The sequence below is a fragment of the Gossypium hirsutum genome, chromosome D10, assembly GCF_007990345.1.
Source record: "Gossypium hirsutum isolate 1008001.06 chromosome D10, Gossypium_hirsutum_v2.1, whole genome shotgun sequence".
Classification (NCBI taxonomy): domain Eukaryota; kingdom Viridiplantae; phylum Streptophyta; class Magnoliopsida; order Malvales; family Malvaceae; genus Gossypium; species Gossypium hirsutum.
In genome coordinates, this window is record NC_053446.1 from 57,801,548 (window position 1) to 57,869,944 (window position 68,397).

At 30.0% G+C, this 68,397-nt stretch overlaps 5 protein-coding genes, 3 long non-coding RNA genes, 9 other non-coding genes and 1 pseudogene across 17 annotated transcripts; 14 read left to right on the forward strand and 4 right to left on the reverse strand.

Moving 5' to 3' along the window:
* Positions 1–2,449: 2,449 nt before the first annotated feature.
* LOC121222494 (65-kDa microtubule-associated protein 5) lies at positions 2,450–12,841 on the reverse strand. Its single transcript, XM_041103392.1, has 11 exons — positions 12,418–12,841; positions 12,093–12,299; positions 10,567–10,812; positions 10,261–10,476; positions 7,814–7,969; positions 7,554–7,713; positions 7,086–7,237; positions 5,498–5,585; positions 3,461–3,534; positions 3,305–3,379; positions 2,450–2,896 (listed from the first exon to the last, which is right to left on the reverse strand). The coding sequence occupies exons 1-11, from the start codon at positions 12,490–12,492 to the stop codon at positions 2,648–2,650; spliced, it is 1,698 nt and encodes a 565-aa protein (XP_040959326.1). The 5' UTR covers positions 12,493–12,841; the 3' UTR covers positions 2,450–2,647.
* An 824-nt stretch (positions 12,842–13,665) lies between these two features.
* On the forward strand, positions 13,666–15,713 carry LOC121222495 (cysteine proteinase inhibitor 6). The gene is made up of 3 exons (XM_041103393.1): positions 13,666–14,218; positions 14,696–14,841; positions 15,370–15,713. The coding sequence occupies exons 1-3, from the start codon at positions 13,777–13,779 to the stop codon at positions 15,505–15,507; spliced, it is 726 nt and encodes a 241-aa protein (XP_040959327.1). The 5' UTR covers positions 13,666–13,776; the 3' UTR covers positions 15,508–15,713.
* Positions 15,714–25,468: 9,755 nt separating this feature from the next.
* On the forward strand, positions 25,469–26,233 carry LOC121222098 (zinc finger protein 1). The gene has a single exon (XM_041102004.1). The coding sequence runs from the start codon at positions 25,469–25,471 to the stop codon at positions 26,231–26,233; it is 765 nt and encodes a 254-aa protein (XP_040957938.1).
* A 2,840-nt stretch (positions 26,234–29,073) lies between these two features.
* LOC107915188 (uncharacterized) lies at positions 29,074–32,864 on the forward strand. Its single transcript, XR_001689222.2, has 2 exons — positions 29,074–29,587; positions 30,043–32,864. It is a non-coding gene; the product is annotated as an uncharacterized lncRNA (long non-coding RNA).
* Positions 29,240–29,314, forward strand: LOC121222930 (small nucleolar RNA Z267). Its single transcript, XR_005920300.1, has one exon. It is a non-coding gene; the product is annotated as a small nucleolar RNA Z267 (small nucleolar RNA).
* Positions 29,821–29,908, forward strand: LOC121222934 (small nucleolar RNA R44/J54/Z268 family). The gene has a single exon (XR_005920304.1). It is a non-coding gene; the product is annotated as a small nucleolar RNA R44/J54/Z268 family (small nucleolar RNA).
* LOC121222936 (small nucleolar RNA R44/J54/Z268 family) lies at positions 30,277–30,364 on the forward strand. The gene has a single exon (XR_005920306.1). It is a non-coding gene; the product is annotated as a small nucleolar RNA R44/J54/Z268 family (small nucleolar RNA).
* LOC121222957 (small nucleolar RNA snoR122) lies at positions 30,511–30,589 on the forward strand. The gene has a single exon (XR_005920327.1). It is a non-coding gene; the product is annotated as a small nucleolar RNA snoR122 (small nucleolar RNA).
* LOC121222931 (small nucleolar RNA Z267) lies at positions 31,302–31,376 on the forward strand. The gene has a single exon (XR_005920301.1). It is a non-coding gene; the product is annotated as a small nucleolar RNA Z267 (small nucleolar RNA).
* On the forward strand, positions 31,587–31,674 carry LOC121222937 (small nucleolar RNA R44/J54/Z268 family). The gene has a single exon (XR_005920307.1). It is a non-coding gene; the product is annotated as a small nucleolar RNA R44/J54/Z268 family (small nucleolar RNA).
* On the forward strand, positions 31,820–31,898 carry LOC121222956 (small nucleolar RNA snoR122). Its single transcript, XR_005920326.1, has one exon. It is a non-coding gene; the product is annotated as a small nucleolar RNA snoR122 (small nucleolar RNA).
* LOC121222685 (small nucleolar RNA SNORD96 family) lies at positions 32,244–32,331 on the forward strand. Its single transcript, XR_005920045.1, has one exon. It is a non-coding gene; the product is annotated as a small nucleolar RNA SNORD96 family (small nucleolar RNA).
* Positions 32,777–32,864, forward strand: LOC121222933 (small nucleolar RNA R44/J54/Z268 family). The gene has a single exon (XR_005920303.1). It is a non-coding gene; the product is annotated as a small nucleolar RNA R44/J54/Z268 family (small nucleolar RNA).
* Positions 32,865–34,182: 1,318 nt separating this feature from the next.
* On the reverse strand, positions 34,183–37,113 carry LOC107915189 (uncharacterized). Its single transcript, XR_001689224.2, has 3 exons — positions 36,610–37,113; positions 36,331–36,378; positions 34,183–34,565 (listed from the first exon to the last, which is right to left on the reverse strand). It is a non-coding gene; the product is annotated as an uncharacterized lncRNA (long non-coding RNA).
* A 1,709-nt stretch (positions 37,114–38,822) lies between these two features.
* Positions 38,823–40,756, reverse strand: LOC107916022 (polygalacturonase). The gene is made up of 4 exons (XM_016845190.2): positions 40,228–40,756; positions 39,585–39,874; positions 39,259–39,487; positions 38,823–39,131 (listed from the first exon to the last, which is right to left on the reverse strand). Exons 1-4 carry the CDS (start codon positions 40,678–40,680, stop codon positions 38,913–38,915), a joined length of 1,191 nt encoding a protein of 396 aa, XP_016700679.1. The 5' UTR covers positions 40,681–40,756; the 3' UTR covers positions 38,823–38,912.
* Positions 40,757–47,371: 6,615 nt separating this feature from the next.
* LOC121222496 (polygalacturonase) lies at positions 47,372–49,113 on the forward strand. Its single transcript, XM_041103394.1, has 4 exons — positions 47,372–47,885; positions 48,017–48,306; positions 48,453–48,681; positions 48,791–49,113. Exons 1-4 carry the CDS (start codon positions 47,433–47,435, stop codon positions 49,007–49,009), a joined length of 1,191 nt encoding a protein of 396 aa, XP_040959328.1. The 5' UTR covers positions 47,372–47,432; the 3' UTR covers positions 49,010–49,113.
* Positions 49,114–55,422: 6,309 nt separating this feature from the next.
* Positions 55,423–57,523, forward strand: LOC107916020 (polygalacturonase-like; annotated as a pseudogene).
* Positions 57,524–65,566: 8,043 nt separating this feature from the next.
* Positions 65,567–67,321, reverse strand: LOC107916153 (uncharacterized). Its single transcript, XR_001689405.2, has 3 exons — positions 67,235–67,321; positions 66,684–66,766; positions 65,567–65,824 (listed from the first exon to the last, which is right to left on the reverse strand). It is a non-coding gene; the product is annotated as an uncharacterized lncRNA (long non-coding RNA).
* Between the last annotated feature and the right edge of the window lie 1,076 nt (positions 67,322–68,397).

Here is a 68,397-nt window from a genome sequence, read left to right on the forward strand (position 1 = left end):
CGAATAAATATTAACCATTGATTAATCAATGTTGAAAGTGGAAGAGAGAAAGACCATTAACATTGGTTTTTCCTCCTCCCTTTTATCTTATTTCATCGTTCAAGTTAGGAAGAAAGAAAATATAATTTTGTTTAGCTTCTTTGCCATTGCCGAACCAAAAATCCATAGGTAAGAAATGTTTTCCTTTCAAAATTTTGATGGAATTTCATTATATGATAGCAGAAATTAGTGACCCATTAATTAAATTAATGAATTAGTAAATTTAGATATAATTTTTCCATGAATAGTAAGCTTGAGAAAGTTAGGTTTAAAGGTTTATATTAATAAAAGTTAGTATGATTTAAAATTATAGAGGAATAAGTTAATCTTGTAGTAAAAGTCTTAAATTAAGCTTGAGTTAATCTTAAATTGCATACTTATGACATTAGAGATCAAATTGAATGGATTGAAAGCTGTTAGAAAATTATATCATGAATTGAAAGTTAGAGGTCCCTGTACTATATTTACTAAGTTAGTTTTAGATTTAATCCGATAAATCGTAAGTTACGAGTGTTCCGGATATTAGGGCATGAAAGGACTAAAGTGAATTAAATGCATACATGTTTGATTTTGTTAGCTTTGTGTTGAATTGTATAATTGATAACGTTTCCGTAATGTATTATCGAACGTAGCTAAAGATGACACCGAAATATCGAAAAGCAAAGGGAAATCCAAAACCGTTGACAAATATTTATCCTGGTTTGTGCTATCATAACGTCAACTTACACTTTGATAGGCAATTAATATAATCAAATAATATTACTGTCAATGACAATCCGTGGTACGTATTGATTTGATCAATTGAGATGATTGGGTTATAATTGAAATATGTACACCTATATGCATTGTGGTTATATGGTTGCGTCATGTTAATGATATGTTATTTTGAATTGTTATGCTCAAAAATTGTTGATAAAGAGCAATGTCCTATTAACGATATCAAATAGAGTTACGAGTATAGTTGACATGTCATAGGGTTAAATATACGGAGATACTTCCGTTTATACCTATGAGCACTGGACGCATATTACTTCAAACATTTCAATGAGTGTTGGGCACACACTACTTCAATTTTTATTGATAATCGTTGGACGCATTTTACTTCGAACATACCAATGCATTACAAGTGTGTTGCGTTCGTGTATCCATTCTTGAATCAGAGTCAATTAATAAAGGTTGAAACGAGTGAATAAAATAAACTAATATAATTGATAATTAAGTATGTTTAAGAAGTGTAAATGAATTTGAATTATGACACATGAAACGAGGGACGCACCGATAATTATAATATCCGGTAAAGTAAATGAATACCTTGAGGGTGTTTAGATAAAATAAATAAGATGGCCTAACACGTGTTTAAGGTTATTATTTTGGGTTTATTTCATCGTATGCTTTTCAATTGAACGTAAGTAAGTATTGGTTTCAAATTATGTTAATACCGCTAAGCATATGTAATTCAGCGAACGGCTATGTTTGTTTTGGTGTATAGATGTCTGATGAGAACCGTAGTAATCCAACCTGAAAGCTTAGCTCACAAAATCATTTACTTCTCTATCTAGGTCGGTTGGTTTTGTTATTTTAGTTGATATTTTGATATGGATGGTGACTTGTCCTATTCAAGTTTGAATATACTAATTGTTTCATTACTTGATTTATTCGTTATGCTATTGTTCACATTGCTTTGTTTAGCAAAATTTTATCCATTGAAAGTCTGCAAAGAAGTTCTTTTTCAGATATGTTTAGCAAGAATGGAAGAACCAGGGCTGACCCCGCCAGATGCTGCTCAACAGCTTCTGTTTTTAGTTACATCTGTTCTATCTGCTTCCTCTTTAGCAAAACTAACTACAAAAGAACCTGCAAAACAATCCATCGATTTACCCAAAATCTATTGAAGCCAACTCAAATTGGTTTCAAACCCAAATTCCATCTAAAACTCGTAGTGGGAACCCTAAAATCATATTAGAACACAAATGAAGAAAACCCCACAAAAGAGAAACCCAATTTTTATTAATTCTAGTTTTATATTATATATACTTAAAATATTTATGCATTTTTATATATTTATTCAAATTTTTAAAAATTATGATTAAATTGATATAATATGTAACAATTAAGAGCTAAAATTATTATTATACCAATTTTTATGCTACCACCTCACCCTCCCCTTCAATAGTTAAGGGCATTTAGCAAAAAAGGACGATAAAAAAAATCCAATTAGTTGAGTGACCAATTTAAAAAAATTCATAGTTAAATGAACAAAATAAACAGCCCATAGTTGGGTGACCTGTTGGGTAACCTGTGGTGTAGTTTACCCATAAAAGTATAAAACTTAATCAAATTTTGATATAGTTTTGATCCTTCTAAAAGATCATATATATATATGTACACAACTGGTATAAAAAATAGGATATATATAACACATGCACAGATTATCATATATCTATATAAAAGTATCTTTCATGTCATACAATAGAGAAAAAAAAAACCCATCCCTAATCTCAAGTAAAAAATGTAAGAAAATGACTGGGAGAAAGAGTTCCAAGTTCTGTTGTGAATCATTTACGAGGGGTGTCCTAAAACCAGGATTAAGGCAAAGGCAAAGGCAGTCCTAATTGCCCCGAGACATGGGATCATCCTTAGGGAGGGCAACGAAATTTACTGGGATTACATTGTTAACCCTACCGGTTTCTCTACGTTCCTTTAAGTTTGAAACACCATGCTTACCTGATGGAGTAGAAACACGGCGAGAGGTTGGTGTTCCAACCATGGCATTGGTCTGAGCCAACGGCTTTTTTGGTCTTGAGCCAAAGAGTGCCTCTTGTTCTGCTGCAAATTGTTCTTGCAGCCGTTTTTGCTCCTGAAAGATAGAGCAAAATCAATCAAATGAACAAAGATCAGCAGATACCTTCATGATATACAATGACACGTTGTGAGAATTGGAATAAAGGCTAGTTCATGCCACATTCATATCCCCATAGCAAGTTGAATAACATTTGATCACATGAGAAGCTATGTATTGCTATCAGGACTCAAGGATGAATGTCGCATTCAAATATGTATCTCTTTATTCAAACACAAGAACTCAAAAAGGACCAGCTATGTTGATTAGGATTGAGTGGCAATGATGTAGATGAGATGAGGTAGCTTTTCATTCATGCTTTACAAATCAATATGTAATTCTTTTTGTTGGGGAAAGGGGCGGGGGGATAGGTTTAACATTGAAAAAGTTATCATCCTGATTAAATAGTAAAATTCACAATCATACCCGAGATCTACGCCTTTCATCCTCTCTTGCCTGGCGTAACACGGTATACTCCTCCAACATATCTAAGAGTGAAGCCTGCAATAATAAACCAGTTTTGAGATAAACAATCAAAACAAACTATTATTTTAAACAAAACACAAATCATAAGCCACTTACCTTGTCATACAGAAAAGGGATTCCTTTCTCAAGCTCCCAAGCTTTTAATTTTGCAGTCAAATGTTCAACAATAGCTATCCAACAAAAAGAAGATTAAGTTATATGACAGACATTAAGCACTAAAAAATATGAATACAATCACCAATGCAAACCTATCTTTCGGTAAAGTTTCATAAACTTTTAAAAAATAGTCAAAATTTTCAATATGATTCTCTTTAGGTCATAGACAATCCGTGAAATTATCATGTTGTCAATGCAGTTCAAGATAAAGCACTTATGCACACAATTATAAACATCATAAATGTGTCGTGGACCTCTAGATAGGAACAGACATTGGCAACTTTGGTTCTTTTAAAGCTTCACTATTAGCAATTAAAACCAAATATATGCAGGCAGTAAAAGCCAAAATGCACAGCGGCAGTCAATAAATGTCTGCATCATATGCCCCCAGGCCTCCAGTTTCTTATCCAGATATGCAATCACTAGAGTTGTTAAGTATCACCATTATTTCATACTTGGCAATAATTCAGTTATTATTTGTGGATCCTTCTCAGAAATTCTCAAATTAGACTTGTGTGGTGTTGAGTCGAGTTTGAGCTATTGAGCAGATCAAATTCAAGTACCTTAATGCTTGATTAAAGTATCACACGAGTTTGATTGAGGTCTTTTTACCTTTTAACTATACTGAAAAATCTCATTTCAAACTGGAGCTTAAGCTCAGGAATAAATAATAAAATTTGAAGTTGAGCATGAAAATTGAGGGCGTTAAGTAAAAGAGCCTAATCGAACAAACTCAAGTAGTTCAAATTTCTATCTCGAATTGAGATCTAATTTTAGAAGTGGAACTTGATTAAACTCAAATCAAGTTTCGAAGCTTTGAATTTCAAGTCAAGCTCAGATCAGCTCAATTAATCGCCTGACCTTAGCATAACATTCCAACTAGGAGCACAAGTAGAAGTAGGAAGAGAGTTCTTAAAAGACTGCAAAATTACTTTGGAATTTACAGATCACAAGGAAAATCTGGTGAGGCTGAAAGCAAACATTGTGTAGAAATATTTGCCAGACTTTCCTTCTTCATACCACTTTATAGGTTTCCCCCCAGCTTGTATACAAGATGTGTTCAACACATTTACATAGGGATGCGATATGACACTCCAAAGACCCTCAAAATACATGAAAAATGCTTAGAAAATATTAAACATACCAATGTAAGACACATACTTGTATGCGATACACACCTGAGTCAGAATAATACAGCATAAACTTCAAGTAAAAAAATAATAATGCAGTCCTTTAAGAAGCGTTGAGGATGCAGGGGAAAAAATTTAAAGCTACAGATTTTAATCAATGCTGGAATGTATCATAAAAGAAGTCACAGAACAAATTACAGTAAGCAAATTATTTAACCACATCAACTGGACAAGCATAACTAGGGGTGAGCAAAAACACTGTCCAAATCAAAAACCGACCTGAACCGAGATATTTGGACAGTATAGAATGCAAGTTCAAAAACCACGGTTACACAAAACCAAACCAAATTCTATTTTTATTAATATATAATTAATTTTAATTTTTTATGATATAAAAATAAATATTTTATACTTAAAATAGTGAAAATATTTTAAAAATTTTTGTTTATTGGAAATATTTATGAAAAAGACCTTGAAATTTTGTCAAATAATATTCAAAAGCCATAAAACAAAGCTCATTTTATAAAAATAAGTCTAAAATATATAAAAAAAAAGAGTTAATATGCAAAAACCGAGAACCGAACCGAATTATGATGGACAGTTCAAAAAATCTAAAAAACCCGACCGAACCAAACAGATATCACCCGGTTGCCTACTCATTGAAAGGTAATATAAATGAATCAAATGCATGATATTGGTAACATATATAAAAAGAAACAGCCAGCATATAAGCAAATCAACTAAATCTTGCATTGCAATAAAGCATGTTTTCTATTTAACAAAGGAGATTAAGTTAATATGTCACAGAAACCTACTTCAAGATGTAAGATTACTACTAGAAGCTTACATGGCAATTTGCTAACTAGAATGCGAGCTTTCTCTGCACGTTTCAGATTTTTGTGCACTCCTCTTCCTGCACTATACCGGTTCTCATCCTGTATAAAAGAAAAATAATAAAAATAAAATTGCATATAAGAAAAATGAAATTATAGCTCCAAAGTCCAAAATAGACATCAATAATTTCCACCACAAAGATAGCAAACTACCGAAGCATTTCACTGGCTAAAGCAATTACAAAGAGGAAAACTGGTTCAGTACTATCTCAAGGATAATTTATTTAAATTATATACTCCATTGACTCAGTGAATATTTGATTCTCTAATATAGTATAAGTATCTAGTTATTAATATTAGAAGAAATGACAAAACAAAATTATGATTAATTTTTCTTCAAAAAACAGTAAATATGAATTTGAATTAGAAAAAATTTTAAGAAATGTAAGGCCAGCCAAATGTTGCCAAGAGCACAAGGTATTCTAGGTACTAGAACCCTTTATATTACTCAAAAGGCAAGGTGTGGAAAAAGCACTTGCCGCAGACAAGGCAATATATATAAATTTGTGTTTTTATGTGTGACCGTGTACATATAAATTAGCTTAAGATATGATAGCAAACACTAACAACTGGTCCCTTTTATCTAAAAATCATGCAAAATTTTTTTAATCTTTCATTGGCCAATACACATGATTTCCAAATGGTCCTTGTTATTGAATACACATGCACTTGATCATATTCATTTACACCTCGCCAGAGATCTATATGCTTTTGTTGTCTAATGTTCAGGTGCAATGCTTAGTCCGGTCTAGGCCCATGCCTTGGCAATGCTGGGCTACCCGTTCTAGAACATGACAGCAGTCATGTTTGCAAAAGAAAATATGAAACTAAGGCATGCATATTTAAAGATCATTGTTGTCATGAGGACAAAGGTGCAATCTAGGCACTAGATCCCGCATATTGCCAAGGTTTAATACACAGAAATACTTACCAAAGTGAAGAGCAGTTCAATACCAAAATTTTATTTTTCTTTCATTGGTCAATATACATGGTTTCCTTATGATTCCATGTCCATATGTTAAATGCTCAGATATTGAGAAGTGGAGGGTTTGATATATCTCCTTTCTTACTAGTAAAGTTATAGTTAATGATTTTTAAAAAGAAATAAACTAAAGAGATTTTATGCAAGTTTTTTGCACTCATAGCCTCACAAAAAAGTGCGCTTGATCAAATGCATCTCATCCAAAAGGGTCTAAACTCTGCAGATGCTTTTGTTGTCTAATACAAGGAAGTTAATTCTGTACAGGTACCGCCCGTACCAGCAGGAACATCCCATTCTAGTAGTAAATGGGAACAACAAAAATACCAATAAATCCGAAACAGTAAATTGAAATACATTCATACCAATATGTACCAAAACAAAAATGGTACGTCCACGAGTATAATACTAACTACCTTGGTCTAATGCACCTAGGCACACACCTAAGAACACTGTTAAAAAGCATCATTGATGCAGGCAAAGTAAGGATCTCAAAATAAAAATTCTTTTGAAAACTTAATGCTACAGAAAACATTCCAATAGTTTCTCAAAGAAAGATTTACCTTTTCATAGTCATCAAGCCATTTTTCCTCCTCAGATGCATGTTTCCATTTATCTACCTTGTCCAAAATATCCTTCCGGCTTAAAGCTTCCTGTTTGGCTTTTGCAATCTGATCATCCATGCTTGAAAGTAGATTGGACAGATCAACATTATCTGCAAATGCATGTTGGCGAATACTAATCACATAACATATCAACAAAATATTTTCACATGAACAATTCAACCCATTATTGCAAAAAGAAAAAGAAATTTACAAAAGGAAATGAATTTTTCCAAAGAAAATGCACATAGCACCAAAGATGCCAAAAAGAAAACTCAGATAGTTATTACGTAAGACAAACTGTGGGACTCTAGAAATTAAATCAATATATGAAATGAAGATTGCCTGCTTATAGAAATGAAAACAAAAAATACATTAAATAGTTTCAAGAAGATTGGATAATTTAGAAAAAAGTTCAGTTGGTAGAACCAGATTCTATGAGGTTGATAAGAATCTGCCGTGCTGCATCACTGTTTACGTCAATATGAACTCCTCTATAGATCTCCTCAAGTTCATTTTGCCTCTTCAATACCAACTCTTTCATTTTACTAGCCTTCAGCACATTCAAACTTTGAACTTGAAGCTCAATCTGGACATAACAATGAATGTTCAACATTAAGAGGAAAGTACAATAATCTTGGAATATTGACAGTTCTATTTTTTTTTTAAAAAAAAAAAAAAGGGGGAACCTGCTCAATGATATCTAGACCAAGGGATCCTTGTCTCAAGACCTCATCAACTGACGAAGAAATCAAGGAAGAAACATGCTCAAATCTCTTTCTCTCATCAGGTGGTGTGTCAAGGAGATCCCATAGTTCTATCAAAGTGCTCCCAAGACATTGAAGCTACACATAAAACAAGATGAAATTAAGAATAAAGACTTAAAGAAGTCCACATACCAACATATAAATGCAAGAACAGAAATAATCAATCCTCAGGCAAACTGAAAAAGAGAGCCAATATTAGAAGTTTTTGGATGACACTCGAAGTTGTTACCTTACAGAAAGAACCTCAGTTATCAGCATCTCTTAATTACAGGAAAAAAAAAATACAGATGAAAAAACATTATAAACAAGATAATAATCCAGGTAGAACAGAGTGTATTGACCATAAATATGTTTCCATACCCGTTATTTCTATGAAAATTACTTACCGAACAGAACAGCTAAAATGAAGACTGTTCTACCATATTTCCTCGATAATTCCATGTTATGACATGGAATAGTTTAAAAGTCTTTCATGTACTGGAAAAAAACAGTTGTCTTTAAGAAACCGACATAAAGATATTCAAGAAAAACAAGAGTCAATGCATTATAGAGCTAGTCTTGAAAGCTAACCACCTAAATTTGAAAACTAATTTTCAACTTTTAAGAACTTGCAAGGGAGACCTCTTGGCCCACGACTTAACTTTTAAAGTATGAAGCAACCAACTGTACAAAGTAATCTACAATTCTGCCATCTGTTCCAATTCTTAGGAGCTGTTCTTCTCCCAAGCTATACATGTTATAATCTTACAAACTAGGAACACCTAAACAAGGCAGTTTTTCTGTCCATATAACAGTTCCCTACTTAAGTTGCATAGCAGCTGAAAAACAGAGGGTGTTCCTTCTCAATAACTTTTGAACTTATTGAAGATTGAGGGAAAAGTAAAAACATCCTTGTTGAAAAGCTATACACCTTATCATCCTAAACCTAGGGACACCTAGACAAATCAGCTTTTATGATTGTATGGTGTCTTCCTGGTGAACTTGCGCAACAGCTAAAAATGGAGGATGATCCTTCTCAATAACTATTGAACTTACAGAAGATTGAGATAAAACATCCTGGCTCTTCTAAAAAAAGCAATTCCATCAATAAAATTGATCACGACATGAAAGTTGTGAATGCTTGAGCAGTTTAAGAACTAATCAAATTATTTAATTGAAATCAATTATAAAGTACAGCAATCAATGCAGGCGTTAACAAAGCAAATATGATACTGGGAAAAGAAACATCCCAACTGAGACTCTCTTGGAACATTAAAATGCTATAAAACACTTTAGTTTTTCCCATCCTACAAATTCACTCTCAACAAAAGCACCAAAAGAAAGTACTTGGTCAGTAAGAAATTCATTTCCTCAAGCAGAATGGTTAACCAACTAACATATATACACTAGAGAAATTGTAAATTTCTTTTACGCCAGTTTAGTTTAATTTCAATGACTTTTAACTACCCAGACCCAGTGTTCTTTAGGGCACAATAAGCATGCAAGGCACTAGAACCCTTATACTGCTTGAGGTCACAAGGAAAGTATTCGCTTGAGTAAAATAAGGAGCAAAATGTGTGTCTGTATATCTACAAAATGAGCTTAAGATATAAAGAGTGATCAACTTTTCTCCACAAAACAGGCAAATTTTTCCTCTTTTTTCTTTTTCTTTTTTTTTTTTTTTTTTTTTTGCCAATATGCAGAGTTTGTCTATGGTCTCAAGTTTGTTGATGAACACTCAAATATTGAGAAATAAAGACTTTGATATTGTTCTCTTTTTTTTTTCTTTTTTTTTCCCTTTTTTTACTATTAAAGGTGAAAATAAGACAAAATGCAAGAGAACTTTAAAGCAATCTTTTTTTGCATCTAACACCTCAAAAGGAAAGGCAATTGGTCAAATGCACCTAGCTAGAAAATATCAAAGGTGCTTTTGTTGTCTGGCAGTGCATCTTAGTATGCACCTTGACAAAACTGCTCAGACCTTATTAAGTAAGCAACTCCTTGAGATTCTGACTTATAAATAAGATTTAGTGTGGAACAAAATTTTATGCAATACATGATAAGCAAAAGTTCCTTCCAAATACTGGACATGATTTTAGTTTTACCAAAGAGCAGAAAGCCAATTAATTTTTCATGATTCTAGTCCTTTATAGCCTTTGCTCATTGCTACATACGATTGCAACATCTTTCCATCTCAAAACTCCAAAACATTCATCATTGCAGAAATATTGAAGTGAAGGAAAGAAAAATTATATAGATCATTAGGCAAGAGTAAGCACCAATACTTAGACATGTATCTGCATAAGCATATAAATCTAGGGGCATCTACTTATGGAGACATGCAATGTGCCAATACATGAAAAATATTGATTAAATCCCCAAAATGTCACCTTTTGTAACCTTTTTTGCTTCTCTTGCTGCAGTGAATTAACCACACCTGTCAATTTAGCAAGAGTATCATTGCTGATGCTCTTTGATTGACCATTTGCAGGATCAATCAGGCTCGAATGAATGCCACTAACTGTCTTCAAGAAATCAAAGGACATCACTACTGACAACTCATGAATCATACTAATGTGGCTGTCAACTTTCTGTAGCCTGATAATCTGCAGATTAAGTAAAAAGCATAAAAACCAGTGGAATAGGCAAGCCAAAGCACTAGTAATACAGCTTAAAATCCAGACAGTAGTTATCACCTTCTCATTCTGAAGCTCCTGTAGATGAGACTTAAGCTCCCCTAGTTTCTTGACTGTCAAATCACGCTCATCTACTTGTGGATCAGAAGACATCATAGACTGACCATTGCCAGCTATTTCTGCACATATCTTTACAATCTGTGATTGTGTTTCAGTAAATTCCTTCACTCTTTGCTTCGTCTTCGACCTCAACTCCTCCAAAACAGGTCTTATATAAGATATTTGTTGCTTGAGAGTGCCCTTTCCCTTCTCAAATTGCAGAAATAAGCCACATCAACAGACAATATAAAGGGCAAAAAACAGAAGTTAAGTAGCAGATATATCCTGAGGTAGTAGCTAATGTACACTTTCTCATAATGAATTTTAGACATATAAGGGCTGGTTTATGCAGATCATATTGCACTAAGTGTTCACTACATCCTCAATAAACTCTTAAAAGCAAAGTGAACACTTGTAGTTCCCATCCATGTCGTACACAATTTTACACATAAAGGGCCATCTTTCAAATGATATAACAATTATTCTCAGACATTTCCTTTTCTTCTTTCCAAGACAAATAACAAAAAAGCACTTCATATGTTGAGATTTAAGAATGTAGCAGAAATCCCAAACAGTCTTAAAGCAGATACTTGCTGCTTGAGTGCCATTTTACTACTCAAATTGCATAAACAGAACAAATCAAAAGATGGTATGCAGCATAAAAATTGTAAACCATTTAGAACTTAGATACTTCACATGTAAACTGTTGACTATAACATATTACAAATTATCGCACAAATGCTAAGGGGCCAAAGCGACACATAATAAGGAATTCAATAGGGAAACCTAAAGCAAATATATACCCTAAGATGCTAATGGACCATTTTTTTATCCTGGTGGCTATACAGTTTTTCATTTTTCACACAAACATGAAGCATTTTCTACTAAATACCAACAACAAACATACACAATGGTTGCTGTTTTAGCTACTCTCTTTAATTATTGGCTTTTGCTTCTTAAAAGGCCGATGAAAAGAAAAATTATAAACTAAATAAATAAAAACTAATAAATACATAACTAAAAGGTAACACCAATCATAGCATAACTCTATATATATGTAAGTACACTAATGCCTTTTGTCTTAAAAAATGAGTATAATTTTATAAATTATTATTATTAACTTTTGATCCAAAGCAACAACACAACGTAACATTAGAAAATGCAAGCTTTAGTGCCTGCAATAAAGGATTTAAGTTGCGGTAGGAGTCTTTCTTAGACTCATTTGCATCACCTTTATGGCGGTTGTGGACATGAATGGTATTATGATCCATTGCGATAAATATCAACCCTGACGTTACATCACAAAATGAAGATCGCCAAAAACGCAAAATAAAATCTCTAACGTTAAATGCTCTGCCTTTTATTCAATATTACATTTTTTTTTTGTTTTTGTTTCTTAAAACTATCTAAATTGAAGTGAATTGTGTAAACAACTACAATTCCATAACAATAACAATGTTAGAAAGAGAAAAGAAAAATGAACAAACCCTTGAGAAGGAGAAGGAATGCTCGCCGAGGGAGGAGACGATTTTGGCGATTTCGGATTCAAATTGAGCCAATGAGTTCTGCAAATCGGCCTTGCACTTTCTTGTCATTTCAACTTTTCTTCTATAAATATTCAAGCATTCTTGCTCCAATTCCAACAGCATCTTATCTCTTTCTCCATCACTTTCTCCTATTTCATCCCATATTATCTAAGTATAAAAGAAAAACAACTGTTAATTTGACTATCTTAGTAAAAAATTCCACAAAAAGTACAAAAATTCCAACAAAAAAAAAAAGAAAAAGTAAGTAAGAGATGAAGAACAAAACCTGTAATTCTTGAAGGAGAGAAGCGCAAGTGGTCTGGGAACGAGAAGGAGATAGAGACGGCGGCAACGTTGTCATTCTTTGGGGAGAAAACAAAACAAGAAGAATCAAAGAAAAGCTAGAAACCCTAACAAAATAACCAAAAAAAAAAAAGAATTTTGAGGAATTGAAATGCAAAGCAAAATGGAAGCGTTACGAATCGGAGTTTTGAATTTTTGTTTTTTTTTTTATAAGGAAACATTTATGGGGGGTTTTTGTTTTTATTTTCACATTTCTGATTTGTTTATCTTTCTTTCTTTGAGAGAAAATGTCTGATTTGTTTTTTAAATGCAATGATTTGATTTTTGTTAGAAAAGATTTTGTAGTGAGAGAGAAAAGAGTGAGAAAATGTAAAACAACAGAAAAGAGAAAAAAAAAATTTATTTCCTTTGGGAAAGAGGAGCCGTACGGAAATTTTGAGTTGTTTTGGCGCGAAAATCCACGCCCTTGTTTTATTTTTATTTTTTTGAATATTTGTCAAATTATTTATATTTAAAAAATCTCTATATTTTAAAAAAAAATAGTTTCTTTCTATATAAATTATTTAAAAAATCTCTATATTTTTTAAAAAAATAGTTTCTTTCTATATAAATTATTTAAAAAATCTCTATATTTTTTAAAAAATAGTTACTTTATATATAAATTATTTAATAAAAACATTTCTTATTTGATTTATTTTTTCTTTCAAATATCAATATTATATAAATACTTAAAAACAAGCTATTATTAAATATTAATTAATATTTTAGCATAATATAAATATCGTAAAATATAGCATAAACTGTTGAAAGATTAAAAACATAAATTGTATAGTATAATTTTTTTAACATTAATTTTATCATAAATTATTTTTATATTTATTTTTTATAAAATAGCTAAAATTATTAATTTTTTTAACATTTAAATAAGAAGATAACAAACTTCAACGTACTTGAAATTAAGTTATTCTGTACTAACAATAATATTAATATTAATTGAGTTAAAACTCAATCAACAAAATTATATCGAATTTTTAAATGTATTATTTTATTTATTTTTCATAAATGTCCAAAAAATAAGTATAATAATTATTATTATCATTATTATCATCATTGAGTTAATGTCCAAATTACGTTATTTATTCCAAAAAGAAAAATACGTTTTCATTCTTTGTCTTTTTTTATCATTGCTTAACTATTAAGCAAAAGTAATTTATTTCAACTGACACGTGCTACTCACGTGTCAAAATATTGCGGCAAAAAACCGAAAGGTCGAAGCTTCGATCCAAATTCACTATAAAAATTCCCCCAATTGTTCCCGGAAAAATTCTCAGTTTCCACCCAAATGCAAAACCCCAATTTTCTATTCTCCCTTTTGTTTTCTATATCGATCCCAATTCTGTTGTTCAACAATTTAATCGCTGAATCAACCTTCTGCCCTGAAACAATGGCGACAACCACTACTTTGGGCGGAGTCCACCCTTCCCAAGGCTCCCAAAACAGCGTCGAGCTCGAAAACCTAGCACGCTTTGCCGTCGACGAGCACAACAAGAAAGAAAATGCAATGGTGGAGTTTGTGAGGGTTGTGAAAGCAAGCGAGCAAGTTGTGGCGGGGACGCTTCACCATTTGACGGTGGAAGCTGTCGACGCCGGCAAAAAGAAGCTTTATGAAGCCAAAGTTTGGGTTAAACCTTGGATGAATTTTAAAGAATTGCAGGAGTTTAAACATGCTGGTGATGCTGATAGTTCCGCTTCTTTTACCGCTTGTGATCTTGGTGCCAAGAAAGGTTGTTGAACTTTTTCCTTTTCGTTTGAATACTTTTTTTACGAGATTACTGGGTTTTCTTTAAAATTATGATCCGTTGATTGCTGAAAGCGGATTAAAATAGTAGAGTTTGATTTTTTTTTCGTTCTATTTGAGATGGGTTTTTTAAACAACGAATTTTAATTTTTTTTGAATATTTTTGAATATTTATAATTAATTTTTTACTCTAAAAATTAGGTTTTTTATTGGTGATATAGTGTGTAGATATGCTAGATATATTAACACTGATAGGAAATCAAATATAATTACTTTTGGAATTTTTTAGTGTTTAAACCCCAAAAAATGAACAAAGATAAGAAAGCAATATCAAACATCGGCTAATTGCATAAGAGAGAAATTCTATGTTAATATTGGTTTTGAAGTCCCAAGAAAATTGGTAATTTTTTACGTATAGTTTTATTTGAAACTTCATTGGGAATTTATATTAAATTATGATCAGATGTCCATGGACCAATGCTGCAAGCGGTGGCCACAAATGATCCCGTAGTTCAGGATGCTGCGGATCATGCTGTGAAGACCATACAACAGAGATCCAATTCCCTTCTGCCCTACGAACTTAAAGAAATAGTTCATGCCAACGCTGAGGTAAGCACCAAACTGTTCCTATTTCCTCGAATCTTTGTCATGTTTTAACGTAATTGGTATGTGATTTGGTTATTTTAACTGCATCCCATTTAGTGTGATGTTTGAGATTCTTATGGAAGTTAGAGCATAAGTTCTTTATATCCGGATAGGAGTATGAGAACATGATCCTCCACCCCAAATACATTTGTGATATTGACATCCAAATCTGAATAACATAGAGCTGCTTGCTGCTCTTGTCAACGTGTTTATCCTTTCCTTTATGCATCTTTGTATGCATATAAGTCGTGTGTTTGATTGAAAATGTAACTGTGTTATGGGAGAATGTGTCATACAATGTTATATAACCATGTCTATGTGTTTATTCTATATCCCTATCCAATCCACAACCGAACATGGGCTTGAAAATATGACCTTCCAATTCGTTGTCCAAGAACTAAAAATCATTCAACCTAGTTGACAATCAACATATGATTGAACAACTGCAAAATCAGTTTCATTCGGGTGCTAAGTTTTTGAATATGCAAATAGGTATTGGAAGATTTTGCAAAACTCAACATGGTTCTTAAAGTGAAGAGAGGAGACAAGGAAGAGAAGTTCAAGGTGGAGGTACACCATAAGAACGAAGGGACTTACCATGTGAACCACATGGAGCAAGACCAGTCTTGAAAGCTAACGGTATGGTAAAACTGTTAAAAAGAGTTTGAATCTTAATATGATGATATGACTATAAAAAAGTGTGAACCTTGTATCATGTGTTCATCTTTACTCCTGTTGTAAAACCTATGTTTGTAAGAATGTTCGGAGAACATACACGAATAACATGTCTTTGTATTATGTGTTAACCTCTTGGAATACAGTGCAGACCTTTGGAATTTACAGTGCTATAGATTTATGTTTGACGGCGTTCGAATTCTTCTTCTTGGTTTTCTTAATACCTGCTTATATATGCATATATGGATTTGGACAGGAGGATGTGATCTGATCTCTTCCAAAAGGAACTCTAAATACATTGAAAAATGAATTCCTTTTACAAGGGGAGAGTGATATTAGTACAAGCCAGGGTAATATTTCAGGTGTTGCCAACACTTCAATATCAGTAGTAGGCCCGACAATTGGTGTCTATTTTATAAAATCGGCTGTAATTATTTGTTACTTAAATAATTTAGATTTATTTGGTACTTAAAATTTTAACCTTAAGCTTTTCTATACTTTTAGTCATTTACTTGAAAACTTAGAAATTAAGTCTTCAATCATAACATGTTAAATTTGAGAAATTTTAATATAAATTATTTAAAATTTTCAATGATAAATAAGAGGAGTGATTTTTAATTTCTTAAAGTACAATGATGGTATATTTTAACCTACTAAAAAATACTACAATATAAATATAAATATTTAAAAAATAATATGTTGCTTATATATTCAAAAAATAAAAAATAATAAAAGCGGGTAGTAATAAAAAGAAAAGAAAATAAGATTTTTGTCTTAATAATTCTTTTATCACAATAAAGAAGCATGGAGAAAACTCCTGCTCCTCCAACCCTTTCTCTTCTGTTACGGGTTAATTTAACATTGTTGTTACGGTGTAGGGAAAGGAAAGCACTTCTAAAAAATGCATGAAAAAATATGATTTGTTGCTTTTAGATATTTAACATTGTTGTAAAAAATTAGGGTTGAAACTTAAGATGCTATATTAAGTATGATGTGATTTATCATAATTATTGAAGTATAATGTCAAATTCACTTAGATGAAATATCAAAAATAAATTAAAATAAATTTAGAATCATTTTTAAAAAATATTTTAAAAATTTTATATTGCTTATATAAAAAAATTAATAAATGAAAAAAATATAAAATTATTAATACTAATTAAAGATAAAACATTTGAAAAATGAACTTATTTAATGATTTATAAATATAGACAATTCTAACTGGATCCAATCCCTCTTAAAATCATACCTTCCAAACTCTTCTGTTTTCTTACTTACAGGATTTTAATTACCATTTTTAAATTACATATATTTATCCAATGAATTCATGCGATCAAAGGTGATAGTCGAATCTTTATATTTACAATCCTTTTTTAAGGATGAAGTTAAAAAGTTGTTTCAAACAGTTCAAAGTAGAATCTTATCATGCTTAATCATAAATTTGGTTAATTAACATTTGCATGTTTTGTTAAAATGCTTTTAATTGTATTTTTATTTTTTTGGCATTAATTTTTGTTTTTCTTTTTAAACTGCTTTTCTTAACAAATTTAACGAAAGTGCTGTTAAAAAGCTAATGGGGATGATGTGGAACATTTTTAATGAGATGTGATTTATTACTTAAAATAAACGTAATTCTCTAAAAACATTTAAAGAAAGATTAAACATTGAATTTATTCGAAAAAATAGTTTGAAAAAAAATTTGAAGGTTGATGGTAAAAAAGGTTCAAAAATACAACTAGAGTCATTTTGACAAAACATACACGCATTAGTGGCCAAATTTATCATTAAGTCAATTTTATTTTTACATTAACTTATAATTTCTTAAAAATTAAAGGATTAGCAAAAAAAATTTCATTTCGACGGCAAGGTAATCCTTTCTTTCTTTCTTTTTTTTAACTAAAACATCTTTTATAATAAAAAAAACCATATTATTCATGATATATTTTAAATAACTTCAATTTTAATTCAATTGATAATATGTAGTAGGCTGACAGGGTTCTCGACTCTCTTAAACAGGAATTTATTCCTTTAAATCTTTTAGTTTGTAAATTTTAAATTACCATGATAAATTACACATGGACTCCTAAAGAATAAGAAATTTTTGTTTAGTCCTTAATAAAAACAATAAAGTTATAATTTAATACAATAATGAAATTACATTTAACTCTTATAAAAATTTTAATTTAAAATTGCCCCAAAAAATTTATTGGCTTCACCTCTATTGTTAACATTTGTTAGAGTTATTAACATCTACTGCCTTAAACTTTAAATCTTAAAACCTTTAGTTTATTCTCAATTTAAAGTCTCCTTTGTATAAAACGAACCTTTAGTTTCAAATCTTAAAACCATAACTTGTTGTAGGAGTTTTTGTATTCCGTGTAAATGGGTAGAAAGGATTTCCTTTACTTGCAACATTTTATAACCACCACCAACAATGTAAAGACTAGAATTCTTACCTTACTGGACGATCATACTCTTTTAAGGGCTTTGGGCTAAAGGCATGAACGACTCCTTTTCACAAGACCAATAAGTTGAGAAACACGTTGAATGTCTAAATTAAGTCTTGGACCATAAATTATAGTTTGTGTTTCACCAGGTATCCATAAATTGACCCAAATTGAAATATTACAATCTAATCCTACCTTCCAACGAACACATGCCTCCAATAAATTGAGTGCTCTAGATAATCTTCCATGTGAGGGAAAGGTAAGCTGATAACTTCGACTTCAAAAATTTGTATTAGGGAAATATTTAGCTTTTAACACATGAGAAATAGTCAACGTAGTATTAGACAACACACCTGCATTGTTTCGCTAACAATGCAACATTAAGTTTCTTTAAATAGCGAAAACCCAATATTGTCTATGGCCTTAGGATTGCAAAGCCCAGATCACGAATAACCTTTCATGAAGTTGCCTTCTACTACCAAAATTTGCTTACAATGGCTTATGTCTCAATTGTAAAACTAATTTGATGAAAACCTATTTACTCCCTTGTAATAATAGCATAGTACTCCATCTTTTGATACAATCATTGATATTGTCCTTTAACATCTAGAAGGAAACTTTTTTATTTGGCATAATTGTCGAAAATACCCTTAACGTTTATGAGTTTTTGAGATTAAACCCTTAATTTTCTTTTTTTTTTGGATTAACACTCTTAATGTTACGATTTTTTCAAAAATCGATCCAATTTTAATGGTAAATGTGAGTTCACGATCATTTTTTTCATTGTTTCAATCTTATTTGTTCTTCTCCTCTTTCTCTCTTCCCCTTTAACTACGTCGTCGTTGTGTTAAACCCTTATTGTCACCGCCTTCCTTCTCATTTCTCACTGTCCCAACCTCCATGCCATTTCTTTCCCTCTAACATTAAAAGGAAAACCCAAATGTTGAAATAGCGAATCCGCAATTTGAATCAAGGGTGGGTGGCAAAGAAAAAGGATCACTTTGAGCTTCATCATTTGAAATCCAAGAGACGCAACTAGGCAATAGAAATCTGATCGAATTCAAGCTTGAAATGAGATTAAAAATTGTAGATGAAAAATTTAAAGATGCGGGGGATGAATCTTTAGAGACAGAATAATAAATCATCATTTGTCTGCCTATATTTGCCCACTTTGGCTTCTAAGCCCATCCGACTAAAACACCAACAATTTTAGCAATCCATAAAGGAGCTATGAAAATCATTAGGTCCTTCAAAACATCCCTAATTGTGGGTTACTTTAAAATCTCCAAAAAAAAGGGACGCCAAAACCATCCTTTAGAACAACCCTCATTCGATGAAGAAAAAACAATTTCTAATAATAATAAAAAGATAAACAAATGTGCTAAGTGTTGAATAGGTTATGAATAAAAAAAAGAAGACAATTTTGTGGCGAGAATGAATAGAGCGGTGGTGGGGGTTGGGCCGGTGAGGAGTGAGGACTGAGAGGGAATGCGATGGTGGTGGGGGTTGGACATAACAACGATATCAGCTAGAGGAGAAGAAAGAGAGAGGATAATAACAAGGAAGATTGAAACAATGAAAAAAATGACAGTCAACTGACATTTACAGTTAAAATTGGGCAATTTTTTGAAAAAATCGTAATTTTTTTTTTCACTTTAGGGTTGAATTATGCTTGTTTTCATATCTAGGATTTACATATACAAATTAATTACTGTCAAGGGTGAATTTCTTATTTCTTATTATTGAGTTTATAATATATAATTTATAATTTATATTAGATGTTAGATATTAATTCTATTATATATATTCTAATATATATTAGTATTAGAATTTATTTATATATTTTATTAATTTATTTATATATTTTATTTATAATATATTAAAATATTATATTAATATTATTTATATATTTCTATTTCATTTGCATTTAGAATTTTGATTAAAAAAAAGAGTAGGTGTTAATCCAAAAAAACTTAAGAGCTCAAACCCAAAAATCTATAAACGTTGAGGGTATTTCTGACAATTATGTCTTTTTATATCTTCCAACTAATGTAGGCAACCCCTAATTTTCTGGTTACTTGAACACCTAACACCCAATGCCCCAATAATAGCCTTCTTACTATACTTTACACATTAGAACAAAAATAAATCAAAGACTAATAATTCTCACAATCATTAATATATGTTGCACCCATAATTGATGCCTCTCCCAAAACAATGTTGTCATTTGCAAACAACAAGTGTGAAACATCTAAACTATTCCTGCTAATTTTAACTCCTTTTAGATTATCTTCACTCTGTACCATCCTTATTAAAGTTGAGATGCCCTTGCTGCAAAAAGAAGAAAAAAAGGACTCCAACATATCCCCTTGTTGAAGTCCTCTAGTCAGTTTAACATCCTCACATACCTTGCCATTTAGAGCAATAAAATACGACACTAATTTCACACACCTCATTACCAAATCAGTCCATCCAGGGTTGAAACCCAATTTCAATATCATAGCTTTCAAAAAATACTATTCGACTTGACCATAAACCTTGCTTATTTAGTACAAAATACTTTTTGTTCCTACTTTTCTTATTCTTAAAGGGATGCAAGATTTCATAAAAATCAATCACTATATTATTTAAAATGAGGGGCAAAAGCACATTAAGCTTCATCTATACAATGCATAATCATCTTCTGTAACCTATCAGTAATGACCTTAGAAATAATCTTGTAAATAACAATACAAAGACTAATAATATAACACCCTATACTCAACTTGATTTTCAGGTCTAAGCTACAAAATATCACATTCATTGCCAGAGCAACTAGGATACGATTTGCCCTTTTATAAATATATACTATTAACGATATTATTCAATCTCAACGTGATTTTCCATTATTTCTGGGTCTTATATGAGCTTACGAAAGTTCTTTTACTAACCTAATGTCAAATTATGACCAAATTGGTTTGCAAAATATCAGGTTGGCAACACAACTTTGGTACATGCCATATATTAAATAAAAAGATATTATAAATGTTATTGAGTCGAGGACCACAGATTAGATGTTTAAATCACCTATCGAAACTTCGAGCTTCACTGCATAGAATAAACAAATCGTACGCTAAGCGATAAAGCTCAATAGTACTTTCATGATTCAAGATAATATAACATTAGTATTAGTAAATGATCACAAAAGAGTCATGCTTAATGTCTAACCAATTTACATCCTATCATGCCAAGTAATCCCATTACCATATATACATACCTATGGCACGTTGTATATCAATTTATCTAACAAGTACAATTGAATTCACCAAATCATACTATTCATCAAATGCCAATCAATGTGCCATTTCAAAACATATCATGCTATTTAAGTTTTGAACATATGTACCTTTAACAATAGATTATCAATTTCCATATTCAATCAATGTCATTTAACCATTCAACTCACTATTCGATTCTCTTTACGAAGTCTATTGACTCATTCATATTTAATTTGGCCCTAAGGCTCGGTTCAAACCAATTCACGTTATCTTTCATATATTTTATCTTTCGTGAGTTACAAATATGCATGCATATAGTTCCATATCATTAAATCATTGCATATATTATTACCAACTCACAAATTCATACCATTTTAATTCAAATCATACGTTATAATAGCTTACAAAATTCAAGTTATTTCATTTTCAAATTTCAAGATCTGATTTTAATGTTCCACCAAATGGAACCCTATTAAAACGGATTCGAATACACGGGTGAATTACACCACACCAAGATAGCTCATACGAGCGTAAACTGGACCATACCAAGGCACCAAAGTGTAAAGCCCGTAAATAGTATATGTATAAACATTTTCAACTACATCCTTCCACCACACTGAAATCTCCTCAGGGACAAATAATACTCGATGATCCGCAATAGATGCTGGATCTCGATGTAACCTATAATAATATTTGTATCATCACATATCCTGTACAAGCACACATAAGACCCTATTGACATGCCAACCAATCTTAACATTTTACTAAGTTCACATTGGCGTTAAATTTTCATATTTGCATTATCATACTTTGATCATTCATATTCGTATATTCATACATGTAAGAATTTACATTTACCTGTCATACCCTGTAACCGGTCACATTTGCATTTTTCATACCCTGTACACTGTACTATCACATAACAAACATTTATCTCATTTCATTTCAATTAAATCCTATTCATATAGAATTTCACATTCAATTTCACAATTTCATTCCAGTTCGTCATCAACTTACATTATCTCTTATCATATAATATTTTTCAATCAATTCATATCACATATCATGTATCAATTTAATCATGCCACTTTTCATTTTATTTAATTCAATTCATTATCTCAATAACCATTATCAATTATAAAAAATAAATTCATACAACCATAATTAAATCACATCGATACTCAATCATACAATAATATATGAATAAACAAATAAATATATTGATCTTGAATCATAAAAGCACAAACCAAAATCTTGCACCACTCGTTGATAACTCTCGCTTTTCCTTTTCCTCTCGATGACCCGATGTTGTTTTCCGCTACAATCGATAATTTAACAAACATAACAATATCATATTTCATTCAATCCACATTCAAAAGTAAAACTACACATATTTTTTATTTTATTCAATTTGGTCCCTAAATTTAGGATAAGTATATCTTTCGATATGTAGTTTCGGATCAAAACCCAATTTCAAATTCTTTCATTAGTCCACACAATTTGATATTTTTCATAATCTAAGCTTAATATCTATCTATTTCAAGTTTAATTCATTAATTTCTCAACAATAGAAACTTACTAAAAACTTAACAATTGAATAAGTTGATGCATGAACTAACTAAATCAAGCTCCCATGATCATAAATCTATAAAACAATTATGAATTTAGCTTGGTTACCTTATTATTAGAATTGATGGTTGAATGCAAAGGATGCTTATCTATTTAAGAATCAGAGGAAGAAGATGAAAATATCATCTTTCTTTCCACTAAAATGCTATATATGCTAAGATTTACATTTAATTAAGCTTAGGCAATTATATTAATTAGGTTTTATATTAATAATTTAATTATTAATTCAAACTAAGTGGGCATAATCATTATCATCCACCAATCGTATAAAAACAATGGATTATTAACCATCTAGGCCTTTTGAATAATTTCTATCTAGGTTCCCAAGTATTTTCTTATAGTGATTGGATCTACACAATTTAGTCTCTGAGATTTAATTAACTACTTTTTTGGCTAAATTACTTAACCAGACTTTATTATATTTTTATACTAACTCCATAAATATTCTTATTTTATATTTATAGACTCAATTTATGAAAACTGGATTCTAAAATCACATTTTTCGACACAACTGAAATTTGGATCGTTACAAATAGGTCAAAACTGGGTCATATTTCTTGTGTTTGAAACTCTAGGAATGGGAACAATATTAGTTTCTTGATCTCATCAATAGAAGACTCACGATTTAAAATCGAAAGACAAAAAGAACCAAGATCATTTTAATATATTCTAAAAATTCTGATAAAAAAGCAAGAAAATGATCAGTACCTGGTGCTTTGGTCGAGTGCATACTTTTAACCATCATCTGGACCTCCTCCAATCTAAGCTCAATGTTGGAAACTCATTCATATCTCATATAATACACCTTTCCACCCTAAAAGAATGTATGAAAGATCTACATGTCCTGCAAAAAATAAATAAATAAATAGAGGCTTAAATTAATTGCAAGTTATGTGCTCTAAATTTTCCCTCTTTGTCATAATGTCCCTATTGTCATCTTCCAAACCAATTATGCTATTCATTTTTTGTCTAGCTGAAGCTCTGTTATGGAAGAATGTAGAATTGTGGTCCCTTTCCTTCAACAAATGAACTTGAGCCCTTTGGTTTTAGTAAATTTCCTCCTTTTCCACTTTCAAGTTCAGCTTTGGTTTAGGTTCATAAACCTCGTCTAAAACTTGAAAGATGGAAATAAATCATTTAAGTCCTCATTACGCTTCTTCTGGTGCTTAACTTTTTGACCTTTTATTCTTTCTTTTCATTACCCCATATTTTCAAACTAATACCTAGAAGTTTCAATTTAGTGGGAAGATCTCTCTCATTAGATTCCCCTAACCTCAAAACCTTTTGTTTGCAATCCTCCTTTAAGATTCAGTCTCCATCAAAACGAAATTACTTGTTTGAGTGAGAGCTCCAAATTTGAAGTTTTTCCAAAGCCTATCGAAATAAGAAATGGGCAATAATCCAACAACCAATCGTTAAATGTTGAATAGTATAACCTGGAAATAAATTCCACCAGTTGGGGTTCTCACCCCTCGATCCAATCTTTCCCTAATGAGATTGTCTGTCTTTCACCCCTTTTTTCCATATAAACCACTGACCTTTAAAACCCAGATTTGATAGATCACAATCTTTGAGTGTTGATTTGAATTCGAGATTTAATCACCATTTTTAAACAGTAACTATATAAAACTTCTATGAAATATCTTTTAAAGAATTCGATATTCACTTTTGAGAAATTGAGAGTTTAAATCATAATATCAACAAACCCAATATTTTTCATAGGAAAAGATTATATGAAACAATAACGCCACGTCATCTCTATAATTTTTTCAGTAGTTTTATGTCACATATGCATTTTCATGTTGAAAAAATTAAATCCAAATTAATATCTTAAAATTCAAGATGAAAATATTGATGTAACATAAACCTATTGAAAAAAAATAACATTCTTAGTTCAAACAACCCTTTCTCATTTTTCAAAACACAATCATAAATCATTTATGGTAATTAAGTTAAGGAAATTGACAACAATTAGCAAATAAACTAAAAATTAGGGGAAATATGGCAAGTTGCTATTATTAACTACCCATTCTCATATTCTATCAGTGGGAGCTTCTCTTTTATATTCAAACAAAGTTTACATAAATGTTAATTCCTAATTTAAGCTAAATAATTCATGTAGTCATACCTGTGATAAAACCATTTAATTTTATTTATTATAATATATTTTCATTTACTATTAAAAAAGGTATAATGGTATTCTAAAAAAAAAATCAATTAAACATAAAATATTTGGTAAATTTTTGATGCATGAATGTCCACCAGATTTAGTTGCATCTTTTATAGAAATTTAATTTGTTTAATTAGGTAATTGTGTTGATATAGTACTTTGAAAACATTAATTTAGAAGAAATTTATGGCAATAATAATAATAGTTTCCTTAGGTACCAAAATCTGAACAAGAGCTTAGTCATGATTTTCAATCTTATGTTACATGATGCAAGTAACAACTTCACACTGAGATTTATTTCCATAATTGCATGATATTACATAAATTAAGCCCTTAATATATATATATACACACACATATACATCACTCCCTCAATATCTCACATAAAATCAAGAAAAATATATAATTTGCCAATGGTTATCATACTCGAAGATCCTTCAGAAGTAGTTTCAACCAAATCGGCAGACATGGCAGGCTCAGTCCCACAGCAAAAGCCGAGTTCCGTTGTGCTCGATTTGAAGCTCTCGAACCATGATGACGACGGTGATGATAATGGAGGAGCCAAGCTGCGACGCGAATCGAAGATCGAACTCGATCTTTTCACCCCGAGGAACCCGACTAATTCTTCACAACATGATGGTGATCATCATGACAAAAGCAAGGTTTTCTCATGCAACTTTTGTAAGAGAGTTTTCTCAACATCACAAGCCTTAGGGGGACACCAAAACGCCCACAAACAAGAACGTGCCTTAGCCAAAAGGCGCCACCAAGGGCTCATGGAAGTGAACCCGTCTCGCACTTTTGGCACCCCAAACTTTCCCTACTATCCATTTTCGACCTTTCCTTCGACACCTTTTCAAGGATCTTACAACAGATCACCCCTTTCTGTTCGATACGAATCAATGGTTCGTAAACCGACGCATCCATGGCCATCGATGCCATCGTCGTTGTCCCAACCGTATCATGTTCCCCATGGTTGGTCTTCATCTAGGCAAGCCTTAATGAGTCTTATACAGCCAAATTTAAGCTTTAACAATGGAGGGTTGGGAATCCCGGGGGCTTCGACTAGTGCAACTCTAGGATTGGGTCAAGCCAATGTTGCAATGAATAGGGTTTCTGAAGGAAGTGATAATCAGTGCAAGGATGGTGCAGGAATGGATTTGTCCCTTAAGCTTTAATTGCAGTTTTTATTTTAATTGTTCTAGTTTATTGTTGTAATTGTGGGTGTGTATTTACAGTTTAAATTTATATGTGTTAATGTTTTTATGAAATTCAAATTATTATTAATGGAATTTATATATTTTCCTTATTAATTTTGATATTGATGAAATTTCCATATACATTTTGAGAAAGACATTAAGTTGATCATTAAGATTATTGCATACCATTCATGAAGTGTCGATATGGACGTAGAATATGGTTGGACATCATATGGGTATTGCGATACTGTAATATGTAAAATTAAGAGAAAAAAAAACAGAATATGATGTTGTAAAAATAAAACCATTAGAATATCTTAAATATATTTTAATTTATTCAATTTCATATATATACAATGAATTTTATTTTTATGTTTCATAACAAAATTCTTCTAATTTAAACCATTTTAAGAAATAAATTTCTTATTATTAGTGTGGGGTGTGGCTCGTATTTTCGCCCAAACAGACAGTGATGTCATAACGAGAAGTTTCCCGACGTTGCGATGACGAACAACGTCGTGACGACGCGAATGAGGATGTGACAACATGTTCCCACATAAATTGAGTTTCTTCTCCCAATTAAGCTCTGATTACTTTAAGGATATTTTAGTATAATTAGAACTCTATTATTAGATCATTTAAAGGAGCTATTGTATCCCTATTTTGAGAGGGCAATTAAATATGTAGTACTATAGGGCTTCTCTATTGGGGCAACAGTATGTAGTCGTAGATGAGTTTTAGTGAGAGTTTTTGTGGTAACTATGGAGATAATTTTGTTCCCGAGTTAGAACTTTATTTTTGGGATTTAGGTTTGTGCGTTTAGTACATTTAGGTTTATTTTATCCATATTGTAGTCTCGTTTGTTTACTCATTTAGTAAAAAGTCAAAGCCTTATTTGCTCATGGTTTTTATCCTCTTTGGAGGAAATTTTCACATAAAATTTGTATTCGATCTTCTCTACCTTTTTTATTCTGTTATTTATACGGGTTGATCCCCGACAATTAATTTTGATTTTAGATAAAATGTTTTATGAAAATAGTTGATATCTTAAATTTTAAATTTAAATAGTTATAACTTATTGGAAAAAATCTATGTTAGAATTTTAATTTATTAAAAATAATTAGAATTGATCTTTTATTTTAAAGTTTCATCTTTGATCTCTTTTTTTTGAAAATCGCCACGACTCTAATGCGAGGAGTGTTCAAAAAAAAAAAAAAATCCACACAATCAACATTCGATAATATTAGCATTTAAGTAATAAATCTCTTGACTGAAATGAGTTCATTCATATTCAATATTAAAATTCACCTCCATGGTAGTATAATATGGGATGAATTTAAATTTGTATCCTATAAAAAAAGTGCCCAAAATCATAAAATATATAAGAAATAACTCAAATTTGATTTCTAAAATGATGTTAGAAAATAGAATCATAAAATCCGAAAGAATTAATAATGATTTTTTTTAATTTTTATTAAAATACAAATGCTTAGATAGATTTAAATCAGTTTGGTTTCTCCATGAAAAAAAATATTTTACAGATTTTATATACTTTTTGAATTATTTTCATTAACCAATATATAACAATTTATTTTTATAATACGAAAAAAATAAAAATAAAAAAATAACTAAATAAATATAAAATTCAATTCAAATAATAACAATCTTTTTTTTTAAAACCAAAAATTAGAATAATAAAACCAAGATGAATCGAATTTAATAAAATTTAATCAAAATTAAATCAATTAAATGGTGTGAATTAAGTTTGTATTGTATTATATAATGCTATTCTTATATAAGTCGTTTATAATATATAAAAAGTTAAATCTAGAATAATGTATAATACCATAATTTAAGCATTACAAAATTGTTAGGTTGCTTATATTTAAAATTGTAATAGAAATTTTTTTATACAAAATTATTAAAAATAATTTAAATATTTTTAAAAAAATTATATGAACGGATTTAAAATAAGTGCAATTTTAGTTATTTATAAATATCGATAAAATTGGACAAAATTTTAAGCTTATATTTTGAATCAAATTAAATTTAAATAAATATAAAATATGTTAATATCATGTTTAAATCTGACCTGATTCATGGGCCGGGCTTCTCACCCAAGCCCGAAAGCCCACTCAAAATTTGAAAAGATTTGGATAAAAATATTAGGCTCGAAAATGGGTTTCGACAAAAAAAATTATGCCCGTTTAAGATATGAATTAGGCTCGAGCTTGAATGTTCAAGGCTCGAGCCTAGACCGGCCCGACCCATTTTAAGTTCATAATACTTTATATTATGTTATTTTTTTTTCATATATTATGCAGTTTAAAACACATTAAAAAATAAGACTATACTAAATATATAATACTACTCTAATGTAAATATTAAAATAATGTTAAGTTGACTATATACAAAATTTTAATAAATAAAAAATGTATGAAATTATTAAATATTAAAAAAACAATATAAATATTTTTTTAAAAAAAATTTAAAAATAATATGAGTGGATCTAAAATTAGTTTTAATTAATCTTTTACAAATATGAGTGAGTTTGAATAAAAATTCAAGCTCAAATTTCAAGTAGAACTGAGAATGAATAAATATAATATATATTAATATTATGCTTAGACCCGATCTGACTTATGGGTACTCCAAGTGGCACCGATAGATTTTCGATTTTTTTAAATAATTTATGCCCTAAGATTTAACTGGATAAAAGAATCTATTGAAACTTGGGCCATTACGGGCCATTAGGGTTTGACGGACCCTCTTGTTAGTAAAAGGGTTGGGGGGCCTGACTCTGTGGCGCCGCCTCCTTCTCCATCCATCTCATTCTTCTATATATCTTTTAAAACCCTATATCGATTTTCATTCATGGGTTATTTCTTGTTTGTTTCTGGTGCAAAGAATGTCTTCACAAAAATTTAGCAGAGTTTTTAGTTGTTGTTTTTCTCTTCTTCTTTTTTTGGTTGGATATGCTTTTTGTTTTTGCCTATGATGGTATTAAATATACTTTGAGAGATGTTTTCTCTTTGAAATAATTCTAATCTGAGGCAAAGAAGTAGCCCAAATTCTTTTATGTGCTTGTTTCTTTCCATATGTAACTAGCATAAATTTTGTAGACTGATATCTGTATGCCCTTGTTTGGGTGATTGGTAACTCACTCTTCCTGTGAATCTATGTTTCTATTCTTCTCGAAGTACTCTGCAGTTTTACATGAATTTTGCCTATGAAATCTCAGCTTTAAGCTGTTTTTTTTTTGGGTTTAAGATCTTACAAAGTTATCTAGTGCTTCGACTAAATTTGAAGCTGAGTTTTGTTTACTATAGGGAGGTAAGGTTTTCTTCTTTTAGCTTCGTTTTTTAACCAAACGTCGAACTCTGTTGATAGTAACTTTAAACTGGTTTACGCTTGTGAAAAAAATGGTCTCTGTACCTTATAGATTTATGTTTTCTTGATTGCCACTGATTGTTTTAGAGTCTAGAGTTGCAATGATTTTGTCTCATTAATTTTTTTTCCAAATTTCTTGATTTTCCTTTAAAATCTGGTTGTTCTCTATAATAAATTGTGCAAGTGACGATAAAGATAGACAGGGACATCAGTACCCATTGGAGGATGATGAGTTGTCTAAAATGGGAATCTCTCTGATGCACAAAACTAATTGGTTTTATTTCATGCATGAGTTTCTTTTTCATGATTTGATAAAATTTGTACAAAATTTTAGATGAAAGGTTTCTAAGGAGTATTTTGGTGTATGCACAAAACTAATCCTTGTTTACTATAGGGAGGTAAGGTTTTCTTCTTTTAGCTTCGTTTTTTAACCAAACGTCGAACTCTGTTGATAGTAACTTTAAACTGGTTTACGCTTGTGAAAAAAATGGTCTCTGTACCTTATAGATCTATGTTTTCTTGATTGCCACTGATTGTTTTAGAGTCTAGAGTTGCAATGATTTTGTCTCATTAATTTTTTTTTCCAAATTTCTTGTTTTTCCTTTAAAATCTGGTTGTTCTCTATAATAAATTGTGCAAGTGACGATAAAGATAGACAGGGACATCAGTACCCATTGGAGGATGATGAGTTGTCTAAAATGGGAATCTCTCTGATGCACAAAACTAATTGGTTTTATTTCATGCATGAGTTTCTTTTTCATGATTTGATAAAATTTATACAAAATTTTAGATGAAAGGTTTCTAAGGAGTATTTTGGTGTATGCTTAATCCATTAATCCTTGTTTTAAGTTTGAAAGACTCATGTTTGTCTATGATGCATCTTAATGCACGTATTATCAGATCAAATAATGATGATATCTCATTATTGTCACTACCTCTGAGACAAACCATATGTCAGATTTATTACTACTAATTCCTCCCTTTGCAAGTCTAGATTTTTGGGTTTTGAATTGTAGTTTCAACGAAGGGATTTTTCACTTCATTGAATATGGATTTCTTTTGTTCTGTAGGTTTTGCACTTCATCGAATATGGATTTTGCAATTCTTTATTGAGTCTATAGGTTTTGTGCTTTGTATATTTTGCTGTAGTTGACTACTTTTTTGCTACTGCAGCTTGAAATGCCTACTGGTTCAGCGGAGTTGTCTTTTGTGGTTGAAATGCCTAATGATTATTATAAAGAACGGAGATTTGAATGGTGCTTCTTGTTGCAGCTTGATGATTTATTGAGCTCCAAAGGGCATTGCATGTGATAAACAATTTTATATCAAATATGAAGGCATAAATACAAGCTGTTTTTCTTTATGTATCATGTTACAATTTATACTATTAAAGAACTCTGATCGAATTAGTTGCATTGGGTTAAGCAATTAATTAGTCAATCTATATTAAGTAGGAAGTAATACCCTAACTTGATTTTCCTTTGGCTCCCTCCTTCTTGTCCATCCATCCCATTCTTCTATAACTCTAGTAAAATCTTAACTCTGTTAAACAATTGTATTCATATTTCACAAAATTTAACAGAGTTTGTAGTTGATAATTTTTTCCGTTTATGTTTTTGTTTATTCTATTTTTTGATAAATTGTTTATGCTAATTTTGTTTTGCCTATGATGGTATTAAATATACTTTGAGAGATGTTTTCTCTTTGAAATAAATCTAATCTGAGGCAAAAAAGGAAATCCCAATTCTTGTGTGCTTGATTTTACATTTGGGTTTTGTTATTGATTCTGCTTATTTGTATGGATGTTCATATGTAACTACCAAAATCAGTAAGCCCTTCGTGCCACTGATTTGGAGTCTGGAATTGTAGTTTTTTAATTTCATTAATTGTTTCTAAATGTCTTGATTTTCCATTCAAACCTTGTTGGTTTCTCTTAGAAATTTATGCAAGTGACTATAAAAATAGACAGGGACATCAGCACCCATTGGAGGATGATGAGTTGTCTAAAATGGGAATCTCTCTGATGCACAAAACTAATTGGTTTTATTTCATGCATGAGTTCTTTTTCATGATTTCATAAATTTTATACAAAATATTAGATGAACGGTTTTGAAGGTGTGTTTTTTTGTATGTTTAATTCATCAATCATTGTTTTAAGCTTGAAAGACTCAGGTTTGTCAATGATGCATCTTAATGCACGTATTATCAGATCAAATAATGATGATATCTGATAATTGTCACTACCTCTGAGACAGACCGTATGATATGTCTATCGAATTTTGCTTTAATTTGGATTGTTTCATAAGCAAATTTTATACTTAATGATTGTCACTTCTTTATGTTGATGGTGTTAAATGTACTTTTGGTTGAATTCAGTAGCATTCTTTGAGGCTTTTCTACAATTTGTTTCTCACTTACACTTGTGTGGAGTAGGGTTATGTACCTATCTTAATTCTGGTAATCATATCTTTGTACTTGTAAGCAAATGCTCATTGATGTTGTGCTGGCATGTTCAATTGGTGTAGCTGCTGTTTTCTTCTTTGCCGTCCTATAATATCTACATATTTTGCTGAAGTTCATCTTAGATTATAAGAATCAATTGCCAGTGAGGATATCTATGACAAATACCATCTTTCGGGACTGAATTGCTCTTCGAGCTTTGATGTCCGGCTGCAAATCTGAGGCATTTGTGCTGCATATAATGCTAGCATGTAGGGTAATAGAAAACCATAAATAGTTTAGCATTTTGTTGGGAAACGTAGTATGTTTAATATATTCATTGTAATTATTGTTTCATCAAATTTGAAGGTTCTTACAAATATTGTCTTCGGTTGCACCATCTCAATAACTTGGTTGATGCTAATATCTTAGCATGCATTTTTGTGCTGTGCAGCTTCTGCTTGTTAAGTCGTAGGCTTACAAAAGTTGTATGACATTTGATTTTCAGCTTTATCAGTTTTGGACGTCATGATGTTTATTAGCCTTGGATATCATACTACCTTATAGCTGGTTTGTTCTATTGGAAAAAGGATCTCTCTATGTTAAAATCTATGTTTTTCTTGGGTGACACCAACTGATTTATAGTCTAGAAATTCAATGATTTAGTTTTCCACTGAAATCTTGTTAAAAATATGTGCAAGTGACGATAAAAATAGACAGGGACATCAGTACCCATTGGAGGATGATGAGTTGTCTAAAATGGGAATCTCTCTGATGCACATAAAGAATTCATTCGGAAGCATGTATTTCTTTTCATGCTTTGATAATTGTTATACAAAATTTTAGATGGAATCAGATTATTGTCTCTTTAAGTAGTTTTCTGTCACATGCTAATGCTAATAATTTTTGTTTAAATCTTGATTAGCTGGTTTGTCGATGCATCCTAATGCACGTACCAGCACAGACCATTTGATGCGTATTTAATTTGCTTTAATTGTGTCATACATAATCAAATTTAGCACCTCATGGTTCTTTGATTTTGGTGATGGTGTTAAATTTTTACTTGAGTTAATTCTGTAACTGTCTTTGAAGCTCTTTGACCATGTATGCCAAACTTTTTGCCACTAAAATTGCTGACTTTGCAGTTTCGATTTTTGGTCATGTTAGCCAGTATTTGTTCCAGGGGCAGCGTGTAGATGTACTTCTTCCCTAAAGTTGTAATTTATTTAAGAATAGGGCACGTTTGGTTCGCTCTATTAGAATAGAGGCGTAATGGAATGGAGGTGTAATAGTAAATCAATTGTTTGGTTGAATGTAATGGAATAGAGGCGTAATAGTATTATTGTGTTTAGTTGAATGGAATAGATGTGTAATAGTATAATGAAAAAAATTAAAATGATTAGAATATATTAGCATAAATTTATTTGGGTAAATGATTATTGTTATTGTTATTTAAAATTTAATAAGATTATTAATATTAATATTAATAATAAATAATTTAATTATATTTAAATATAATAATTATTAAATATATTATAATTAAAATATATAATTTAATAAAATTATTAAATTTATTTAAATTATAATATATGATATTATAAAATATAATTTAACATAATTATTATTAAATATATTATAATTAAAATATATGATTTAATAAATTTATTAATAATTAATATTCTTATATAAATTTACTCAAATTATAATATATGATACTATAAAATATAATTTAATATAATTATTATTAAATATATTATAATTAAAATATATAATTTAATAAAATTCTTAATAATTAATATTCTTATATGAATTTACTCAAATAAGATAATTTAATATAATTATTATTAAATATATTATAATTAAAATATATAATTTAATAAAATTATTAATAATCAATATGCATATATGAATTTACTAAAATTATAATATATGATGCTATAAAATATAATTTGAAATAATTAATATTAAATATATTTTAATTAATATTAAATAATTAATGTTGACAAATGTTTGTTCTCATCTTGGTTACCATCAACATGCCCTTCATCTTCTAACTAATTGCCAGAATACCACTATAAACAATAATTGCAGTCCTTCAATTCAGAAATGAAAATTTCTCCAGATAAATGATTTCCTCATAATACATTCTTTCTTTTTTTTTTTTTTATCTGCAAAATTCATGGTGGGTAAACTCTATATATTGTTTTTTATGGGTTTTTGAACATGGCTTTTCCAACTATAGCACTCGGATTTTGCATCTTCATCATCTTCCATGCTCTCACACCATGTAGTGGAGGTCCCTCCGGTGTTTGTGGCTAACTGGAGAGGCCCTTAAGGGAACCCGACTGCGAACTGCTCCCTTTCGAGGATTCTCCAAACTGATCTTGACACATTCATGCATGACCACCACCCAAAACAAGGCTTGATTGATTTGCAAGAGTTGTTGTTGTGGTAGCTGGAAATCTTCGTGTGTGTAGCCGGTCTTTTTGGAAATCAGGGAAGTTCTTACATCAATAATTGATATCAAAACTAGTTATACATGTATAATTCAAACACATATTGAAAAACATTTGCTAGACTCTAATCTATATTTTCCATCAGATCAAGTGCAAATCCAGTCTTTCCATTGACCAAACTTCTTAATTCTAATCTAGCAGGATAATAAACAATCCAAGAACAACAAAATCAAATTCGAAACCAGCTAAGTATATGTCTAACTCTCATTCTGGAAATCATGATGTGCGATTACATTACAATAACTAATAGCAATAAGCAAATAACCATTTGATGATTGCTCACTAATAGCATCTAGATGTCAAATTATCAATGTAAACGAAGAATCAGTAAACTTAAACAGACGGGACTGGTGAAATATAAATGAAAACAATGTCCAATGGGTTCTTTTCTAAAAAGTGAAAACAGATGATACATGATATCTGGTAGTTTGAATCATTTTACAGAAAACTTAAAATTGAAATCAATTATGGAATGCGTTACATTCAAAATAACAATAAACAAAATATGGATATAACACTAGCTACAAAAGTAATTTAACAATATCATGTGGTAACAAGTTCACCTGAAAGTGAGATATGAAAGATATGCCCAAATGAAATCATTTATGGCATGAGTTACATTCAAAATAACAATAACAAAAGATGGATATAACACTAACTACAAAAGTAATTTAACAATATCATGTAGTAACAAGTTCACATGAAAGTGCAATATGAAAGACATGCCATTTTCTGAAAACTGACATGACCAGGCTTCAAGCTTATCATACTCTCATTTGTATCCCACATATTTCTAGTACAATATCATTAAACATAATGCAAAGTAAATAAACAAAGCAGCTTACTATGAACTGGGAATAGACACCTAAGTAACAGGGAAAGGAAAGTAAAAAGCAGAAAGCCACAAAGATAACAAGGCATATCGCTGCTTTGCGGTCCCATGATGGAAACCACAGCATATGACAGACCGCATTCATAAAGTTTCACTTCCTTGATAAAACTTTCGATTCCAGTATCATTGAATGAACCATCTCCATCAATAAGTTGAACTGAACAACATTCATCGCTTGTCGCGGAGAAATCAAATGTTCATAGCATGTCAAGGTAAAGCGAGAAAGCATCCATAATGCACAGAACTAAACCGCCCTATTCATTTTTCCTTATTAATTTAAAATTAAATTCTCTATATCAATTAATCAAGGACATTTTAGGTATACCTCAACTGAAACAAAGTCTATTTATCTTTTGATAGAGAATTTTGACGTACTCAATAGCTTTAATAGCTGGTAATTCAAATTCCAGTTCTTTGTTTTTTTATTTTCCTTAGCTTCCTCAACAACCAGACATGCCATAAACATGAAATTCATCCCCGGTCCCGATCCAAACATCACAACGAATTGCAGATTTACACTACTAAAAGGAACTTTAGAAATCTAAAAAACAGTATTCAAACCCAAATTTCCACCAAAAGAAAAAAAAAACCCCCCCGCATCGCACCCTAAATAATAATAAGAAAAAGAAGAAAAAAAACCAACAAAATTATTAAGGCGGCGCTGCTTGCTCAGCCGCTTTCTTTTGCCATTACTTTACAGAAATTAAACAAATAAACCGCAAAACTAATTGAGTAATGAAAGGAAGAAACGGATCACTGAATAAGCTATAAATAGTGAGGAACAAAAATGCAAAAAAGAGAAAAAAAATAGATTAGGATGAAACGATTCGAGGGTTTACCCATTGAATCTTATTTGAAATTGAAAGCTCGGAAGATGATGAGATCGGCTGCGATGAAAGACAGATAAGAGAAATAGAAAAACAAAGATAGATTTTGCTGATTTCAATTTTACAGAAATAAAAGTTGCAACATAAACATCTAAAGCTACAATTTTGCACCAGTTAACACTCTGCCATGAATTGATACCGAAAAACGAGTGTTGAATTATAGTATAAAACTACAGGGAGAAAAATTAAAACAGAGAAAGCTGAAGACAATGTTGAAGCAAAGATTTATACCTGAAATCGGCCTCCAATGAAGACAATGTTGAGGATTTGTTATGAAAGCAGAAGAAATGAGGACAGATCTACAATACCGATGGAAGAAGAAGCAAATATCTATGAGTGCAGAAAAAGGAAAGGAAAATAAGAAATAGGTAAGGATTCTCTAATCGGAGCTGGATGGGGGAATATCTATTACGGGACCGGGTGTATTAGAGAAGGAACAAATTTGAGACGTAATGGTAATACAATCAACCAAACAACGGATTAAAGAGGGATTAATGGGGCCGACCGATTAGGGGTGTATAGCCAATACACCCAACCAAACATGCTGTCAGTGTCCAATCAGGGGCTGAATAGCCTGCCTTGGCTCATGATCTTCGTTTACAAATATGGGGTTATGCTTTACTTTGATTGTGCATCATGTTCTTATGTAACCTGATTGTTGTTAAGATCTAAGGATGCATTTTGTGCTGTGCTTAGTTCTAGTAAGTTTACATCAATTTTACGACTGTGGTTTATGAATTGATGTTTATTGGATACTTATTAATTGATATTCATACGAATACTAAATCCAAGTAATTACTACGCTAGAATTTACTAATCAAAACATTAAGTTCATCACAAAGACCTTGAAGCAACACAAAAAGTCTCATCGCATGTGTAAGTAGAGCTTGGGCAACTGAGTCACAAGCTCCTTTATCTTGAAGCTATTTGGATAAACTAATATATGTCCGTCGTTATTTGTTTGCCATGAGAGCCAAGTAATTCTTTCATCTCACCAAGTCGACCTTGGGTGAATATTCCTACCCAAAAAACTATACCCTTTTTTCAAGCTTTACACACTGCATTCATCGGCCTTGAACAGCCCTTAGTAAAATTGGAATAGTCAAATCGGTTTGGTAATTGAGTTGTTGGTTCAGTGGAGTTTTAGTTTAATCCCAGATGAGTTCTTTTAAAGCTCCTTGCGATGAGCCCCAACAAGAATCAACACATCATTAGTAAAAGAATAGAAGTGAGACAGCTAGAGTCTTCGGATCAATCAAAATGCCAAGAAGGACCGACTCGAATTGCATTTGCAATTACGGTGGAGAGGTCATCTGCACAAAGTAAGAACGTATAAAAGAGATATCAGATTACCTCGTGTGAGTCTCACTGAACGGCGACTCACATTACATGATTTTAAATTTTAAGAGATTAGAAATATATTAAAGAAAAAGAAAAAATGTTGTGTTAAAAAATAATTTGCTTTATAATATAGTTTTAAAACAGGAATAACATAATTTTTGGCTTTTGCACTTTGTAATAATGATTTTTAAATTTGAATTCTATCAAGATTTGATGATCGGACTATTGCTATTGTAATATGATTGGATTAGTTGGTTGAACCAATTAAAATGGTAATCGACCGATATATTGATTTAATAGAAAAGGTTGAACCAATTGAATCAGAAATTGTTCAAAATCAATAAAAATGGGACAAAAAAATAATAGTTCAACGAGTTGAATTGATTTAATAAAATTTTGTGATTTTAAATTTTTATTATTTAATTAATTATTATTGGTCTAATAATTGAGCCAATTAAACAAATTGAATAGGAACCAGTGGTTTGACTGATTCAATTATTGGTTAAATTATTAGAGCACCATATGTGATATTCTAAAATTGTATCACGTTAAAATTTTATAAATTTTTTTCAATTTTCAAGTGATGATGTGACATAATATTAGAATGTCACATCATTAAATAATTATATTTATCAAGTTTAAGTCTCAAAATGAATCTACTTGCCAAATGCAAGTATCAAAATGAAAAAAATACATATGTTAAAACGGACTTAATTACCAAATTCTGTGTCAATATTATTACTTTTACCTTAAAAAATTATTGTTATACTTTCCAAAAAGGAAATTATATCTTAAAACAATTTTTTTTATGTTATTATATGCGATTTTAATTGTCAAACGCACGATATTAACCAAGAATTAGGATACTCACTCAAGTTTAAAGACTTGATTGATATTTAATTAAGATTGAAGAAATTTTATAATGTAAATATTAAAAATATATATTATTTTGACTATATGTAAAAATGTAATAAATAAACTATTAAATAAAATAATATTAACATGAAACAGCCTTAATGAATTTATATTATAAATAATGACATTTTTAAGTAAATGTGAAATTCATGTTTGAAACAAAACTTTGTAATAATGTATAGTATTACAATATACATAAACTTAGCCTGAATCTACCTTAAATTTCAAAGGAAATATATGTACCTAGTAAACAAAAGAGTAAATCCAGAATCTATGATTTACAAACAACTATTTGGTCGAACTAAATCAAATACTTTCCCCACTACGTTACAACAAAATGATTGAGCATCTTTATCCAAATATGTCAAATTTACATTCCGCAAGCTTATTTCGGTACATGGATTCTTGGGACTACAATCAAATTTTATAGCTATAGGTGTCGATGATGTTCCTCTTATATTCTCATACCTGATATCTTTAATCTTTATTCCTGAAACCTATAATTATCAAATGAAAAACAAACAATAAAGAAAGTAAAGAAATTAAGCAAAATACAAAAAAAGAAAACAATCCAGTGATACTAGATAATTATTTAAAGTAGTAGTCATGGTAATTTTGTTATACCTGACCCGGACAATTTTCGCTGTGAGGGCAATAATTTTGATCAATCACAATAGGGTTTTGAACATTTCTCATCACGGAATCTATAAATCGAACCCCTTGAACAAATCCGCTACTTGGCCTAGCCCATGATTTGATTCTCAATCCGTTTTGGGTGCCAGAAAAGATTGTCTTCTTCACTGTAACATTTTGGACCCCTTCCTCTTCCAAATCCTTTGCTAAACTTCCAATGCTGAAAAGTTCCAATTAACACAAACCGATATTAGTAAGTGAATAAAAAACACATTGCTTCATTAGTGAAAGTAACAAAGGAGTTTGATATATCAAACCTAATGCCATGACCGGGACCACAAGTGACTTGCTCGATCCATAAATTTTTTGTGCCGGGGCCAATCGAGATGCAGTCGTCTCCGGTTTTAATGGAGCTATTAAATATTTCCACATTTGTCGACAATTGGACATGGATGCCATCAGTATTGGGGCTATCACCGGCTGCAATAATCTTAACTCCTTGGATTTGCACATTTTGGCATCCATTAACCGCAATGTGAAACATTTGGCTATTTAAAGACGTTAACCCATTGATCGTGATGTTGTTTGAATTGGTAAATCGCAATGTCTGTTTTTACACAAAAATAAACATTAGTAAATAAATATTACAAACCATTTGTTGCAATAATGATAAAATATTATAGTTTACTTTCTAGCTCGGAATTAAGGTACAGATTGAGACATCCATGCTTGCAATACATTCCAAATTGGCTCAAAAAAATTTTCAAATCTGGTTCAGTCATTGTCAAGCCGAGCTTATGCTCAAATTTGAGCTAAACTTCGAACTTCAAGTTCAACTTAGCCGAGCTTATGTTCAAATTTGACTTAAACTTCGAACTTCAAATAAGAAGTTTGAGCTCGACTAAATTCAATTACTCTACTCAGAATCGTATAAGAAAAGAAAAGAATGGAAATATATACCGTGGTTCCAAGAGGACATGAGTTAGAGCTGGAAGCCTTGCAAGCCCAAAGAGAGGGTCCTTTAGCATCAAATGCACCTTGACCAATTATAGAGACTCCGCTCACTCTTTCAAAGCTAACCCAATTTTCCCATTTTCTCAGCACTCCATAATCCGAAGGAGCCACAATGGTACCATCGATTCTTATGATGATCTGAGGGCTTTTGCATTGGCCTTTAAAAGCCAATGAACCCACCAAATACCGCCCTTTCGGCACATATATGAAGGTCGAGTCTGCCGTGCTACAGGCTGCATTCCATGCCTTGAGGAAACTGTCGGTCGAATCGGTTCGACCAATGGGGTTAGCGCCGAAGTTCAAAACATTAAAATTCGTCATTGCAGATGTGGAACTTATACTTAACATAACGAAAACAATCACAATGACTCCATGGAAATTACAACCAGAAAGCTTCATGGTTTTAAACAATAAGTGTTTGGGTTGAGAGAAAAACTGAAACAAGTGTGAGAAAATTCAGAGAACAAGATGGAAGTGTTTATTAGATGATTGGTGCATGAGAAAAGTTTTAAGAGAAAGTGGGATATTAATACAGAAGTGTAGGGTGTTTTTTTTGTAAAAGAAAAAAGACATGAAAGGATGGATTAGTATAAATGTCAAAAGCGTAGGATTGAAGAAAGCTGCCATGGCGTCCTAAGGCTACCATTTAGAGTATTTTGTATGAAATACAGTGTACATTGAACAGTTTGCTTGGCTTCCAATTCACCAGCGATTTCAAATATGTTAAAACGATAGATTTGAGGATCATCAGCGCAGTCGATTTGCATCCTAATCAAATAAATTAAAGGAATTTCCTATGAATGTGAACGTGAACGTGATATGCACAAATCATGTTTGATATGCTATTTTGAGATTCTCATGGTATTAATGCAAATTTTTTTTTAATATTTATTAAGTTAAAATATGTAATGGTTAACTATACTCGTCATAAATTTAGAATTTAGTTTCTGCATTTTTACTTTTATTATTTTAATTCTTGTACTTTTTATATTTCAAAATTCAAGTCTAATTGTTAACGTTGTTAAATTTATTTTATTTAAATACTAGCTCATTAGAATGTCATTTTTTGGTTACATGGCTAACAAGTAATAATAATAAAATATGTTTGAGCGCATTCGAATCCACATCTTCTTACATTGGCAATAATAATTATGATGTCAACCAAGTTAAATCTCAATCGTCAAATTCTAATAATAGAGAAAGAGATGGTAAATACTAGAATTAAACTTAAACCATGGTGTACTAAATTGTTAAAGTTTTAATAGTACTAATGTGACAACTCGTGTCACGATTTTTGTATCCCATTGTTAACGTGGAATTTTTAAAAAAATATATGCACTTTCATACAATTTCAATACTTTTATATTTTTTTAAAGAAACTTTTATGATGTGTATTCCTACACAGATTGTCATGTCAATATCATTAAAATTTTGATAGTGTTGTAAGATTTGTTGGTAAAAAAGGTAAATTAACTAAAAGGTTAAATTATTCTAAAAATAAAAATTAAAGTCAATAAAAAATATGTTAAATGTTAAGAATTAAATTTTTTATTATCCTAAAAAAATATTTTCTTTTGATACAATGTCTATTTTTACATAAAACCTTTCTTAATTTTTAAAAGTACACTTAAACGTAATTAAATTCACATATTTATTACAATAAATATCGAAAACCCTAAAATTCTTACTCATTTGACCATCTCTCATATATTTCTTTAACCATGGTAAAAACTATTAGGAATGCATACTGTTTTGAGGCGTGCAGTGATGATGATGAATCAATTATTACTGCTCTAACAAAAGGGAAAAGCCTAAAATTACGGCACCACGTGAAAATTGTGATTAAATTTTATGTATATTTTGACACAGTATTTAAAATTATCTATAATATTCTTTTACCCTGTCAATAGGAAAATAATATATTTCATCGTACTCAAACTCACATCCTTTTACATTAACAACAATATCCATGCCAATCAAGTTAAGACTCAATCAACTAAAAATACTCTACTCTAATCATATATATACTAGAACAATATGAAATTATAATTTAGGAAACAATTTATACATTATCATTTGACATTTTAATAAGTTGACATGTGTATTGCATACTTTCCATAAAAAAAAACATACATAATTGTCTGTTCATGACATAAAAGAGAAATTTTGATACGATTAAGAAAAAGAAAGAAAAGAAATGAAGAGGAAATTTTTATTATAAATTTTTAATTATATTTTTAAAATTTCGTTTTAAATAAAATTTCAAATTACATTAATTGTTTTCATACACTTTTTTTAATTTTTATTTTTTTAAAAATTTGATATTTTAACAATTACATTTCTAATTTTTTAACTAATAAACTATATGTTAATTATTTTTGGATTAACATGTTTGCAATGAAAGGAGAATTAACTTAAAAATTTTCAAAATAGAAATTAAAAGTGAAATTAAAAGTGAGATTTTCAAAACAGTTAAATGTTTTTAACATATAGACAATATTAAATTTTTTTAAACAATTTTGTAGATTATTTTAACATATTTTTATAAACACTTTTATAAATAAAAATGTGAATTTTTTTTTAAAAAATTTAACATTGTCAATATTTTGAAAATGTTTTTAATTAATATGTCTAAAATTTTAAAAAGGAATTTTTACATTAAAATTTTAACTGAATTTTAAAAAAATAAATTAAAAAAAACATACTTAAAATAAATTTAATTTTTTTTAGAAATTATTGAAAAATTTAATTAAAATATTAAAAAGTGACTAAAATATGTTAAAGACATACTACAATTTGTTAACTGAAAATCTATAGAAAATTAAAATTATTAACATGATATTTTCAAATTATTTAAAACTATTTATATTTATAACTCTTTTCACAATAAAATAGTTTTTCTTCAAAATCTAATTTAAATTTTGAAAAAAAAAATATAAATGTATATAAAATATTACATAAATAATTAAATTTGGAATAAAATTTAAGTAGTTTATATATATTTTTATATAAAAACATTATTTTTTAAAAATTAAAACTAGTGAGTAATGGGTGAGAAATTATGAAGATAACGAGATATAATAGTAGTTTCGTGGAAGTTACACTCATATAATTCATTTTGGCAAGGGGAGTGCTACTTGCAAACTTAAGTACAAATGCATAGTTTGATCAATAAGGAGAGGGAGAGAAAAACACTTGTACTCTAGAGAAAGGTTAAGAAGTAGCATTCTTAATAGTATTCGTATCTGAGCCTCCAAGCCATGCTCTTCAATACACCCCAATGGTGGAGCAAACCTAAAAATCCTGCCAACTTTCTTAAGCTTAGCTCCACAACATTCTTAAAATGGACTAATTCTACAAGAAACAATATCTCCTGATACTACTATTGATAGAAGCATTAATGACCAAAAATGAGTAATCAAAATATTAGTATCATATCAATAAGATCTTTCTATTAGCTTAATCGTTAGCTTGGACATCCAATAGTACTCAAGTCCCAACTCAAATATGTCATGCAAGTTACTTAAAACATGTAGATCAAAATTTAATCATGCGTTCCTACTATATGGGCAAGTGAGATTTGACTTGTTAAAAAAACGTATAGTATCATTAAATTTATGAATGATATTTTTTTAATATGTCAAATTCAAACTATACATGTAATAAGTTCACACGTGTTTAAAACTTTATTCACATGTTTTAGAAATCCTTCGCGTCAAATCCGAGCTAGTGTTTTAATGCCCAAGTTGACGAAAAAATATAATCAATATGATATCGATACCTTGAGGACTCAATTAGAAAATTTCTAATTTGGGGACTAATTTAAAATATAAACCATAGCTTAAGGATATCTGAAAGAATTAACCCATAAAATAATTAAAATATAATACACAACATGACATGGAAAAATTATAAACATGAAACAAGTACACAAATGTAACAAAATTTTTATATAATAAATATGGTTAACATTTCAAAATTTATATATTATAAAAATTTTAAAATATTTTTCATATCCGTTTTACGGTCTATATTCAGAATTCGTGACTACTACTCTTAATAATGTCGTGTCCAAAATTTGAACCAATATATCCCTTAAAAATATAATATATCTTATATATCTTTGTTGAACCCAAAAATTACTTAAATTGGTTTATAGACATCTTATAACTTTGGAATTTGATTCCTAACATCAAATAACCTTTCTCTTTTCCCAAAACTATGGAAGTTGGAATGCGCCATTTCCGTAATAAACTCAAACCCAAATCCATACTTATTTCTAACTGGTATAATAACGTATTTAGTCCTCTATACTTACACATTCTATCAATTTAATCCTAATTTTAAATAATTCAATAAATTGAAACCTCCACATTTACAGGTTCTATCAATTATATATATATTTTCAAAATTAATCTAGTTGAGTTGGAATTGTTGGAGTAAATTAGTTTGCAAGCATATGAATGGAAACTTAATCAAACTTCAACATGACTTAGAGTTAAAAAGATTGCCATTTACTTAGGTGTTAAAAGATTACCAATTGTCACATGATTTGGAATACATTGGAGCGTAAGCATAGTTATAGTATTAAAGTATAAGAAGCAACAAATAAAATGGAGTAAACAAAAGGTTGATTATATATTTATAAAACAAAAGTTGATGGTAAGGTTGTGAAACAAGGGCTTATTTTATATTTAACAAAAAATTAATCCACTTTGAGTAATTAATCAATTTTACTTGTTTGTCAATTCCATACATGTAGACTAATGATTAAACAAATTGTTGACCTTATTAATAAATCATGTTCACCTTCATAATAAAGATTCCACCACCTTTTTTGACCATGAAATCATAATCCGCCGCACCAATAATGCTATAGATGTCGAAAAGTAGACGGTATCAATCATATATACGAGTGCATTTTTCGTTATGTAAATTTTAATTTATTTTATGTTTTTTTTTCATTCAATTTACATTTTAATAATTTGATTTCTATAAAAAATATTTTATTAATATGATCCTTAGATTTGTAATGATGACCGACTATATGATCATGTCTATCTCTTATACTGTTGATTACGTGACACTACGAGTCAAGAAGATAACCTTTAAATATACCCCAGAGCACAAAAAATATGGGATCTTCTTCCCTAAAAAAATCTAAGTATCAAACTCCTTCCTCTTTGCTCTTTGCCTGTTATAGGTAAACTAAATATCCTTTTATATCAACATTTCCTCTTTGTCATTCCTTGTTGAAATCTTATATCAACATTTGGTGTGATGAAAGTGAATAAAGAGAAAATGTAACACCCCACACCTGATTGGATTATCGAGTTTAAATGTGTAATGTCACATTATACGACCGAAACAACTCAAATTAATTCAACATAATTTTAATAGGTTTAATTCATATTTATCAACGTTTAAACTAATAAATCATTTAATAAAATCATACATAAGCATTTATAGTATATAATGATTTCATGGTCCTTTATGTTATTTAGCAGTAATAATTGTCTCATCATCACTAAAAACAATTGAGAAGATCGAAATCTGATTTTAACTATAGTGGTGAATTTGGTTTTGGTTATTATTTAATTTTATTTATTTCATATAAATTTTAATTTATAAGATAAAAATCGTAAATGTCCAACTCAAACTAAAATTTATATTTATTTTTTATAATTATTTTATAATATAAAAATAAATATTATATAAATTCATAAAAAAAACTTTAAAAAGAAAACAATTTTTTTAAAAATTTAATACACTGAATAGATTCAAATCAGTTGAATTTAGTTTGGTTATCTTTGATATTCAATATAGTTTTGGTTTGGACTTTTAAAAGTCAAAACATAAATCACAATTTTTTTTCAAGAATTGATCTAAACCAAACCATTATCACTTTAATTATCACAACAAGTTAAGTGAAGTTATTAGATTTTTAAAATAGGTTACAGTTATAGTATAATCAAAGTACAATACAAATATATATCCAAATAATTATAAGGATCAAATAATTATATATAGTACGAATGCATTGTCCAAGTAATCATGTAATATAATTAATTAACTAGATATGTCAGATTAAAGTTGACGAACTGAACTAACCAAATTAAAACTTATACATGACAGCAACATATGATGAGACTTGAAGATCCATGCATATAATTGCTCATGGTAGATCTTGAATTTGAGTATGCAAGACCTAGGGCCTCCGCTTTTTTCAACTATGCCAAAGCATGATTGGCAAGTAAAGCCATTCTAATTAATTTAAAAATTTATGTATTGTCGATTGAGTCTTAGGTCATTAGTATGGACATTGTTACCAAAGCAGGAGACATGGGTTTGAGTACATTGAAGCGCATTATCTTTTTATTTATGGGTTAAGAAGAGACTATGAGTAGTTTTAAGCATTATCCTCTTAAATTATGTTTAAGTGTTGTACAATTTCATAATCATAAAAAGTTTGATATATTATATTGCCTTTAACATATTTGTATATATTCTTTTTATGTTGATATTATATATTTAATGTGGTATATAGAGTTTTAATTTTTTTACATGTGATTTCATAATTTTATGACGACGAAAGCAAACCGTTCGTCGGGTATCTCCCTCGTTTAGCATTGCTTCAAACACAACTTTACAATGGCTTAATTTCAGGGCAATCTCAAAATAATGTGTAGAACACATGCTTCCGATCCTGTGTTCATGTTGATAACAAGTTCCTTTGATCCCTTAATTTATACAAAAACTAAAGTTGATTGATTCCAACACAATTCATTACAATGTGACTGCGCTGTACTTTGAGATGAACCTCAATTCTCTTCTTTTACATATTTTAAATCTTTGGAGAATTGGAATCCAAGTCATCTGTTCTAAGTTCACTGTATTTCATACAAATCACTCTGAATGGGAGGTGCCTTTAGACGCCATTACAGCTTCCTTCAATCCTACACTTGTTTTTAACATTTACACTGTTTTTTTTTAATGTCCCTTATCCAAAGCAAAACCGTACACTTTCCCTAGTATAAATATACACTTTCTCTTAAACTTCTCATTTATCAATCATCTTCTTCCTCTGAATTTTCTCTACATTTACACACAGTTGTTGCAGTTTTCTCTCGAGCCAAACACTGTTGGAAACGATGAAGCTTTCTGGTTGTAATTTACCTGGAATTATTGTTATGGCCTTTGTTATGCTAAATTCAAGTTCAACATCTGCGATTACAAACTTCAATGTCTTAAACTTTGGGGCTATCCCGACTGGTGGAACCGACTCGACGGACAGTTTCCTCAAAGCATGGAATGCAGCCTGTGGTACGGCAGACTCGACCTTCATATATGTGCCCAAAGGACGGTATTTGGTTGGTCCATTGGCTTTTAAAGGCCAATGCAAAAGCTCTCAGATCATTATAAGAATCGATGGCACAATTGTGGCTCCTTTGGATTATGGAGTGCTGGGAAAATCGAATAATTGGTTCAGCTTTGAAGATGTGAGCGGTGTTTCTATAATTGGTCGAGGTACATTTGATGCTAAAGGACCTTCTCTTTGGGCTTGCAAAGCTTCCAACTCCAACTCATGTCCTTCCGGGGCCACGGTATTATTTTCTTCCACTTTCTTTGAGTCTAATTCTGAGCTAAATAATAAACATTAATCTTTTCTCCACCGTTGTATAGTAAATGTTTTGTAAATAGACTTACTAATACTGTTCAATTTGTGTGAAAACAGACACTGAGTTTTACCAATTCCAACAACATCAGGATCAATGGATTAAAGTCTTTAAATAGCCAAATGTTTCATATTGTGATCAATGGATGCCAAAATGTGCACCTCAAAGGAGTTAAGATCATCGCTGCTGGTAATAGTCCCAATACTGATGGCATCCATGTCCAATTATCGAGAAATGTGGAAATTTTAAGCACTTCCATTAAAACTGGAGATGATTGCATCTCGATTGGTCCTGGCACTGAAAATTTATGGATTGAACAAATCACTTGTGGTCCTGGTCATGGCATTAGGTATGATAAATTAATTAAATACCATTGTTACTTTTACTCAAAATGAAGCAATGTGTTTATTATTAACTTACACATACTAGTTGGTTTTTAGAGGCTCGATTATATGATTTATAATTGCTTTGTGTTGCTTAATTTTAACTTTCCAGCATCGGAAGTTTGGCAAAGGATTTGAAAGAGGAAGGAGTCCAAAATGTTACAGTGAAAAAGACGGTTTTTTCCAACACTCAAAATGGGTTGAGAATCAAATCATGGGCTAGGCCTAGTAACGGATATGTTCAAGGGGTACGATTTATAGATTCAGTGATGAAAAATGTTCAAAATCCTATTATGATCGATCAAAATTATTGCCCTAACAATGAAAATTGCCCGGGTCAGGTATTACAAAGTTCCAACTACTACTTACTTCAATCTTTGAATACTACTTCTAAATTTTTTCATGCTTTTTCCTTAATTTCTTTACTTTCTTTTTGTTTGACGATTATAGGTTTCGGGAATAAAGATTAATGATATCGTGTATGAGGATATAAGAGGAACATCATCGACACCCATAGCTATAAAATTTGACTGTAATGACAAAAACCTGTGTACTGGAATAAAATTGCAGAATGTGAATTTGACATATCTGAACAAAGCAGCTCAATCATTTTGTAGCAATGTCGTTGGAAAAGCAATTAATTTAGTTCGACCAAACAGTTGTTTGTAAATAATGGATTCTAGATTTACTCTTTTGTTTAGTTTTTGGCATATTGATTATATATTGAAATTGATCAGCATTTGAGCTATTTAGACTTTGTACCCATAGCTAATGCTGTTCACTTGTAATATTTTAAAAAAAATTAAAATTTTATATTTTTAATTCACTTCTATATATTATTGGTTTTATCAATGTGAAATAGATGAGTTTGTATGAAGAAAATGTATAGTAGTTGAATGTTTACTTATAAGTTTTAAATTTTGCTCAAATCTAAATTAATTTAAGTTATCTTATATTATTTTGTCTAATATATTTTATTTAATATTAAATAAGTTTATAATATTTTTATTTTTAAAAATTTTAAACATATATAACTTAATAAGTTTTTACATTATAATAATTTTTAAAAATTGTGTAGAAAATTCTTTTGTTAAGAAGAGGAGATATTATTGTTGAAATCAGTTGATTTTTGCAAGATATAAACAAGTCGTTATAACTAGGCGTATAACATTTGAAGAACAACAATACAAAAGCAATTGGTTATTTGATAAATATCACTTATGTTTGGAAGACCTTGTCTAGAGAGTCAATCTACTATATTTAACATCATATAAAGAATGATTTAAGTCCCACCACTCACCTGTGTAGCTACCTCACACTTGCACTAAAGATTTAGATCACTCTCCACTAAGTTCTCCCTCCCCTCAAAACAAAAAAAAATTAGTTTGTAAAATCAAGTGACTTGTTTTATTTTACAAAATTCACTCACAAAACAAGTTCCAAATATACAGATTAAGTACTAATTCTCTTAGTACTTCTAACTGATAAATTTCTCGCATATATACAATTTTTGGACTTGTTGATATACATATCAATCCCCACCAAAGCGGTCTACAAAATAGGATTAATAATATATTAATAAAGTTTATGATAATTCAAAGATCTCCAAGATAAGTCTTCAAGTCATTCGGGCCAATCTCTTCAAAACTGGGGATCTACTTTGCCTGATTTAGATCGATCCAATCTCCAATGATTTGTTTCTTTATGAGATTGATTTTCATAGATGGACCAACACACATACATGAGATTAAAAAAAGTTATGGCCCAATTGTTTTGGTTTAAAAGATTGCCAACCCTAAATAAGGCAAGTTATGTAGCAGTTAAAGACACAATTATAATTGCTATTGTAACTGCTCTCATAAAAACACCAACAATTAAAAATTAGAAAAAACGAGCTGTTATGGAGAAATGATATATGAATAAGAAGATTGGAGCAAACTTTGAAGAACAAGTATGGTAATAGATGGTTGTTGTTAGAGCCAAGATTGTCCAGCAATGTTTGCTTAGTTACCTGGTCAGTCAAGATACGAGACAACCTAGGCATATTTATATGTTAGCCTTGGACGTTCTCATTCCAATTTTCAAAGTTGAAATTAAAGAGGTTGTATTTATGAAGAGTTTGAGTATCTAGAACAAATTGGATTCGTCTAGGGTTTTTGGTGAGAAATTTCTCAATCTTAAAGGCATATATCATGGTTGATTTTAAGGAGATTAATTCTACTTTATCTTAAGATAATATTGGAGGCTATTTATCCTAATTATTTTATTGAAGAAGAGTGGTTTATATTGGACTATGATGATCAAATAGGTTGTCATATTAAGCCTATAAATAGGCAACCAATACGCATGGAAGATGCATCGATTTAAGGGGGTACTGTGCTGATTTGATTAACTTATCTTTGTTATTTTCCCTTGTATTTTAACATTCTCTTAGTAGGCTTTCTTTGTGAGAGATTGAACCTTTGTATGTGGAGTTTTGGGGGTGAGTGATTTGTAACAATTGGGGTTGGAATTGCTTCTTTGTGTAAGGGTAGATTGGCTTAAACCAATAAGTAATCCAAAAGATTGTTGGAATAAGAATCATTCACTGAGTAAGGCTCCGTAGGGTAGGATTGTTTCCGAACTATGTTAACAAACGATTGTGTGCAAATCTCTTCCAAACGATTGTGTGCAAATCTCTTCTTACCTTATCTGATTTTTGTATTTGTTTCATTTTTTGTTCAATCCTATGACTGAACACATACTTGGATAGCCAAGTTAAACTTATAACAAACTGATGTGTTTTTTTAGTTGTGATGAAAGTGATGACTAGATAGAAAGGGTGAAAACTATGGTTGTTGTAGTTTTTGTAAAGAAAAAATTGTTGAGTGTTTATAGTACTTAAATTTGCCAAAAGTGCCAAAGGTCTAAATTAAAGTGTTTGAACCCTTATTTATAGCCTCCCAAAGGAGGTTATAAAATAGCAATTATTAATGAAGTGGGGCGAACATTCTGCAAATAATAGATAGTAGGCCTACTTTTTAACATGCTAGATCCAAGTTGTGCACGTGTTTTAAATATACTTCATGTTATATTCAAACTAGTTTTTTACTTTCAAGCTAATGGAAGGATCTAATTGATATGATAGTGATACTCAATTTGTAATGTTTTTTTGAAGATTAGGGATCAATTTAAAATCTAGACCATAGTTCGGAGAAGTTTGATAAAATTAACCCATAAAATAATTAAAATATACTACAAAACACGAGACGAAAAAATATCAGTACAAAACAAGTACACTAACATATCAAAATCTATACAATGAAGAAATTGTTATTGTTTCAAATTTTATATAAATATTAAGTATTTTGAATACGATTATGGCAAAATAAAATGTAGAAATACAATATGAGTACATGAATTGTCAAATGTTATTTATCTTTTAATTTGGTGAATTCAAAGATTAGATAAGTTGATTTATTAACATTTTATAAACCCGTGGTCACTGGGATGAATACAATAGAAAAACAAAACACATAGGATTATTTACGTGGTTTGATTTCATTACATTTGCGAGGTTTAACTTAGTGAGTAAATTCACTATATTTAATCCTAATACAACAAGCAATTCAAATTCCATCACACTCCAGTATAACAATCTCACTTTTGCATATAAAGATTGAGATCATTCACTTCTAAGTTCTCAAGGACTTAGTAATAAACAAAACTTGTTTACTCTCTCAAATGCATCAAAAACTATGTTCCACCGTGAATAGATAAGTGCTCTCAATACTATGTTATAAAACCTATTTAAGTCTCTAAAATATATAAAAGTTTGAGACTTCTAACATATTAGAGATCAATTACAATCCAATCTCTTCTTCTAAGCAACTAAAATAGCATTAATACAATATGATAATAATTTAGACCAAAATAAATTAATCTGTCGGAGATAAGTCTTCAAAGTTTATCCTGATCCAACATCCTTGATTCAATGGATTTGATATGTATGACCCGATCCGATTCAGTCCTTAAGAAATGCTCCTCCAAATTGATTGATCTTTATAGATGAGTTTAAATGCTTCCACAATATTAATCATAGCCCATATATATTTTGTTTCAAAAAATTACTAACTTCAAATTTGTCAAGTAAGTTATCTTTTATAATGATAACTATAATAATCGCTTCCATTAATATATAGATATCTATTTCAAAAACTTGTCTTAATAGAATTGAACTCGAACAATTTGAATAAATTAAGAACCGAGTTCTCTAGTATAAAAAATGAAACTTAACCAAATTCAAACGCAAACTACCTAAAGAGACAAAAAAAAAATGAAGAATATATTTTTCACTCAATACGCATCCCCACGAAATGTTTATTTTTGTGAATTGACTTGGGTGTTAAAAGATTACCAATTTTCACGTGATTCTGAATGTGTTGGAGCGTAGACCTAATTATAGTATAAGAATGGAGTAAATGAACGGTTGATTATATTTTTTGTTAAAAGGAAAATTAATTTGCAAGTTCATCAACAAAGAACATGGTAAGGTGTGAACAACAACTTAATATATAAGTAGTAAGGACTAATGATTAAACAAATGGTTGATCTTGAAAACTAAATTTTTTTAGTATAATGTAATAAATCATATCCATCTTCATAATCAAGATTCCACCACGTGGTTTTGACCATGAAATCAAAATCCCCCCCCCCCCCGCAGGGAATAATGCTATAGATGTATTGAAATGTAGGAAGTCAACCTCTCGATATATGCATTATATATATATATATTTGATTAACTTCCTTGTAGTATCATATAATACCTAGAACTATTTATAACCCATCTAATACCTTTAAATAAGAAAATAATACGCTTCAACATATTCAAACTCACGTTCTCTTGCATTGTAACAATATCAATGCTATCTAAACTAATACTCAATCGGTCGGCATGTATTAAATATATATATATTAAAATATATTAAATTATTCGTATTAAAATTTATTTTTTATATTAGGGTAAAAAGAATAATATGTGCACATATACTATAGTTTAAATGATAAAACTAATTTATAAATAATAAATTTTAATTTTTTTATACAATATTAAATGTGGGAATGAGATGATTGGATATGAATCCATGTTAAATTCCATACATTATATATAAATAAATCTCTCTCTATAATACTTTTATAAAAAAGTGTTGTTTTAATATGTAATTAAATTTTAATCTGATTTAAAAAAAAATCTGATTTTTTCTTTTTTTAATCTAACACCATAATTGAAAATATATATTTTAAAAATAATTAATTTTATATTGAAAAATATTTTACCAACATTAAATTAATTTGAATTTTTAAACAAAATTTATAAGATTCTAAACATAGGATTTTTTAATCAATATTTACTTATTTTGAAAATTTTATTTTAAATTTTTTTCTCAAAAAATATTGAACTTTCTTTCATAAATAAAATCTTCAAATTATTTCAAAAACTTGTTTCTTAAAAAATATTGCAAGACACTTTTTAAAAACTATTATGAAAACATAATTAAAAATTTTAAATAAAAATAATGACCACATTTTTAATTTTTTAAAATACTCTTTTAGTATTTTATATTTAGATTTTTTAATAAACTATTTAAAATATATTTTAATAAAAATATGGTTTTCCATAATTAGAATTCAAAAACAAATTTATAAAACATTATAGGACTAGAAAATTGATTTTTAAGTAATTGTTTTCTCATTTTATTATAATTTTTAAATATTGCTTTTTGGAAAAGAAATTTAATTGGTGATGAATAGCAGAAGAAATTAATATGAAAATTCAAAAATCATGTTATACATAAAAGGCAAATCAACATGTAATTTTGGACATAGAAATGATTAAATAGGCTGTTTTAATAAAATATTGGATTTGAAGTCTGCTTCGTGTCATTTTAATAACTATGCCAACAAAACAAATATATCATTTTATTATCCTGATTTCGATAAAAGAAATTGCTACCAAACATAACCAAAGCCAAGTCATACCGACAAAAAACCTGAACCCAGATAAAATGTCGGAGAGAATGCCACTTTCATGGGCATAGATCTCATTGTCAAACGTTAGCCACCAAGACAGAATAAGTGAAATGATGTGTTTTAACAGCTATCAACCATCTTGTTGAATCCATTTGATCAGACGTAGACAAAAAGAATTGATAAAGCCACAAGAGATTCGAGAAAAACGAGTAACCGTGAAACTAAAAGAACATGAGTCATTCCCCATAGGAGGGCCAAAGGAAAAACCGTTAGTTTCATTATTATTCTGAGCAGTCCACTTAATTTGAAAAAGGATAGTCGACAAGGGTGGCAGGGGATAAAAGGATGAAAGGTTAAGGAGGTGGGTGATGAAATAAGAGGAAGCCAAGGAAAGAAAAGATGAGTGGGGAGAAGGAGGAGGTCGACAAGGAGGTGGCGTTGAAACAAGCTCCAACGTCTCTCCACCAAAAAGGAGGAAAGGCACAAAGAAAAATAAATTTTTAATAAATTTTCAAACATAAATAATTAACATATTTTTTTAATATTTACATTATATTTAATTTTCATATTTATTATAAATTAGAAAATGAATGGCATTATACTCGAGCTTTAACTATCGAAACTCAAACTCGAAGAATATAAAAAGAAAGGCTTAGTTTCATGGTAACCTCAAAGTAATGCGTCAAACACATGCTTCCTATCTTCTTGTGTTCATATTCATACTTTCCTTTGATCCCTTAATTTCAACAAAAACTAAATTTGATTAATTAGAATGCAATTCATTACAATGTGGCTGCGACTGCACTTTGAGATGAACCTCAAACTCTTATTTAACATACCTTTAATCATTGGTGACTTGGAAACCAAGTAATCTGTTCCAAGTACACTGTATTTCCTACAAAACACTGAAAATGGTAGCCTTTGGACGCCATTGAAGCTTTCTTCAATCCTACACTTATTTTAACATTCATACTGCTCTTTTAACGTTCCTGTATCCTAAAAGAAACAGTACACTTTTGTATATAAATATCCTTTTTCCCTTAAAATTCTCATTCATCAATCGTCTTCTTTCTCTGAATTTTCTTTGGTGCCGAGCACTGTTGAAAACGATGAAGCTTTCTGGTTTTAATTCCCTTGGATTTGTTTTAATCGTGTTTGTTATGCTAAGTGCATGTTCAACATTCGCAATGACGGAGTTTAATGTTTTGAACTTTGGGGCTAACTTGAATGGTCGAAACGATTCGACCAACAGTTTCCTTAAGGCATGGAATGCAGCCTGTGGCACGGCAGACTCGACCTTCATATATGTGCCGAAAGGGCTGTGTTTGGTGGGTCCATCAGCTTTAAAAGGCCAATGCAAAAGCCCTCAGATCATCATAAGAATCGATGGCACCATTGTGGCTCCTTTGGATTATGGAGTGCTGGGAAAGTCGGATAATTGGTTCTGCTTTGAAGGTGTGAGCGGCGTTTCTATAATTGGTCGAGGTACATTTGATGCTAAAGGACCTTCTCTTTGGGCTTGCAAAGCTCCCAACTCCTTCTGGGGCCACGGTATTTTTTTCTTCCCTTCTCTTTTATATTGTAATTGAGTAAATTTAATATTCGATCATTCAAAATCATTTGTTAAATATTATTGTATTTAAATTTGACTTTCTCGATGAGCTGTTTGAGCTTGAACTCGAAAAGGAAATTTTTAACCCAACACAAGTATAAGTGTTTCATTTGCATTTCTAATTCCGAGCTACATAGTAAACAGTAATCTTTTCTTGTTGTTTTACAGTGAATGTTTTGTAAATTGAGCTACTAATATTCATTTTTGTGTGAAAATAGACGTTGAGCTTTACCAACTCGAACAACATCAGGATTAATGGATTAACATTTTTGAATAGCCAAATGTTTCATATTGTGATCAATGGATGCCAAAATGTGCACCTCCAAGGAGTTAAGATCTTCGCTGCTGGTAATAGTCCCAACACTGATGGCATCCATGTCCAATTATCGAGAAGTATGGAAATTTTAAGCACTTTCATTAAAACGGGAGACGATTGCATCTCAATCGGTCCTGACACTGAAAATTTATGGATTGAACAAGTCACATGTGGTCCTGGTCATGGCATTAGGTATGATAAATTAATTAAATTCCATTGTTACTTTTATTGAAATTGAAGCAAAGTGTTTATTATTAACTTATACATACTAGTTAGATTCTGAAGGCATGATGTTATTATTTATAATTGCTTTGTGTTGCTTTATTTTAACTTTCCAGCATCGGAAGTTTGGCAAAGGATTTAAAAGAGGAAGGAGTTCAAAATGTTACGGTGAAAAACACAATCTTTTCCAACACTCAAAATGGGTTGAGAATCAAATCATGGGCTAGGCCTAGTAGTGGATATGTTCAAGGGGTTCGATTTATAGGTTCTGTGATGACAAATGTTCAAAATCCTATTGTGATCGATCAAAACTATTGTCCTCGCAATGAAAATTGTCCGGGTCAGGTATTGCAAAATTCCAACTACCACTTCTTTCAATCTTTGAATACAACTTTTAAATAATTATCTAGTATGATTCATTTTGTTTGTTTTTTTCTATTTTTTCCTTAATTTTTCTTTTACTCTTTTTTGTTTGAGGATTATAGGTTTCGGGAATAAAGATTAAAGATATTGTGTATGAAGATATAAAAGGAACATCTTCAACACCCATAGCTATAAAATTTGGTTGTAGTTCTAAAAACCCGTGCACTGGAATGATATTATAGAACGTGAATTTGACATATTTGAACAAAACAGCTCAATCATTTTGTAGCAATGTGGTTGGAAAAGTATTTGATTTAGTTCGACCAAACAGTTGTCTGTAAATCATGGATTCTAGATTTCCTTTTTTTTTAACATATATTGACTGTACATTGAAATTGATCAACATTTGAGCTATTTAGCCTTTCGCACCCATAGCCAATTTGGTTACTTGTATTACTTTTTTAAAATCCTTTTCACATATCAATTCAAATTTTATATTTTTAATTCACCTTTTATTGGTTTTATCAGTGTGTCCAAGGGTAGAAATAATGAGTTTGGGATCACCATTATTATTACAAGAAAATGCATCGTTGTTTCAATTTGATTTGTCAAAACTTGGGTTATGATCTTTGCTGATACTTTAGACGTGTGCAAGCCTATTTATGATATCCAAACATTGTTATGGGAACATATCTTGAAGATTTGTTTGAATTGGATCAAGGGAATCAACTTCCTTATTTTGAAGAGATTGGATTGGCTTGGGTATCTTGGTAACATATCCTAAAGATTTGAAGACTTATCTTGGTCATATTGAAGATATTATCTATTGTAATTATCTTGCCATTTTTATGGGAAGATTGATGGTAATTGATATTTATCTTAACAATACTTAAACTTTTATATATTGAAAGATTTGTGTCGGTAAAAGAGTGTGGAGAATCTTAGCACTTATTCTATTATTTAGAACTTGTCTTTTAGAGTGCATTCTGTAAGTAACTAAAAGAGTAACTTGGTTTATAAACTAATTTTTCAGGAAGATAACTTAGATGAGAGTGATCTAGATCTTAAGTGTAAAAGTGAGGTTGTTAATTTGGTGAGTGTTAGACCTTGTAATAATTTGTTGTATGATGTGTTAAAATAGTGGATTATCTCTCTGGGCAAGGCCCCATAAATGTAGGCAAATTAAACTGCATAAACATATTGTGTGTTCATCTTTGTTCTTCACCAGTGCTTGAAATAGTGTTAAGCAGCGCACTGCTCTTAACATTGCTTCTGTTACTAATATCGATTACAAGTTCCAATAATTGGTATTAGAGCCTCCCATTTAACATTGCTAGTGGTTTTTCCTAGTGTTGATAAAGACTTGTAATGGAAGGTTTTTTAGTTTTGTTTTCCTCTGTGTTCAATGGATCAAATTATGCCTATTGGGAGGTACATATAAAAGCCTTTATAAGGTCAACTAACAAAAAGGTTTGGAAGGCTATTTTATTAGGTCGGGAGCTACCTATGTAAGAAATAGATGGAGTTTGAAGCATCAAACTTGAAACCACCTAGACCACAAATGAAGGCAAAACATACAATTTTAACTCAAAGGTTGTATATGACATCTTCAATGGTGTAGATCCTCAAGAACTCAAGTGCATCTCCAAGTGTATTTCTACTCATGAAGCTTGGACTATTCTTGAAACAACCTATGAATGAGCCAAAATTGTAAAGTAATCAAAGTTGCAGATGCTTGCCACTAAATTTAAGACTCTTAGAATGCAAGAGAATGAGACCATTGGTGAATTTTATGCCAAGCTATGTGATCTATCCAATCACGCCTTTACCCTAGGTAATAAATATTCTAACTCAAAGCTGGTGAGGAAAATCCTTAAATCTTTGACTGAACGTTTTATCATCAAAGTAATTAAAATTGAGGAGGTCAAGAATATTGATGCAATGAAGATTAATGAGCTCATTAGATATTTGCAAACATTTGAAATTTATCTTGATGAGTCAAGGAAGAGCAAATTAATAAATGAGAAGAGTATAGTACTACCAATAACAGCACCACCTACCTCACATATGGTTTGACAAGACTAACAAAGCAGTGAGACCATTATTGTCGATGAGAGTTTCTATGCCATGCTTTGTAAAGCTAGCTTCATCTATGTTCTTTTGGAGCAAGCAGATGTGGGGAATATTTGGTTCTGTTTCTCTACAAAAGTTGCCTATTCTTCCCTAGCTTGGAAACAACTTCAATAAGTAAAGAAGCCAACTTGTTTCATCCTCTTGTTATGTTGTTGTGTAATCATAAGCACATTAGGCCTCTTGGATCGAGCTTTGCCACCAATAATTTCCTTTAAATATATTGTTGGAAAAAATACGGTTTGAAAATGGTTTTCTTGCACAATGGAAGATTAAAATTTTGAAAATCGAGTCGATTTGTGATATTTATAACAATAAACCCTTTACTGAAATTGTACTAGTGTTTTCGGCTATACAGATTCTTGTCCTTCTCGACTTTCAACAAACAGTCTTCTCCACTATTTTCGCACCACAAATTGCTTTGAGTGTGAGTTCGAACAAATTTGAATCAAACACATAACTAGAAATAGTTTACTTTACTTTCATTGGAAAAGTAAATTCCCTCTCAATAGAAATCGGTAGAATTGTTATTCTAGAAAATATAATTTATGCTTAGAAAAATAATTTCTCACTATTTTCGAGGAGAATAACAATATCTCAAAGTTGTGTATTTAGCCCTATCGATGCCATCTATTTATAGGGAGAAGAGGTGAAACCCTTATTAAATTGTAGAAGTCTATTTCAATAGAAAAAAACGAATTCCTAGTTTAACTAGGATTAGGTAGGGTGGCAACCCTAGTTAAATAAACTAGAGTTTTTCGTCCCTAGCACTAACATGAGGGGCTTTTGTGTAACACCCCAAACATTCATATTCTTCCATAAAAAATCAAAATACATGCATATCATTAATGGGTAAATTTTTAAACACAAACCCTAGTTCAAAATAATGGTAGAAATAGCTAGATCTTGTTACGAGGATTTTAAAAACGTAAAAATCATTAAAAACGGGGCTAGAACGGACTTACAATCGAGCTTGGAAGCTTGAAAAACCCTAGTCATGGTTTCTTCATGCAAAATTCGGCCATAGCTTGAAGATGGACAAAAATTAGCTTTTAATTTTGTTTTTAATTCATTTTAATAACTAAATGACCAAAATGCCCTTAATGAAAAACTTTAGAAACATGCCTAACCATGTCCATTTTTGTCCAACAACTTAACTAATGGTCTAATTACCATATAAGGACCTCCAATTTAAAATTTCATAACAATTGGACACTTCTAACATGTAGAACTCAACTTTTGCACTTTTTACAATTTAGTCCTTTTTACTAAATTGAGTGCCTAAACGTCGAAATTTTCGAACGAAATTTTCACAATATCATTTCGTGAAATTATAGACCATAAAAATATAATAAAAATAAAATTTTTTCCTCATTGAATTTGTAGTCCGGAAATCACTATTCTGACTAGGCCCAAAATCGGGTTATTACATTTTGGGTCTCTCCTATATTAGGTCCAATTATAAGTACTTCTTGGAATTTTAACCCAGTACTTTATGATTCAATCCAATCCGATATTTGTTTTTCTATTTCCCAAAATATACATCTTAAATTTATTTAAATAAATTAAATTCCTAATTAAATAATTTTCTCAACTAAATTCTAATTCCGTTTTAATCACGACAAATTTATCGTAAAAAAATTATGAGAAAATATATTTAATATTTCTACATTAAACTGATTTACCATGACCAATAAATTTATTTCTATTTTTGAACTTCAATTATTTAATCGCTTAATTAAATAATAATTTGAAAACCCATAAATTCATTTTCCAAGTCATTTCCATTTAAAGAAAACCACATTAATTTCCAAATGTTTCCTATTTGTCTAACTTTACCATTTCTATCAATTTTTATTTATTTGATTTAACATGCAATTCATTTCTAGTTTCAACAAGCTAGCATATGGACCGATTGAACATATATGATTTTGGCTCAAATGATTTATAATTAAGTTTAGGCTTTTTGCCTATTAATTATAAACTCATTTAGTCATGAAGTCATTTTATTATAGTATCATGACTGAGCTCTCCTTAATGACATATCATTACGAAAGCAACTCAATAAGTGTTTATCCAATGACATTGTCATAAGTGTGTTACCCTCATAGGATATCCTTAATCTCTTTGGGATCAACTCATTCTCCTAATATGATCCTATTTTATCTTATGGTAATCATTAAATCTTCGTTTATGAAAAGTCAATTACTATCAAATTGTAACACCCCTAACCCGTATCCTTCCCCAGAATAGGGTTATAGAGCATTACCGGAGTTTACAAATAAATTTTCAGACATTTCATTTCATCAAGCATTCATATTTATAACCAATCAAAATCAAAACATTTATGAGCTAACATTAACCAATTTAACTTATACAAGTCATTATAACTAGAATCAAATCATCCAAAATTACCGATAGAACCAATGGATAATGTGATATATCTCCATCAAGCTTCCAACCCAATCGAGCTTCCGATAATCATTTCAAAACATCTAATAATTATACATATTACTAATAATAATTCAATTCCAATAATAAAACACACACATATATATAATATTCATTACCAAATAGCATTCAATTCAATTAAAATTGTACAAAATATAGTTCATACGAACTTATCAGGCTAAATTGCAGAAATACCAAAATTCAGGGACATTTTGAAAAATTTATATTTTTCTCGAATGTCCACCCAATCTTGATCTAAATTAATATTTCATTCAATTTAGTAATTTAAATAATAAAAAAATTCATTTCATGCAATTTGGTCACTTTTTGACATTTTTACAAATTTACCCTTAAAGTTTCACATTTGTTCAATTTAGTCCCTGAACCTAAAACATGTAAATTGGCCATTTTTAATGAAAACTCATACTATTTGAGTAATCATATATTTTCCTCCTCCTCCTCTCCATTCCACATCCTTAATATATATAACATGCTTATATGTAACATTATCTATAATTTCACATTTATTTATATTCATTCAAAGCTGTCCACTTGAGTCATAGTCACTAAATTATTTATATCTTGAGCTACAGAACTCCAAAATGAGATCCGTTAATTTTATATGAAACTAGACTCACATATATTCTTACAATTAAATTTTCAGAATTTTTAGTTTAGCCAATAAGTACATTTTATTCTCTAAAGTCATCCCTATTATGCTGTCTGACAGTTCCAACCCTTCTTCACTAAAACTTAATTATCTCTTCATACAGAATTCAAATGATGTTAATGTTTGTTTGTATTGAAAATAGACTCATTAAGGATTTAAACATATAAATTTAAGACTCTAATAAATTTTCTCCAATTTTTTATTATTTTTCAAAGTCAGAACAGGGGAACCCAAAATTATTCTGACCTTATCTCACAAAACATCTTATATCTCATAATTTACAACTCTATTTCTTACACCTTTTATTCTATGAGAAACTAGACTCAATAAGATTTAATTTCATATTTTTTTCATCCTATAATTCAATTTATATGATTTTTGGTAGATTTTCAAAGTCAGACTACTGCTGCTGTTTCAAAACTATTTTAGTGTAAAATGTTGATTACTAAGTCTATAACACTCTTATTTTTCTTCTCCACACTATTTCTCAACACTTTCTCTTATTTTCTCTTCACTAACATATCAAGAACATATAACCTTATATAATACAACCCTACATTAACATCAATCCCATACTTTTTCAATAATATGAAACTCAAAAATATATTGAAATCATGATGTTCTTACCTTGCTCAATTAACTTCAATCTTTAACTTGATTTTCTCTCTCCTCTAGCCTCTATTTCTTGAATCTAACTTAATATTCTAGCTCCCCATAGTCTCTTTGTCAATTTTCTCTCTTGGTGGCTATGGAAATTTCTTTGATTTCTAAGTGAAAATGGTGGATTTTTGGTAAAAGGACCAAATTGTAAAGAAAACAAAACTTTCTTTCTTCCCCTCTTCTTCTCACGTTAATGCATGCAAAAATGGTGGGGATGGCTGCTTTTCATCCTTCTCTCCACATATATATATACTAAATAAATTAATAATAATAAAATAATATCATTTAAAAAATCAAATTAAAATATTAATAAACTAATATTTATTTATTAATCTAAAATATCTCCAACATCATCATTATCTTCTAGATTTCTCTCTCTTCTAATTGACCATTTTGCCCTTCATAATCTTTTAAAATTCGATCCTTGAGTCACCACTTAATTTGGTAAAATTGTGATTTAGTCCCTCAAACTTCTTCACCTTTTTCAATTTGGTCCCAATCCATCCATTTTTCTTAGTTTCTAGATTATTCCACCCTTAAAATATTTACACCATTGGTCCTTCGACTTTTTCATATTTACACTTTAACCTCTCAACTTTTGAGTATTTACTCTTGGGTAATAAAACTTTTCTCACTTTTGCGATTTAATCCTTTCTTGAATTAATATGTTATAATATACTTCCCAATATTGCCATAACTCAAAATTACCCCTTTTTAGCACTTTATTTCCTTATTTTAATATACCAGAGATATTATCTTACTTTCCTTACTGTAGAAATTTTTGGGGTATTACACAAATAGTAATCAAGTCATTCATCACAAAGACGAACGATTTGTGGTTATGTTTACTTTTCATCAACCATGTAATGTCAATGAGAGGATATCATTTACCTATATCTCAGGCTATAAATTCCACTATTGTGAATGACGCTACATACCGCAGAAGACGTATACCCAATGCACCAACTTTCGGTTCCTTATCTATGTGAACTCAGGCTTTTACTTACATCAAAGTTTACAAGTCACACATACATAGCTTGTCATCCACTCAGGATTAAAGTATGTTACACTTTAAACATCACAAGTGAATAAATCCATAAATGAATTCAGGATCTATTCTTCTTGGGTCTAGTCCGATATACTGTCAGTCCATTCAGTCTCATTTATCTCTATTTTTTGGAAGTCATCCGCTCCGATGCCCAAGACAATGTATCTCCCCAATTGGACTTGATAGACGTCATATTAGTCTTTAATTAGTTTGCTAATTTTTTATTAGACTAAGGACATGTTTATGTTCTTCTACTAATATAACCTGTCTTTCCGTATTACGATTCGACCACGTAATACCACTTAGTATTAGTTTAAACATTAAACAACCAGTGAGCTAATATTTGTTTCTATTTTGCTTTACATGTAAAAACCACGTAAGGATAATACATAAAGGGTATTAATGTAATTTATGAATAATTTTATTAACTAAACTATTTGAAAAATTATCAATATATATTAATGAAAATACTACACTTTGAACACCAAATCTAACAATATATCCTCTACAAAATTCGGGTTTGATTCAATTTTATATTCATCAGTTGAATCAAAAGTGTCTTTAGAAGGACTTTCTTCAATAATTTTTTATTCAACAAAGATCCTACATAAAATTTCTTTAATAATTCATGAAATTTATGATTCAAAAGAGATATTTTGTTTGGAATCAATCAAGGAAGGAAGTTAGAAGATAAGGAATGGAAGTGGCAGAAAGCTTGAGTATTTCAAGATATTAATTTGAACATATAATTTAATGTGAAATTATAAAGATTAATTATGTGAAACTATTTTATGTGTGATTTTATGATTCATTTTATCTGAATAAATGGAAAATAAGTACATATGGAAAATTAAATTATGAAATTTGTAACACCCTTAACCCGTAACCGTCGCTGAAATAGGGTTACGAGGTATTACTGAACCAAATTCAAATTCGAATAATCATATATATATACATGTTCAACCTATTAAACCAACCAAGTCTTAAATAAAAAAGGTAATATCAACTTATTACGAGTCATTTCATATCATGCATTGAACATATTCGTAAACACATAACTCATAATTAAAAATTATGTAGAATTTTTCAAACACCAGTTTTGGTCATACCTCATTTCGCCTACTCGACTAACAAATAAATTACAAACAACAATGACACAAATGTGTATATAAAACTCACATTTAAAATTTTACCTATTTTACATGTAATCATTATATTTTAACATATGTACCTATATCAACCCTTATAAATACAAGCAATTAAAAACATTGGGCTGAATATGCCATAAGCATTTATATAATTTCATAGTATATTTACTTATTATTATTCATACACTCAAAACTACTTATCAAATTGCATACAAATATTTATTCATCAAATAAATAAAATTACTATTCATATGGCCAATTTCCCAAGCTTTAATCGAATACAATTAAGCTTAAATATTTATGCTTTAACCAATGTCAAATTCATTACTACTCAAACAATTCCATGCATAACATACCAAGACCGATCCTATACATATATATATATTTATTTATTTATTTACTATGTATTATTTATCCCTCAATGTTTCAAAGGTCATTTACAAGACCAATTCCATAAACAATGCTCATTATGCAATTTACCAATTTCAACTACTCTGTATTCATAGTAAATCAATATATAGCTTTCACATAGTAAATGATAATTCAAATTCAATCTCAATTACCGAAAATTAAAATATTTCCATCCATGATTTCAAACATAGCTTATGCTTATACCGTATCATATCAATCAACCATAATATTTAATCAAAGCATGAAACCATTCATGTCAAAATAAACAAGCCATTTTCGCATGGCTTATTATATATATACACTTCATTCCAAATATATTCAAAAGGGCAGTAGAGCCTATACATACCATAGATTTTAAATTTAACTTTTATAGGTACCGATGGACGGACGATAGTGTGATTGACTATGCTGCTGATCCCCGAGCCCGTAACTAGCTTCCAAAACCTATAAAACCGAAGGAAACACATATACACAATAAGCTATCACAACTTAGTAAGTCATACGCAATTAAACAATTTAATGACGTTAATAATTCAATAACAAATCGAATAATGCAATCATATTCATATATACACATTCGAGCTCGCAAATCTTATATATATCAAATATATAACTATGAACCAATTTCAGCTTGGCCAAATATACCTTTAAGTAATAACATAGTTATTTTTTCATCTTCAGATCATATAACACTCTTTACCGAATGTACTAATTCATATATAAATGCATATAAAACATAGTTATGACTTCACACATATACTTACCCTTTGGCCGAATATATATATAGGCCTTTTACACACACACACATACTTTTGTATCCCAATTGATATAACCAACTAAATTTGATAGCATATAATAATTAAATATTACATACTTATACCAACATATACATATGTGTCACATTTATCATTCATCGGATCAGTACAATTTGTACTAAATAATTTATCGAAGCATTAATAAAGTTGCACCATTAGTGCTCTTCACTCAATTAACCAAATTGATCTCGGTTTCGCACACTTAGTGCCCGTTATTTAACATCATTATTTAGTTTTGCACACTTAGTGCTCGTTATTTAACATCATCATTTAATTCGCACACTTAGTGCTAATCATATAGCCGTAGCTATTTCATACTCGCACACTCAGTGCTAAATATCAACAAATCACATTCACATCTATCCCTGCTTCTCAAACATATACATATTCGGTTACCACACACATATATATATTTTGCATATTTCATTTCAGCATATATAATTAATATTTATCTAAAATTTACAATGTCTATTTGCTTATAAACTTACCTTGGATGTCGTCGATTGTTAAATCGGCTACTCGACCACTTTTGTCTTTCCCCGATCCAATTCCGTTTTCTTCAGTTCTTGGTCTAAATAAGTTCAAATTTAACTAATTTAACACACATTCACTCAATTTAATCCAAAAACAAAAATGGGCAAATTACCATTTTACCCCTACATTTCACATTTTTTACAATTTAGTCCCTATTTCACAAAATACAAAATAAACAAACTTTCATTGCACAATAGCTTGGCCAAATATGTGCTAAGCTCATATAAGTCCATGCATGTCATTTATTTCACATTTTAGTCCCTCAATTCATTATTTTTACAATTTAACCCTAATTACTCAAAATCATCAAAAATTCAATTACAACATATGTTTATCCATTTCATATCTTTTATTTTCTATCATTTAACAACAAAATAACAAGCTTTCAACAATGGCAAAATACAAAATCATCATCAAATTCAAAAATTCAATCATGGGTCTAGTAGTTTTCAAAGCAACGATCTCAAAAAAATAAAAATTATCAAAAACCGAAATCGAAACATACCTCAAATTGCTTGAACAAGCGCCGAATACATAGCTTCCTTATTTCTTTTTCTTTTCTTTTTGTTTCGGTTTGAAGAAAGATAAAAACATGGCTTTTTAAGTTATGTTTATTTAATATAACATTATATTATACTATTATTATTTTAACTTTTATATTTAATATATAAAAACTATATATTAACCATCATGCGGTCCACTACCTTTATTATTGGCTAAATTACAACATAAAACCTCCAAATTATAAAGACAACAACAATTAGGCACTTTCATATTTAACCATCAAATTTTTATTTTACGCAATTAAACCCTTTTCTCAAATTAAGCACTCAAAAAATAAAATTAATTCACGAAACTTTCACACATGTAAATTCACACATAATAAACACAGAAAATAATATTAAAATATTTTTTAGACTCGGATTTGTGGTCCCGAAATTACTGTTCCGATTAGGGTCAAAATCGGGCTGTTACAAAATTGAGATATTAATTTTGTGTAATGCAATTGAATATATTATCCATACTATTATTTAAGTTTTTGATTGAATTGGTGTCACAAGTCAATTGGACACTAATTCGGTTAGAAAAATTAAAGAAATATCTATCCGTGATTAAAATAATTCATTAAGAGGGCATTTTAATCTTTTCATTTTAATAATAACTTATAAAAATATGCATATAATGAAATTTGAACTCATGCCGATTAGATAAGTAAAACCTTATATTTATCACTCAATCAAAATTTTATTTTACTTTATTTTATGCATATTTATTTTAATATACATAATTTATTATATTCATCACTTGTATATATACTATTATTTAGGGTAAATTATTAAAATAGTCACTTTTATTTATCTCAAGTTACATTTTAGTCACTTATGTTTGAAATGTTACGTTTTATTCACTTACGTTATCGCGTTATAACATTTTAGTCACTGAGTCATTAATTGTTGTTAACGGTGTAACGGTAAGCTGACGTGACACGTTAAATCATCATTTCAAACAAAAATTTTAGGTTAATTTATACAATCGACCCCCCATATTTTTTCGTCTTGAGCAATTTAAATTTTTTTCTTGTATGTTTTTTTTCTTTATTTTTCATTCTCTTCTGCTTCTCCATCTGTTTTCCTGCCTTCTCTATTTCTTTTAACATGATTTTTCTAT

Excerpts from the sequence above, each read along its gene's own strand:
- LOC121222496 (XM_041103394.1), top strand. The coding sequence starts at position 47,433 with ATGAAGCTTTCTGGTTGTAATTTACCTGGAATTATTGTTATGGCCTTT. Across the intron at positions 48,307-48,452 it reads GGTCCTGGTCATGGCATTAG|CATCGGAAGTTTGGCAAAGG; the intron begins GTATGATAAATT and ends TTAACTTTCCAG. Across the intron at positions 48,682-48,790 it reads ATGAAAATTGCCCGGGTCAG|GTTTCGGGAATAAAGATTAA; the intron begins GTATTACAAAGT and ends TGACGATTATAG.
- LOC121222098 (XM_041102004.1), top strand. The coding sequence starts at position 25,469 with ATGGTTATCATACTCGAAGATCCTTCAGAAGTAGTTTCAACCAAATCG.
- LOC107916022 (XM_016845190.2), bottom strand. The coding sequence starts at position 40,680 with ATGAAGCTTTCTGGTTGTAATTTCCATGGAGTCATTGTGATTGTTTTC. Across the intron at positions 39,875-40,227 it reads CATGTCCTCTTGGAACCACG|ACATTGCGATTTACCAATTC; the intron begins GTATATATTTCC and ends GTGTAAAAACAG. Across the intron at positions 39,488-39,584 it reads GGTCCCGGTCATGGCATTAG|CATTGGAAGTTTAGCAAAGG; the intron begins GTTTGATATATC and ends GGAACTTTTCAG.
- LOC121222495 (XM_041103393.1), top strand. The coding sequence starts at position 13,777 with ATGCAAAACCCCAATTTTCTATTCTCCCTTTTGTTTTCTATATCGATC. Across the intron at positions 14,219-14,695 it reads TGATCTTGGTGCCAAGAAAG|ATGTCCATGGACCAATGCTG; the intron begins GTTGTTGAACTT and ends AATTATGATCAG. Across the intron at positions 14,842-15,369 it reads TAGTTCATGCCAACGCTGAG|GTATTGGAAGATTTTGCAAA; the intron begins GTAAGCACCAAA and ends ATATGCAAATAG.
- LOC121222494 (XM_041103392.1), bottom strand. The coding sequence starts at position 12,492 with ATGACAACGTTGCCGCCGTCTCTATCTCCTTCTCGTTCCCAGACCACT. Across the intron at positions 10,813-12,092 it reads ATTCCTTCTCCTTCTCAAGG|GGAAAGGGCACTCTCAAGCA; the intron begins GTTTGTTCATTT and ends CAATTTGAGAAG. Across the intron at positions 3,380-3,460 it reads TCCCTTTTCTGTATGACAAG|GCTTCACTCTTAGATATGTT; the intron begins GTAAGTGGCTTA and ends TTATTATTGCAG.